This window comes from Bufo bufo, chromosome 3 (assembly GCF_905171765.1).
Source record: "Bufo bufo chromosome 3, aBufBuf1.1, whole genome shotgun sequence".
NCBI lineage: Eukaryota > Metazoa > Chordata > Amphibia > Anura > Bufonidae > Bufo > Bufo bufo.
Genome location: NC_053391.1, coordinates 293,955,085 through 294,027,173, shown reverse-complemented (window position 1 = coordinate 294,027,173; position 72,089 = coordinate 293,955,085). Strand labels below are relative to the sequence as shown.

General features: G+C 42.7%; 1 protein-coding gene and 1 long non-coding RNA gene across 2 annotated transcripts; one reads left to right on the top strand and one right to left on the bottom strand.

The window, feature by feature from the left end:
- Window positions 1-37,108: 37,108 nt before the first annotated feature.
- Window positions 37,109-40,365, bottom strand: LOC120995171. The gene is made up of 3 exons (XR_005777544.1): window positions 40,231-40,365; window positions 39,869-39,916; window positions 37,109-37,659 (listed from the first exon to the last, which is right to left on the bottom strand). It is a non-coding gene; the product is annotated as an uncharacterized LOC120995171 (long non-coding RNA).
- A 711-nt stretch (window positions 40,366-41,076) lies between these two features.
- On the top strand, window positions 41,077-54,578 carry LHX1 (LIM homeobox 1). The gene is made up of 5 exons (XM_040424194.1): window positions 41,077-41,246; window positions 42,772-43,001; window positions 44,352-44,626; window positions 52,110-52,275; window positions 53,156-54,578. Exons 1-5 carry the CDS (start codon window positions 41,077-41,079, stop codon window positions 53,533-53,535), a joined length of 1,221 nt encoding a protein of 406 aa, XP_040280128.1. The 3' UTR covers window positions 53,536-54,578.
- The last annotated feature ends 17,511 nt before the right edge of the window (window positions 54,579-72,089 follow it).

The window sequence follows — 72,089 nt, the reverse complement described above, 5'->3', positions numbered from 1 at the left end:
AGGAACACATCGGAGCCCATCATGCACCACGTCACGGTCTCTCAGCATGGCAAGGGTCCTACCACTACGCTAATGGTTTGAACACGGTCTGAAGGTGATGAAATCCAGCTCACAGCCAAGCTTCCACACAACCGCCTAGCAGGACAACTAATGCAATGTGAATAAAGCAAGACTGTAAGCCACACCCATATCAGACCATGTGATGGAGGTTACCAGGTACAAAAGAATGTTAAATGCCAGGTAAAGGCACATTCAATACATATAAAACAAAATCACAGAAATATAGCGGCAAATATGGGAAAACTGCTCAAACCCCAAACACTGTAGCGTGTTTCTCATTGGGGAGCATTCCCACCGCATGTGGACTGCAGCAAACGACCATCCCCAGCAAAAAATGCGTACAATGGAGGATGCCGGCGCGGTCCACATGCACCACAAAGGCATCCTACACAAATACGTAGGCATACACTTGTTCATATCTGCGTTTGGAGCCTCTGTTGCAGATTTTGTCGAAAGACCAGACAAAAAAGCCTTGTGTGCAGCAATTTTGTGTCCGGTAAAAAAACAGGATCCCGAACTGAATGGATTCCATCATAGTCGGTGGAGTCTGTCCAGCTTCTTCCCTGTGGGGTGAGGAGGAGGGGTAGCAGGGTTACTAGTGGGGTGACAGGAGGAAGGGGGAACAGGGTCACAAGTGAGGTGACAGGAAGAGGGGAAAGCAGGGTCACTAGTGGGGTGACAGTCGGAGAGGGAAGCACGGTCACTAGTGAGGTGACAGGAGGAGGGGGGAGCAGGGTCACTAGTGGGGGGACAGGAGGAGGGGGGAGCAGGGTCACTAGTGGGGTGACAGGAGGAGGGGGGAGCAGGGTCACTAGTGAGGTGACAGGAGGAGGGGGGAGCAGGGTCACTAGTGGGGTGACAGGAGGAGGGGGGCGCAGGGTCACCGGGGACCAGTCACATGAGTCCATGCTTACCTCCCCTGTCATGTTGCCCAAGGTCTTCAGGCAGCGTGCTCTGCTCTCCTTACTACAGCCACCCCCACGATCCGGCCACTCCTCCTTCCAGCTCCCGCCGGCTTCCCCTGCCTCACCCAACTTGTATTGCTCTGGTGCACTCATACCAACCAATAACAAAGCTCTTTGCTGTAAGGAGCTTTGCTATTGGTTATTTCAGGCACAGGCAGCATCGCTGCGCTGCCTGTGCCACTCACTGCGCTGATGAATGTGGGGAAAAGTCTAAGGCGTATTGGTACACCTTAGACTTTTTCCAGGGAGTTGCACAGGCCGCATGTCACAGCTTCGCTAGTCGGATTTGGCTCGCGGGCTGTAGGTTGGGCATAACTGAAATAGATGAAATATACCCGTGCAAAATCGGGTCCTTCCGCTATTATAATATAAAGATATTAGCCCTAGCTCCGAATAAAAATACAATTAGGTGGTCATTTATTATATAGAAATACGTATTTCTGACACAGATTGTGGTGCAAAGGTCCTTAGCACCGCAATCTGCATATTTTTCCCGCTCATGCCAGGTTAAAAAAAGGATGGCGTGGGCAGGGAAAGGGATACAGTTATGGCCATCCAGTTATTGGATACTACCGCCATATATTGACCGGATAACACCTCTGCACAGTGACCGGATAACGCCGCCATACCGTAAACGGATAAAAGAGTATAAGAGGGCACAGTACAGGGAATGACTAGGGGTACTGCACAGGGTGTGGTAAGAGGGCACAATGCAGGGTATAATGGGGCACAGTACAGGGTGGGGGGCACAGTCACATGACCCAGTAACATTAGAAGGTCCTTATGGTGAATACGGTTCATACGCCACCATAATAAAAAGCAGAGGAGTGAGACAGGGGTGTGATTATGTGGCTAGAGATAAAAAATTTAACTGTCGGCCAGTACAGGTCCCAAAAATTAGCTAATAGGCATTCACATGACAGCAAAGAACTTTGGATTCTGTGGCTGAAGGTACATTAGGTGGTCACAGGATAAGGGTCCATTCATACATCCGTAATTTGAGTCCGCATTCCTTCCGCAATTTGCGGGCCCATTCACTTTCAATGGGGCAGGAACGGATGCAAATCTGCATTTTCGGGATCCACATCCGTTTTTTCGGGATCCGCAATTCCGTTCCTGAAAAAAATAGAGCATGTCCTATTCTTGTCCGCAATTTCAGACCAGAAAAGGCATTTTCTATTATAGTGTTCGTGTTTTGCGGATCCGCAATCTGCAAAACACTTACGGACGTGTGAATGGACCCTAACAATGTACCTGTCGGCCAGTACAGTAGCTAGGCGAGTGCGCTTATCGGTCACGATCCCCCCTGCTGCGCTGCATGTCCTTTCGGACAGGACACTCTACAGGGGGCAAGCCAAGAGTTCTATGGCAAATTGTGCCAGCTCTGAGCATTAGGTCAAAGCAAAAAAAACTGTGAGACCAATTATCTAAAAATATACAAACTTTATTTCAATAATATAGAATATGGAGAGAAAAAACGGCAGGATGGAAAAGGATATACAGAGAAGCGAGTGGCAACACCTCATTAGACAGCCATGTACCTCCGCAGAACTGTGATAACAGTTTCCAGATACTGGGCTATACGCTGTGCCTCACAATAAATGGTCATTAATCTCCTAGGATAGAATGATATATATATAACAACCGTGGTAATGATGTACATCACCCACCTGCCAATAAAGCAGTAATCACCATTCAATATGAGGCACACAGCATAAGACCCAAGTAACTATGTAGATTGTAGAACAATACACACTAAGTGGAGATTACCCAACTAGCAACCTCAGTGTGTAACATAGGCCTAATATAGACAGTGTGGCATAATGATATAACCATAGACACATTCTACGAGGGACATATCTGAAGGCATGGTCTGACCAAAAAGGAGGTAAAGAAGCACCAAGCGCAAGACCTCGACGTGCGTTTCACCTTAACGGCTTCGTCAGGAGGTACAGAGGTATTAAAGCACAGGGTATATATAGGGACCGATGAATGAGAAATTACCTTATTGCGGACACATGCGCTCCCACCAATCGGGACCGATACCACCATGATGCACGGCGCCATCCTTCAGCACTTCCGTGCCACCTCACTGCGCAAGTGCAAAATGTAATGACGACAGTGGAGCACGTCAGGATGGAGCCGGGCAGCGCATGTGAAGGACCGCGACCCAGTGGAACGCACGTGACCCACAAATACAGATAGCCATAAGCAGAAGGAGGCAAAAGAAATTAGACTAGCGGGGCAACTGGAAATATATATATTGGGGAAGGTTAGAATACAATACATTACCAGATAAATATGCCACCATGATCTATATTAAACCAATAATCCATAGAATTAAAAGATTAAAAATAATAAATATCAAAAATCAGTGCTAAAGTGACATCCATGATTGTATACATAAAAAAGGAAAAAACTGTGATTAATATATTAAAATACAAGTTCAAGAACACACGATCTGTACAGTACATATACAGTTGCAATAAAAAGTTTGTGAACCCTTTGGAATTATATGGATTTCTGCACAAATTGGTCATAAAATGTGATCTGATCTTCATCTAAGTCACAACAATAGACAATCACAGTCTGCTTAAACTAATAACACACAAAGAATTAAATGTTACCATGTTTTTATTGAACACACCATGTAAACATTAACAGTGCAGGTGGAAAAAGTATGTGAACACTTAGATTTAATAACTGGCTGAACCTCCTTTGGCAGCAATAATTTCAACCAAACGTTTCCTGTAGTTCCAGATCAGACGTGCACAACGGTCAGGAGTAATTCTTGACCATTCCTCTTTACAGAACTGTTTCAGTTCAGCAATATTTTTGGGATGTCTGGTGTGAATCGCTTTCTTAAGGTCATGTCACAGCATCTCAATCGGGTTGAGGTCAGGACTCTGACTGGGCAACTCCAGAAGGCGCATTTTCTTCTGTTTAAGCTATTCTGTTGTTGATTTACTTCTATGCTTTGGCTGGTTGTCCTGTTGCAACACCCATCTTCCGTTGAGCTTCAGCTGGTGGACAGATGGCCTTAAGTTCTCCTGCAAAATGTCTTGATAAACTCGAGAATTCATTTTTCCTTCTACAGGGAGTGCAGAATTATTAGGCAAGTTGTATTTTTGAGGATTAATTTTATTATTGAACAACAACCATGTTCTCAATGAACCCAAAAATCTCATTAATATCAAAGATGAATATTTTTGGAAGTAGCTTTTAGTTTGTTTTTAGTTTTAGCTATTTTAGGGGGATATCTGTGTGTGCAGGTGACTATTACTGTGCATAATTATTAGGCAACTTAACAAAAAACCAATATATACCCATTTCAATTATTTATTTTTACCAGTGAAACCAATATAACATCTCAACATTCACAAATATACATTTCTGACATTCAAAAACAAAACAAAAACAAATCAGTGACCAATATAGCCACCTTTCTTTGTAAGGACACTCAAAAGCCTGCCATCCATGGATTCGGTCAGTGTTTTGATCTGTTCACCATCAACATTGCGTGCAGCAGCAACCACAGCCTCCCAGACACTGTTCAGAGAGGTGTACTGTTTTCCCTCCTTGTAAATCTCACATGTGATGATGGACCACAGGTTCTCAATGGGGTTCAGATCAGGTGAACAAGGAGGCCATGTCATTAGATTTTCTTCTTTTATACCCTTTCTTGCCAGCCACGCTGTGGAGTACTTGGACGCGTGTGATGGAGCATTGTCCTGCATGAAAATCATGTTTTTCTTGAAGGATGCAGACTTCTTCCTGTACCACTGCTTGAAGAAGGTGTCTTCCAGAAACTGGCAGTAGGACTGGGAGTTGAGCTTGACTCCATCCTCAACCCGAAAAGGCCCCACAAGCTCATCTTTGATGATACCAGCCCAAACCAGTACTCCACCTCCACCTTGCTGGCGTCTGAGTCGGACTGGAGCTCTCTGCCCTTTACCAATCCAGCCACGGGCCCATCCATCTGGCCCATCAAGACTCACTCTCATTTCATCAGTCCATAAAACCTTAGAAAAATCAGTCTTGAGATATTTCTTGGCCCAGTCTTGACGTTTCAGCTTGTGTGTCTTGTTCAGTGGTGGTCGTCTTTCAGCCTTTCTTACCTTGGCCATGTCTCTGAGTATTGCACACCTTGTGCTTTTGGGCACTCCAGTGATGTTGCAGCTCTGAAATATGGCCAAACTGGTGGCAAGTGGCATCTTGGCAGCTGCACGCTTGACTTTTCTCAGTTCATGGGCAGTTATTTTGCGCCTTGGTTTTTCCACACGCTTCTTGCGACCCTGTTGACTATTTTGAATGAAACGCTTGATTGTTCGATGATCACGCTTCAGAAGCTTTGCAATTTTAAGAGTGCTGCATCCCTCTGCAAGATATCTCTCTATTTTTGACTTTTCTGAGCCTGTCAAGTCCTTCTTTTGACCCATTTTGCCAAAGGAAAGGAAGTTGCCTAATAATTATGCACACCTAATATAGGGTGTTGATGTCATTAGACCACACCCCTTCTCATTACAGAGATGCACATCACCTAATATGCTTAATTGGTAGTAGGCTTTCGAGCTATACAGCTTCGAGTAAGACAACATGCATAAAGAGGATAATGTGGTCAAAATACTAATTTGCCTAATAATTCTGCGCGCAGTGTATGATAGCAATCCGTCCAGGCCCTGATGAAGCAAAGCAGCCAAAACCATGATGCCCCCACCACCATACTTCACAGTTGGGATGAGGTTTTGATGTTGGTGTGCTGTGCCTCTTTTTCTCCACACATAGTTGTCACGGATGTTATAGGGGAAAACACCAAAGGACAACAAGAAGGAAGGGAAAAGACACTAGGCCTCACCGCTAGGGAAGGAAAAGGGTCACCACCTATAAAACCCTGCTCCTGGCCCTAACTCCTATCCGTATGGGCACCTCTCGCTGGTAGAGATGCCCATATACAGGAACCTAGAAAACCCTGGTGGCGCTCAGTTGCCCTAATAGTAATGACCGGGCAGAGACAACCCGCTCCTTCCCTGGTGAAGGAACCAGCGTCTCGCTGTGGCCTAGTAAACAACAAAGGTGGGGGGAATACAAAACACAACAAGCGGAAAACTTAACTTCTGAGGCTGATGGATGATGGACGAACAGGACTTCACCACGAACCACACTCCAGCTCTTCCAAAAACCAAAGGAAGCTATCCAGAGCAAGGAGTGATGGGTAAAGTCAGACTAAATAGGGAGAGGTGAAGGTTACATGATCCACACCTGAACAGGGGGTGTGGACATACCAGCAACACACAGACAAAGTGAAACCAAAAGAGGCTGTCAGATAACTAATGTGCAGATATTCTTTCAGACCTTCTCAAACCTGTCACTGGCGTGACAATAGTGTTGTGTGTTTCTTCCAAACAAATCAACTTTGGTTTCATCTGTCCACAGAATATTTTGCCAGTACTGCTGTGGAACATCCAGGTGCTCTTGTGCAAACTGTAAACGTGCAGCAATGGGTTTTTTTGGACAGCAGTGACTTCCTCTGTGGTATCCTCCCATGAAATCCATTCTTGTTTAGTGTTTTACGTATCGTAGATTCGCTAACAGGGATGTTAGCATATGCCAGAGACTTTTGTAAGTCTTTAGTTGACACTCTAGGATTCTTCTTCACCTCATTGAGCAGTCTGCGCTGTGCTCTTGCAGTCATCTTTACAGGACGGCCACTCCTAGGGAGAGTAGCAGCAGTGCTGAACTTTCTCCTTTAATAGACAATTTGTCTTACCGTGGACTGATGAACAGGAAGGCTTTTGGAGATACTTTTATAACCCTTTCCAGCTTTATGCAAGTCAACAATTTTTAATCGTAGGTCTTCTGAGAGCTCTTTTGTTCGAGGCATCATTCACATCAGGCAATGCTTCTTGTGAAAAGCAAACCCAGAACTGGTGTGTGGTTTTTTTTATGGCAGCTGTAACTAACCCCTCCAATCTCATCTCATTGATTGGACTCCAGTTGGCTGACACCTCACTCCAATTAGCTCTTGGAGATGTCATTAGTCTAGGGGTTCACATACTTTTTCCACCTGCACTGTGAATGTTTACATGGTTTGTTCAATAAAAACATGGTAACATTTAATTATTTGTGTGTTATTAGTTTAAGCAGACTGTGATTGTTTATTGTTGTGACTTAAATGAAGATCAGATCACATTTTATGACCAATTTGTGCAGAAATCCATATCATTTCAAAGGGTTTACATACTTTTTCTTGCAACTGCATCACATGTTGAAAAACAAAATAATTCATAATACGTCAAGTCCACATGGAGACCCGAGAAAGTGATAAAAAATAAAGTGCAACAAGTATCAATATCAAATCATGAATAATTATGTCCAATAATTGTGTAAACATTAAAATTGGATCTTGAAAGATCCAACCATACTATACAATAGGAGGGGTAGAGAGTCCACCTACAAGACCACACTAAATTGACTAAAGGGCAAATATCTACCCATATAGCTACCTAAAGTATCACTTAATAATTATCACTCAATAAGGTCATGTTACAGTGGCCAACAGGTGACTATCTACCCCACCTACACAATGGTGACCTACTAATAAAAATTTGATAGTCTTCCCATCTCATTATATTCCAAGAAGGAGGCTATAACACTCCAGTACCCTATCCCATATATAGAAATGTATTATAGAAAGAGTCCACTTGTATTCATAATCTTGTTGACTCCATTACTTCATTTTCATATCCAAAGGACACCATCTCATGGCCACTTCATTGTACCACTTCCACCTTGTCCCAGAAAGAGAGGTAAGATATAATTACCTCGAATAGAATGAAAAGAAATAACAAAATATTAAAATAATTCCTATACATAAATTAAGATTATATACCCTGATTTAAAATTAGCGCCATCTTACAGAAAAGAGTTGAAGTTATTAGACTCATTCAGGCCACAGGGCCGTCAAGCCTGCACACCCAGTAGTCAAGGTGTTCCTCGCTTCTCAGACCGTCCACATCGGCCGTTAACTCAATGTAGTCGGACACCTGTTGGTCTAGGTGTTCCCTGAGGCTGGATCCATTGGTTGCAAGAATGATTGGCTGTCGATGGGTTGGTTGCAAGAATGATCTCATATCCGAAGTGACCAACACATCTTCAAACCGCCCTATTTTTGCAGGCGCTGTAAGATTGGTACCCACAACTGTTTCGCTGTGGGTGGAAATTCCTCTGCCAGTGCCCGCAACAGCAGAATGCAGCATCTCTCGCAGCAAGGCCTAGAAATGCTGCATTCTGACAGCCCTCTGTGATGCTGGTAACATGTCCGCCATTCTGTGTTTGTACCGGGGGTCTAAGTACGTTGCCACCCAGTACAGGTCCTTGACCTTTATGCTTTTTAAACGAGGGTCCCTCTTCAAACACTGGAAAATGAAGGCCCCCATTTGCACTAAATTGGAAGCGGTGGAGCGCCCTGGCTCCTGCTCATCGCCCAGGAGAATGTTTTCCTCGGTCTCCTCCCCCCAGCCACAGACAACACCAGGGATCCCCGAAAAGTTTAAAGCCTGTTCTTCTTGCTCATCCTCCTCCTCCTTCTCCCCCCAGCCACCATCCTCCTCTGACTCCTCTTCAGACTCCTGCTTACTTGTCTCAGATGGAGTAGCCGCCCCCCCCTGGGAATTCATTCAGCATTGCGACTTCGTCATCTTCCAGCTCCTGCTCATCGACGGCTTGATCAATGACACGACGCAATGCACGCTCCAGAAAGAAGGCGTAAGGTACGATGTCACTGATGGCGCCCTGGCTGCGACTGACCAGTTTGGTGATCTTATCAAATGGCCGCAGAAGTCTGCATGCATCGCACATGAGCAGCTACTGGCGCGGTGAAACTAAACCAAGCTCCCCAGAACCTGTCCTGCCGCAGAGTTCATACAGGTAGTCGTTAACTGCATGTTTCTGCTAAAGCAGCCTATCAATCATGCCACAAGATGTCCTGGACCCCGGGGTATTTGGCAAGGTATCGCTGCACGACTGAGTTCATGACGTGTGCCATGCACGGCACGTGTGTCATTTTGCCCTGTTTCAGTGCGCTCAGCAGATTGGCACTGTTGTCCCATACCACTTTACCAACTGTCAAATTGAGTGGGGTTAGCCACTGATTTGCCTGTGACCACAGACCTGAAAGCAGTGCAGGACCGGTGTGGCTCTTGGCTTCCAGACACAACAGCCGCAGCACAGCATGGCAACGTCTTACCTGGCATGTCGAATAGGTTATGGGGAGCTTGGGGGGTTTAGCGGAAGAGGCAGTAGCAGTGGAAAAGGAGGAGTCAGCTGAGGAGGAGACAGAGGATGAAGTAGGAGGAGGAAAAGAAGAGGCCAGCCTGCATCATGCAATCCGTGGCGGTAACAACAAATCCACACGGGTTTCATGCTTGATGGTCGTCAGAAGTTTCACCCAGTGGCCAGTAAATGTTATGTACCTTCCCTGCCTGTGTTTGCTAGACCATGTGTCTGTGGTCAGATGTATCTTGGCACCGACACTATGTGCCAGAGATATATTAACTTGCCGCTGAAAGTGGCCATATAGTTCAGAGATGCCCTTCTGGGAGAAATATTTCCTTCCGGGGACCTTCCATTGCAGTGTGCCAATGGCCACAAATTTTCTAAAGGGCTCCGAGTCCACCAATTTATATGGCAGTAGTTGGCGGGCTAGCAGTTCTGACAAGCCAGCGGTCAGCCGTTGGGCAAGAGGATTATCCGGCTTCATAATTTTTTTTATTTTTTTATTTTTAAAAAATTCTTTATTATGAAAGAGAAGAGAAATACAGAAAATACTTAATTCCCCACAAGAGGGTACAATTTTCACATATTAAATAGGTTATCTGCAGTTACATACAAGTACCTACATTGGGGGAGGGGGGAAAGGTGGGAAAGAAAGGGAAGGGGGATGGGAGGGGGGGGATTTGCGAGGCAATTAGGCAGGGCCAGGGGTGAGGGTGGAGCGCAGTGGTCACTATCCTCCCCCCTGTGTGTAGTGTACATGACCGTCACAGATTAACAGCCCGTAACCTAACCACTGTATCATGAATTCTCTGGTGACCCTGACTGACCATGTCTCTAACCTGACGCAGATGGTGCAGGAGCTAGGGGAGAAACTCAGTTTTTTTGAGCTAGGACAAGGTACTTCCATCCCTCAGGCCTCCAGTCCACATTTAGAGCCGCAGATTAAGCTTCCTGAGCCCTTTTCTGGAGATCGGAAGAAGTTTCTTTCCTTTAAAGAAAATTGTAAACTTTTTTTCCATTTGCGCCCCGTATCCTCTGGCCCCGAGAGTCAACGCGTGGACATTGTCATTTCCCGGTTACAGGGTGATCCCCAGGACTGGGCATTTTCTTTACCTGCTGACACCAGTTGTTTAACATCAGTGGAGGGGTTTTTTAAGGCCCTGGGTACCTTGTATGATGAACCAGACAGGACACTGGTAGCCCAGACTGCTCTAAAGGTTCTGGTTCAGGGCAATCTACCTGCGGAGGAGTATTGCACCCAATTCAGAAGGTGGTGTGTTCCCTCAGGATGGAATGAACCAGCACTTAAGAGTCAGTTCAGGTCAGGTCTGTCTGATAACTTAAAGGATCTTCTAGTGAGTTATCAGCTTCCAGAGACTCTAGAGGAGATGATGACCCTTGTAGTCCGACTTGACCGACGGGTTAGAGAGAGACAACAGGAACGACAGTTCTCTTCTCAGATGGTGGTCCAGCCTGAGGTCTATCCCAGAAACAACGCTGAGGTCTCTATCGAAGAACCCATGCAGGTTGTCATGACTCAAGGGAATCTGCACCGCAGACGTGGAGTGTGTTTTTACTGTGGAGATCCTGACCATTGGATCAACCAGTGTCCTAAGAAGGCCCTCTCCGTTAAGTCTCCCAAGGCAAGGCAACCTAAAGACCAGGTACACCCTGATATTACGAAATGTAAGCTTTTGGTACCTATAACAATATCTATGGGGGTTAATAAATGGCCTGGTAAGGCCTTTATTGACTCTGGTTCAGCGGCCAGCTTTATTGACGCTGAGTACGCCATTAGACTGGGTATTCCAATTTTTTCTCTTCCTACACCTATCCATGTCATGGTTATTGACACCACTCCCCTGGTAGGTGGAATGGTGAGGTCATGTACCTCAGAGATTTCTTTTACCATGGGGGTGTGCCACTCTGAGAAATGTTGCCTCTTAGTCCTGGAGAACTTACCGGTCGAGGTGGTACTAGGATTGCCTTGGCTCCGATTACACAACCCCACTATTGATTGGTCCAGGGGGGAGTTGGTGAAATGGGGACCTATGTGTGACTCGTGCTTGTCTGTGGTACAAGCTGGGGTCTCAGTAGAATCTGATATATTACCCACGGTCATTAGGGAATATTCTTATGTGCTCTCATCACCTACCCCAGAGGTTCTACCACCCCATAGACCTTATGATTGCGCCATAGAGTTAGTAGAAGGTGCCAGGTTTACAAAGGGGCGTATTTATAATCTCTCTAAGCCTGAACGCAAGGCCATGGAGGATTATATTAAGGAAAGCCTCGGTAAGGGGCACATTAGACCTTCTGTCTCTCCTATGGGAGCAGGGGTTTTCTCCCATAGGAATAAGTTCACTATCCAGAATAGATACTCTCTCCCATTGATTCCGTATTTATTTAACCAGGTTCTGGGGACAACCTGGTTTTCTAAGATTGACCTGAAAGGGGCATATAATCTAATCCGAATCAAGGAGGGAGACAAATGGAAGACGATGTTCAATTCTCCGGCAGGACACTTTGAATATCAGGTTATGCCTTTTGGACTCAGCAATGCCCCAGCTGTGTTCCAAAACTTTATGAATGATATTCTTAGAGAGTTTTTAGGTAAATTTGTCATTGTCTATCTTGACGACATTTTGATATTTTCTCCTGATTTCAAATCTCATGTGTCTCATGTTAGACAAGTATTAGAGGTGTTGAGGGAGAAATAGTTGTCCGCTAAACAAGAGAAATGTGTCTTTGGTGTACAGGAGATACTGTTTCTAGGGCATGTCCTGACCCCTCATGCCTTCAAGATGGATCCTGGTAAGGTACTAGCAATTAAGGAATGGGTAAGGCCTTCATCCTTAAAGACCTTACAACGGTTCTTAGGTTTTGCCAATTACTACCGTAAATTTATTTTGAATTTTTCAGTAATTGCTAAACCGTCTACAGACCTTACTAAGAAAGGGGCGGATTTGGAGAACTGGTCTACTGAGAAATTACTTTGTTTGAAACACTAAAAAAGGCATTAAGTAGCGCTCCCATTCTGATCCAGCCAGATCAGGAGAGACCTTTTATTGTGGAGGTGGATGCGTCTGAGGACGGCACAGGAGCAGTCCTTTCACAAGGTCCTGCTAGTCTAACTAACCTGAGACCGTGTGCATTCTTTTCCTGAAAATTTTCTTCCGAGAGAAATTACAACATAGGGAATCGGGAGTTGCTGGCCATTAAGTGGGCATTTGAGGAGTAAAGGCATTTTCTGGAGGGGGCAAGGCATTGTGTAACTGTTAGGAAAAAATGTGTATAGCAGCACAACGAAAAATTAAAGTCTTATCTTGTGGTGGTGCCAGCCGTGTTGGGAGCCAGTCAGAAGTTCCCCCTTGGATGCGTCATATAGAAGAAACCGCAGCACTCTCCTGTCTTCAATTCAGTGGAATTTTTTTCACCAGCAAAAAAAGAAAATGTGACGTTTCGACCGTAAAGGTCTTTCTCAAGCAACGTTGCTTGAGAAAGACCTTTACGGTCGAAACGTCACATTTTTTTTGCTGGTGAAATAAATTCCACTGAATTGAAGACAGGATTGTGTAACTGTTGTCACTGACCATAAGAACCTTATGTTTCTCGAATCTGCTAAGAGGTTGGATCCCCGTCAGGCTAGATGGGCACTGTTTTTTACTCGTTTTGAATTCTCCATTACTTTCAAGCCTGGAAGTAAAAACATGAAGGCTGATGCATTATCTCGGAGCTTCCATGCTTTTCAGCCTACAGAGGCACCGCCTGAATCTATCCTACCAGCAAATATCTTCGTAGCAGCCTTACCCCAAGATATCTCGGCTCTCATTAAGGCTGAACAACATCTGCTACCGGCAACCACCCCAACAGATAAGTTGTTTGTCCCCATACAATTTTGTCTCCAGTTGTTGGGTGAGTGTCATGATTCTGCCTTTTGTGGACATCCTGGTTTTGAGGGCACTAGAGAGCTGGTTTCTAGATCTTATTGGTGGCCCACTCTATTTAGGGATGTCAAGTCCTATGTGTCAGCCTGTGAGGTTTGTGCTAGGTCTAAGACACCTAGGACTCGCCCTGCTGGTAACCTACGACCCCTACCCATTCCCAGTAGACCCTGGTCCCATATCTCGAAGGACTTTATTACTGACCTGCCGCCTGCGGAGGGTAAGACTGTGGTTTGGGTAGTGGTCGATAGGTTTAGCATGATGATTCATTTCATTCCTCTGTCTAAACTCCCGAATGCCAAGACCCTGGCGTCTATTTTTGTGAAAGAAATTGTACGGTTACATAGTATCCCCGAAAATATTGTATCTGACAGGGGTGGTGCAGTTTGTGTCCAAATTTTGGAGGGCTTTCTGTCAAAGATGTCAGATTTCGTTGTCTTTTTCCTCCGCCTACCACCCTGAGAGTAATGGGCAGACTGAACGCCTTAATCAGTCTGTGGAACAATTCCTGAGGTCGTATGTTGCTAATGACCAGCAATTATGGGTTAAATACCTTCCGTTGGCAGAATTTGCTTTGAATAACCATGTTAATTTTTCTGCTGGGTTCTCCTCTTTCTTTTGTAACCATGGTTTTCATCCCTGTTTTCATTCTGGGTCGTCCGTCTCCTCCTCTAACCCTGAAGCGGATAAACTCTCCTCCGAACTGTGCACAGTTTGGGCCCGGGTTCAATCGAACCTAGAAAGGCTCAAAGTTCCCAAAAACTCAAGGCCGATAGGAGACGTTCCAAGGGGGTGAACGTTCAGGTTGGGGATAAAGTATGGTTGTCCTCCAAGAATCTATCTCTCAAGGTAGCTTCTAGAAAATTTGCTCCTCGTTTTATTGGACCGTATTAGATCACGGAGGTGATTAATCCGGTAAAGTTTAAGTTGGAGCTGCCCGAGTCGTTCCACATTCATAATGTATTTTATAAATCTCTACTTAAAAAATATTTTGAACCTGTTGTACCATCGAAAGCCTCGCCTCCGCCGGTTCTTGTTCATGATGCTGTCGAATGTGGTGTCTAAGATAGTGGATGTTAGGAGAGTGCGTAATTCCTTACAGTACCTGATTCACTGGAAGGGATATGGACCCGAAGAGAGATCTTGGGTTCCTGCTAGGGAGGTTTATGCTCCTAGACTGGTTCAAAAATTTCATTTAGGACACCCTGAAAGGCCATCGCCTGAAGTCTTGGGTCCGGTGGCCCCTCGTAAAAGGGGAGGTACTGTCACGGGGCGCCAAAGGCGCACTCGGTCTCCCATCAGCCGCAGACCTGCTTCTTAGCTTCGGGAGCGAGGATCTGTGTTTGCCCTCCTTCCCAAGGCGGCTTTGCTAGCTGGGAGGCTCCCTGCTCCTAGGTCTGCCTTGAGCGCCGAGCTGATCACTCGGTGCTCGACTTGTCTGTCTGTCGGTCATGTGACACTGGCCACGTCACATGACCCTCAGACCCCACTATAAATACAGGCAGCCTGCTAGCCACAGGTTGCCTGTTAATTCTAGGTTCCTGGCTATTTGTTGGACTACTGATTACTCACCTGATCCTGTTCCCTGACGATCCTTTGCCTGCTCCTCCTGTACTGCACATCCCTCCTGGTATTGTGACCTTGGCTCCCACCTGACTACTCTTTGCGGTCTCCTCTGGTACTTCTCTACTCTCCTGGTATTTGACCCCGGCTTCTCCTGACCATTCTTTGCTCTTGGTTCTGACCCGGTCCGTTCACATTCCGTTATTTGTCTTGTCTGTCTTCCCAGCACGTATCCTAAGTTAGGGACTGCAGTCTAGTTGTCCCCTGTCATTAGGACTTGTGAGGCAAGTAGGCAGGGCCAGGGATGAGGGTGGAGCCTAGTGGTCATTATCCTCCCCCCTGTGTGTAGTGTACGTGACCGTCACACCCATCCCTCCAAGCCTATTTGGTTGTATCAAAGTTGAGTGAGGGAGACGTGGGCGTGATTTTTTCCAGAGGAATCTGGAAAAACATTGCTTCATTTGTGCGAAGAAGGCCTTTGGTAAATGAATGTGTAATGCCGACATGTGATAAAGAATTTTAGGAACTAAGATGGACTTAATCAATGTACGTCTTCCGAACCAAGAGGTGAAGGGGATACTCCATGAGTCTATGGTGGCTGTAATGTTCTTGGGCAGGTTTCGGAAGTTTTCTTCATATAAGTCGTTGGGATCTGAGGTTATGTTTACCCCTAAGAATTTAATTGATCGCATTGACCAGATATACTGGTATTGTGGTTCTAAGATCCATTGTGTGTTATGGTTAATAGTGACATTTAGAACTTGAGATTTTGTGGGATTGATAAGGAAATTTGATAGATCCCCAAACCTCTGGACAAATCCTGAATAGCCGGGAACACTTCTACAGGATTGGTTATAATAACCAAGAGATCGTCAGCAAATGCCGCAAGTTGGTGGTAAGTGTTTCCCATTTTTAAACCCTGAATCTTCTCCTCCTGGCGGATCGCCTGAAATAGGCATTCTACCACCAGGATAAAGAGCAGGGGTGACAAGGGGCACCCCTGTCTTGTACCGTTACCTATTGTAAAGCAGGGAGATAGAGTACCGTTGACCATTACTCTATCTGTGGGAGATTCGTACATAGCCATTATAGCTCTTATAAATTGGGGGGATATCCCAAACTTTGCCAGAGCTAGTTGCATAAAAAGCCAATCAATGCGATCGAACGATTTCTCTGCATCAGTTCCTAGAAGAACAAGAGGAATGGATCTCTCCCTGGCATGGTGTATGAGATTTACTAGCTGAGTGGTATTCATTCGTCCCTCCCTACCAGCCACAAAACCCACCTGTTCCACGTTGATAAGCCAGGCAAAAAGGGTTGTAACCTAAGTGCCAGTATTTTAGCATACAGCTTTAAATCCGCATTTAATAACGAGATGGGTCTGTAGCTGGCACAGGAAGAAGGGTCTTTGCCCTCTTTCGGTAAAATGGTAATTAGGGCCGCTAACAACTGTGGTGGGAGTGTGTTGCCATTATATACCTCATTGTACACTTTGAGCAGTTTAGGTAGTAATATCGAGGAGAAAGTGTTGTAGTAACCAGAGGTTAATCCGTCGGGTCCGGGGCATTTATGTTTGGGGACCGTTCTGAGAGCTTTATTTAGTTCTTGCAGCGTAAATGGTTTAGCAAGGAGCGTAGCCTGATCTTGGGAGATAACTGGCAGCTGTAACTGGGATAGCCAACTCTCTATTTTGTCTGATCTCCTTTCGTTTTCCTTCGGGTTTCCCCGTTCCCTAAGATTGTAAAAAGAACTATAGAAATTGCAAAATTGTTTTGATATAAGGTCTGTGGACATAAATGACCAGGAGGATGGATCCTTAATAGAATGTATGTATGATTTACCTTTGCGTTTTTTTAGACTGGACATCATAAACTTCGATGCTTTGTCCCCATGCGCATAATATTAAAATTTTGCTGATAAATATAGTTTGGCTACGCGGGTGTTTAGTATATTCTTTAGCTCAGCTCTCAGTCTATTTAAACTATCCAACACTTCAGGGGAAACCTGCCTTTTGTGTAGTAGTTCCAGTTTTTGTATTTGATCCTGTAATGACACAAATAAGGCTTCCCACTTTTTTTTAATATGTGAGTTTAGGGCAATAAAATGTCCTCTCACTACCGCCTTATGCGCCTCCCAGACCAGACCTGAAGTCATACCCTCCGTCTTATTAAGACTGAAGTACTCTTCAATGTGATTTTGTATAGTGTGGATATTCTCTTGTGTACTCAGTAGAGTTTCATCCAATCTCCATGTAAAGTGCGTTTTAGGGAGGGATTTAACTTTAATAGTTAAATACACAGGGGCGTGATCTGATAGTAATATGTTGCCTATCGAAGCCTTGGAGCATTCGCCTAAAAACCTTGGGGGGATAAACAGATAGTCCAAGCGTTGATATGAGACATGCGCCACTGAGTAATATGTGTAGTCTCTTGATGTAGGGTTCATAGCTCTCCATATATCAATCCGTCTGATAGTAATCTGAGACAGCGAGGATGTGTTGATGTGTCTATAGGGGGATTTAAGGCTAAATTGATATCTCCTCCCACTATTATAATGCCATCTGTAGTATTGATAAGGTATTTTCCAACCAGACCGCCTGCGCCACATTAGGAGTATATAGGTTACCAAATGTTACTTTCTGAGTGCCCAAGGTCCCTTTTAGAAACAAGTAACGCCCCTCTTCATCTTGAAGGGTTGAATGCACCACCAGCGGAGTGTTTTTATGGATTGCTATTGAAACTCGTTTCGAGGCCCCAGAAGGGGGATGTACTATGAAACCATTGGTTATATGAACATGTTCCTTTCTGAATTGAGTTTCTTGCAGAAATGCAATGCTCACTTTCTGTTTATTAAGAAGCTGACAAATTTGGGTTCGCCTGGGTGGTGCATTCAATCCCCCCACATTATATGTGCATAGTTTTATCTCAGCCATAGTAATTAAAGAGTACCAGCTATCTGCCAGTTATAGTTAGGACTAACTTGTCTTAAGACATCGGTGCTAGAAGTAGGTAGAAGGGGAGGAAGGAGGGGGAGGGAGGGTACAGTACATACAAAACATATTAACATCTTTAAGACTAGCTTTGTTAAAGCGCTTGTAACCCATAGCATGAAACCAGCATTGCATTTTAGAGACATGAATGCTATCGTGATCATCTAGGGGGGGGTGAAGAGGACCAATTGCCGGGTCCTATGTGTGGAGAATGAGTAGGTAGACATAAATGGGGTAACTAAGCTGTAAACCTAATATATGAGATAGTATGAAGTACTCAGCTTCCGCAGAGGACTGACAGAGGCGGAATAAGAACAATATAACTTGCTGTAATAGAAGAAACTGGCCCAAAATTATCATATGAGACTAGACTTGGGAGACTTAGCTCTCAACTGTCCAAGTGAATGGGCAACTTACGGGACTTCAGGCCATTTCAGGACAATAACGAGCCGGTGAAACACCTGTAACGAGGGGCTGACCCACTTTTGGTAGTAGCTGGAGTGAGCCGGATCACTCAATTTCCAATCTTGAGTTGGTTGTCAGGGGGTCTCCCGACCTCCTCCCCCTGCGACGGTCCCTCAATCGACCAACAGGAATCCACGGGTCCACCCCTGGCAAGTCCGGAAGGTCTTTCGCCGAGTTCCAGTCAGGAATGTCCAGGGAGGCGATTTCCAGTATGTCGCATACCAGAGGAATGTGTAACGGGGCGTCGAAGGCGCACTCGGTCTCCCATCAGCCGCAGACCTGCTGCTTAGCTTCGGGAGAGAGGATCTGTGTTCGGCCTCGTTCCCAGGGCGGCTTTGCTAGCTGGGAGGCTCCCTGATCCTAGGTCTGCCTTGAGCGCCGAGCTGATCACTCGGTGCTCTACTTGCCTGTCTGTCGGTCATGTGACGCTGGCCACGTCACATGACCCTCACTCCCCACTAAAAATACAGGCAACCTGCTGGCTACAGGTTGCCTGTGATTTTGGTCCCTTAGGCTGTGTATTAATATTGTTATTTAGCTTACCTTTGGATTTGACCCTTGATCTGCTTCCTGACACCTCTTCTGACCCATTTCACCCTTCCGTTTTTGGTGGTACCTTGCTTGTTCCACCTCTCTGTCCGCTTGAGTGCTACCTCTCATTGGCTGTCCGCTTCCCTGCTGTCTCTATCTCTCTGCTTGCACTTACTCAGGTCAGGGACTGTCACCCAGTTGCACCCCGTCACCTATGGCGGGTGGTGCAAGTAGGCAGGGACAGGGGACCGGGTGGCAACTCAGGGGGTGCACCTCCGCTCTATCTTTATACCCATGACGCTACCCCGTGACAGAATGTCTGCTGGTGAACGCACAGTTAATTTTCGGCCCAGAGCATTTACCAGTAGCCCAAAGGGATGTAGCCAGCGGTAGGTGATGTTCTAAGAGCGGCTTTAGCATCCTTCGCTTTTGGAGGGTAATAGGAGATAGATCTTGGAATATTAACACTCCTGTGTCCCCGAAGGGGATAGATTTTTTGGTTCTAGCCGCCCTCATTATCTGATCTTTAGTCAAGAAGCTGGATAAACGGCATATCACATCTCTCGGGGGTTCCCCTTGTTTAGGGGGGGAAGGCGCAAGGCCCTATGCACTCTGTCCATGGTGAGATCTCCCACTGAGTCAGGGCCTACCAGCGTTGTGAAAAGTTCAGTCACCGATCCATGCAGAGCATCAGGCCCTATTGCTTCTGGCAGGCGTTTCAGCCGTTGGTTGTTGCGACGCCCGCGGTTATCTTGATCTTCCACCATTTTGTATAGGTGATTGATATGTGCCTGGGTTCTATCCAGGCTACTAGCCACTGCCGCACTGTGAGTTATAATGGTTTCTAGTTGGCCTTCCACCACATCCACTCTTTCCTTCACTTGCCTGAGGTCACGTTTGAAGTTCTGCAGGTCTTTGCGGAGAGGAGCTATTGTATTCGCCAGGAGATCTTTCATAAACTTTCTCGATATTGGCAAGTTCTATCCCTCCTGCTCTGGCTCGTGTTCACTTTCTCTGTCAGAGTCTGCGAACATCTCCGAAGCTGCAGGGGTTTCCGCTCTAGGCGCTATCTTGGAAACCTGTTTTCCCCCAGCAGCGCTTTGCTTTCAGACAAATTTGTCCATTTCCCCGTGTCCGGTGCCTGGTTTGTTCAGTCCCAGAGTGTCTTTGGACCTGTCTCTCAGGGTCTTGCTCATTTTCTGGCTTGTATCAGGATCAGATTAAGCTTGTTTCCACTGGACCCAGAGCAGAGCTCACAGCGGCATGTCTCGCTCTGCTGCTCGGCTTCATAATTTTTTTTTACGCTCGAGCATTTGGGCCAAGAAAGCTTGCCTTGTGCCAGATGAATGCGATGACAGCACAGTGGAAGGTGGAGGACGAATGGGAGGCGAGAGTAGAAGGAGTATGAGAACAAGCAGGACATGGAGCACTGGGAGTGAGGATTTGTGGGTTCTGAGGGCATTGCTCCCACTGGGCTCAGTGATGGGAGGCCAGGTGCCTTCTTAAGGCGGTCGTCCCTAGGTGAGTGTTGAGCTTACCGCGACTTATGCGTTGACAGCACAGGCTGCAGATGGCAACAGTATTATCAGCAGCTGAAACGTTACAAAAGCCCACACTGCGGAGCCATGCGCTGGCGTCCTGGAAGCGCCAGATGTGACCGTGCATGGTGGCTGGCTCGCTCCAGATACATTTGCAGTCTGCTTTTTGCCTCCTGTGCACTGCGAGCTCTGCCTGCTTCTCCTCCTCCCTATCTGCTACTCCGTCTCTCCCTCTGAACTCCCCTCCTCTTCCTCTCTTGTGGGCACCCACGTGACGTCCATCGACACGTCATCATCGTCACCTTCCCCACCGCTGACATTAGAGATCTCGGAGTAGGCAGCAACAGCGGGGACCACCCTCCTTGGGCTGATCTGGGTATGTCGTCAGACCACTAGGTGGCGGCCGTTTCTACCGCCTCTTTCTTGTCCGATGCCAAGAATGGCTGTGCATCGGTAAGGTCTGGGAATGGATGGGAAAATAATTCCTCTGACTCGAGTGGAGGGGCTATGGTGATGATGGTGGTGGTGTCTTTGGGGGTGCACACAGCAGAGAGTGAGGAGGGTGCAGATACAGAGGATGAGGAGGGTGCAGAAGCGGAAGGCTGAGTGAGCCACTCAACCAACTCTGGTGCACCCTTTGAAGTTATCGCACACGCCTTCTCCAACTTCCCACTTAGACTCCAGCCTGGTGAACCTCCTTGACCCCTATCATCCCTGCAGAATGGTCTGTCTCTTCCTCTGCCTATCATTTTCTAAATGACCCTCTGCCTAAGTCCGTAGAGAAGAGTAGTATTTGTGGAAGAAGGTATATGGCACTCCTCAATCAGTATTTAGCGGAAACAGGTATATAGCACCCCTCTATCAGTATTTGGCGGAAACAGGTATAGGGCACCCCTCAATCAGTATTTTGTGGAAGCAGGTGTATTGCAGCCGTCAATCAGTATTTGGTGGAAGAAGGTATATAGCAATAGCAGCCCTTCATTCAGTATTTAGTGGATTAAGGTATATGGCTCCCCTCAATCACTATTTGGCGGAAACAGGTATATAGCACCCCTCAATCAGTATTTATCGGAAACAGGTACATGGCACCCCTCAATCAGTATTTTGTGGAAGCAGGTGTATCGCAGCCCTACATCAGTATTTGGTGGAAGAAGGTATATAGCAATAGCACCCCTCAATCAGTATTTTGTGTAAGAAGGATTCTTTACGGTAAGAGCAGTGAGACTATGGAACTCTCTGCCTGAGGAGGTGGTGATGGTGAGTACAATAAAGGAATTCAAGAGGGTCCTGGATGTATTTCTGGAGTGTAATAATATTACAGGTTATAGCTACTAGAGAGTTGATCCAGGGAGTTATTCTGATTGCCTGATTGGAGTTGGGAAGGAATTTTTTATTCCCCTAAGGGTACTTTCACACTTGCGTTGTTTGATTCCGGCAGGCAGTTCCGTTGCCTGAACTGACTGCCTGATCAGGCAAACTGTATGCAAACGGATGTCATTTTTTCTGACTGATCAGGCATTTTTCAGACTGATCAGGATCCTGATCAGTCAGAAAAATGCCTGATCAGTCAGAAAAATGCATTGCAATACCGGATCCGTTTTTCCGGTGTCATCAGGCAAAACGGATCCGTTTTTTTTTTTTTTTTTCATTTTTAAAGGTCTGCGCATGCGCAGACCGGAAGGACGGATCCGGCATTCCGGTATTTTGAATGCCGGATCCGGCACTAATACATTCCTATGGAAAAAAATGCCGGATCCGGCATTCAGGCAAGTCTTCAGTTTTTTTCGCCGGAGATAAAACCGTAGCATGCTACGGTTTTCTCTTTTGCCTGATCAGTCAAAACGACTGAACTGAAGACATCCTGATGCAAACTGAACGGATTACTCTCCATTCAGAGTGCATTGGGATATGCCTGATCAGTTATTTTCCGGTATAGAGCCCCTGTGACGGAACTATATGCCGGAAAAGAAAAACGCAAGTGTGAAAGTAGCCTAAAGTGAGGAAAATTGGCTTCTACCAAGTTTTTTTTGCCTTCCACTGGATCAACTTGCAGGATGACAGGCCGAACTGGATGGACAAATGTCTTTTTTCGGCCTTATGTACAATGTTACTATGTTACTAAGGTATATGGCACCTCTCAATCAGTATTTGGCATAAACAGGTATCATCACCCCTCAATCAGTATTTGGCGGAAACAGGTATATGGCACCCCTTAATCAGTATTTTGTGGAAGCAGGTGTATCGCAGCCCTCAATCAGTATTTGGTGGAAGAAGGTATATAGCAATAGCACCCCTCAATCAGTATTTTGTGGAAGAAGGCATATAGCACCCCTCAATCAGTAGTTGGCGTAAACAGGTATATAGCACCCCTCAACCAGTATTTGGCGGAAACAGGTATACAGCACCACTCAATCAGGATTTTGTGGAAGAAAGTATATGGCACCCCTCAATCAGTATTTGGCGGAAACAGGCGGAAACATGTATATAGCACCCCTCAATCAGTATTTGGCGGAAACAGGTTTATAGCACCCCTCAATAAGTATTTGGCGGAAACAGGTATATAGCACCCCTCAATCAGTATTTGGCGGAAAAAGGTTTATAGCACCCCTCAATAAGTATTTGGCGGAAACAGGTATATAGCACCCCTCAATCAGTATTTGGCGGAAACAGGTATATGGCACCCCTCAATCAGTATTTTGTGGAAGCAGATGTAACGCAGCCCTCAATCACTATTTGGTGGAAGAAGGTATATAGCAATAGTATACCTCAATCAGTATTTTGTGGAAGAAGGTATATAGCACCCATCAATCAGTATTTCGCAGAAACAGGTATCTAGAACCCCTCACTTTGTATCTGGCGGAAACAGGTATATAGCAGCCCTCAATCAGGATCTTTTGCAAACAGGTATATAGCACCCCTCAATCAGTATTCGGCGGAAGCAGTTATACGGCACCCCTCAATCAGTATTTTGTAGAAACCGGTGTACCACAGGTGTATCGCAGCCCTCAATCAGTATTTTGTGGAAGAAGGTATATGGCACCCCTCAATCAGTATTTGGCGGAAACAGGTATATGGCACCCGTCAGAAGGTATATCGCAGCCCTCAAGCAGTTTTTTGGGGGGCAACATGTATATTACACTCATTGCAATTAGTTACTCCAATAGCGTTTGTCCCTCTATCTAGCTGTGGTATCGCAGTAGAACTGCACACAACTGCTGCACAATACAAATACACTATAATTTCTATGTTAGAAAGTATATTATAAGTATATCACACCCCTCTATAACTGGGTAGGTTATTTAGCAATTATTTTAGCTGAGGCTGAGGTGACTTTTAGTTTTAGGCCATCCAGTATCCTCTTTCATCATGGACCAACCTTCTGAAAGTTGTTCCATAGTCAACCATATGCAAAGAGATAAGATTTGCATGTTGGTTTACAGTGGGCCCCCAGAATACATTTTGCTCATGACCCTTAGGCACCCCAGTCTGACACTTATTGTTATAGTAGTAATGCATATTTATTGGATGTAAGTGCAGCCTGCAATCATAGGTGGACTGGCCATAGACCGTACATGGAAATTTCCTAGTGGCCAATGCCAAGGGGACTGCACAACCCCCCCAAATGGCTGCCAGCATGGTATATAAAGATCTGACGCTCTCAGCTTTTATTAATGTAGGAGTATCAGGTACTTATTCACCTGGCAAGCGACCACAGGTACCCTTTTGAATTTAACTATATCACCTTGCTCAGGCCGATAATACAGTTTCATACTGCCTCCTGTCGATTTGGACCCGCCTAGAACATGGGGCCACTTTAAGTTCCCTGTCCGCCTCTGTCTGCAATATGGGACACAGGAATCACAAATTAAAAACTAGAATAAATGAGTATCTAAATAATATTATAAGGGGAATGACTAGCCCGCCATCTAGGCTATCGTGAACTGGCTGTTGGGAGGTGTTGCAAGCAGTGGTGACGGTATGCACACACAATGAACAGGCTCTGGATAGCCCAGATAGACCACTAGTAGAGACCACATCTACATGCGCTTTTTTATGAGAGACATAATAACTATCTGACCCAGTTAAAGGTAGTGGGAAATTTGTAAGGTTGAAAATCATTGGAGGTGAGGAGACGTTATCACTCAGAATATTCTCCTGTAAAGAAACAGAGTATGTTTACAAATTAGATACCACGTCACCAAACAGGCTAAATATTGATTTAGATCTGAATTACTTTTAAGAAAGGGTTAAAAGGGTTGTCTGCTTTTTACTATTGATGCCCTATCCTCAGGATAAGTCATCAATAGTGATGAGCGGCAGGGGCAATATTCGAATTCGCAATATTTCGCGAATATTTGGGCGAATATTCGCCATATATTCGAGAATTCGCGAATTCATGATCTCCAGGCATTATTTTCTTGAATGCGAAAATTTGCATAAAATTCGCATAAAATATTCGCATAAAAATTCGCATGAACTGGTATTTTAAAAAAAAATCGAATATTCGCGATTACGAATATATTTAGCGATATTCTAAATATTCGCGAATTCTCGAAATGCCGATATTCGCGATTAAAATTCGCAATTCGAATATTCGTGATCAACACTAGTCATCAATATCAGTACAAGTGCTCACCAATTCAACTGCTGCGGCGAGCAGGTAAACAGAGCAGAGAAGTCAGCGCTGCTTTTTCTTCGACGGGGTTCCAGAAGTCGAAACACCAACAATCTGATATTAACCCCTTAACGACCCAGGACGAGAATGCTCGTCCTAAATCGCCGGCACTTAGCGCTAGAGGACGAGCATTCTCGTCCTGCGATCCTTCTCTTCCCCCACGTGCGGTCCCGCGATCAGCGGCAGAGATCCGGCTGTTACTGACAGCCAGATCCCTGCTGCATCCACCAGCATTGGTGATGATGCCGATGTCGGTGGATTAACCCCTCATATGCCGCGGTCAGCGCTGACCGCGACATATGGAAGGTTTGCGCTCCCTCATCTCATCCATCGGTCCACACGCTGCAGTGGCGGGGACTCGATGGTTGCCATGGCAGCCCCAAGCCATTCCAAGGCTTGGGGCCTGGCATGTACGGAGGCCTAAGAGGGTCTCCTAGGCAACTGTTAGCGTCTTACAGTGTAAGACACTAACAGTTTAATACAGCACAATACAGATGCATCGTGCTGCATTGAAACAGGGATCAGACCCTGTAATGTTGAAGTCCCAGAGTGGGTCAAATAATAAAGTGAAAAAAAAAAGTTGATAAAATTAAAGTTTTACTAATAAAAAATTTAAAAAAAAAATAAGTAAAAAAAAAATGCGTCCTTTTCCAAAAATAAAGTAAAAAAAATTGTAAAAAATAGGGAAAAGACATATAGATATATTAGGTATCGTCGCGTCTGTATTGACCAGCTCTATAAACATATCACATGACCTAACCCCTCAGATAAACACCGTAAAAAAAAAAAAACTGTGCTAATTAAACTGATTTTTTTGTCACCTTACATCACAAAAAGTACAACAGCAATCGATCAAAAAGGCGTACGCCCACCAAAATAGTACCAATCTAACCGTCACCTCATCCCGGAAAAATGAGCCCCTACCTGAGACAATCACCCCAAAATAAAAAAAACTATGGCTCAGAATATGGAGACACTAAAACATCATTAAAAAAAAAAAAAAAAGCTGTTATTGTGTAAAACTTAGATAAATAAAAAAAAGTATACATATTGGGCATCGCCGCATCCGTATAGACTGGCTCTATAAAAATATCACATGACCTAACCCCTTAGGTGAAGACCGTAAAAGATAAAAAATAAAAACTGTGCTAAATAAACCATTTTTTTGTCACCTTACACCACAAAAAGTGTAATAGCAAGCGATCAAAAAGTCATATGCACCCCAAAATAGTGCCAATCAAACCGTCCTCTCATACCGCAAAAAATGAGACTCTACCTAAGATAATCGCCCAAAAACTGAAAAAACTAAAACACGATTTTTTTTTTTTGTTTCAGAAATAATATTATTGTGTAAAACTTACATAAATAAAAAAAAGTATACATATTAGGTATCGCCGCGTCCGTATTGACCGGCTCTATAAAAATATCACATGACCTAACCCCTCAGGTGAACACCGTAAAAAAAAAATTGATAAAAACGGTGTAAAATAAAGCCATTTTTTGTCATCTTACATCACAAAAAGTGTAATAGCAAGCGATCAAAAAGTCATATGCACCCCAAAATAGTGCCAATCAAACCGTCATCTCATCCCACAAAAAATTAGACCCTACCTAAGATAATCGCCCAGAAACTGAAAAAACGATGGCTCTCAGACTATGGAGACACTAAAACATGATTTTTTTTGTTGTTTCAAAAATGATATTATTGTGTAAAACTTACATAAATAAAAAAAAGTATCCATATTAGGTATCACCGCGTCCGTATTGACCGGCTCTATAAAAATATCACATGACCTAACCCCTTGGGTGAACACCGTAAAAAAATAAAAACGGTGTCAAATAAAGCCATTTTGTCACAGTCATTACCTCTGGCTGTGACCTTCTGTCTATGCTCTCGCTGCAGCTCCGTTCCTGTGTGTTATTTGTGGTTCTTTGTGGGTTAACTCCCCTGTGTGCCTATTAGGAGTTAATCCTCTCTGTTTTCTCCATGGGTGTGGCCTCTCTGCTGCACCCATGGAACCTGTATATAAGGCTGAGGTTTCCTCAGTTCTGTGTCAGCTCTCCTGGTGTGTGTTGTCTTGTCCTGCTCCTTGTTTGTACTCACTCTCCCATGCTGCTGACCCATGGGATCCGGGTCTGTCTGTCTGTGCTCTGTGGGTTTCCTACTTGTTCATTGACGTCCTCTTTCCTGTGTTTCTGTTATCTGTTCTGCCAGTTATGTTTGTTATGTTATATGTCTCTGTTCAGCAAGCCCTTGCTGCAGAGTGCTATGGGCAAGCCACGCAGTATACCACTGGTGGAGCTAGTCCTTCTCTGCTCATTGCCACTCCTGTTCCCTTGCTAATGCTCCTGCTTGTGTTTTTAGTTGCCTGTTTGAATTTGCCTGTTTGTTATGTTATATGTTATGTCTCTGTTCAGCAAACCCTTGCTGCAGCGTGCCTTGCTGTAGAGTGCTATGGGCAAGGCCACGCAGTATACCACTGGTGGAGCTAGTCCTTCTCTGCTCATTGCCACTCCTGTTCCCTTGCGTGAACTTCTGCTTGTATTTTTAGTTGCCTGTTTGTTATGTTTGTCTATGTACCGTCGGTACCTTCTGGTACCTGTTGTCCGTTTGCTCCTGTTGTCACTGTCTAGTTCACGCTCAAGAGTGGACCCTGGCAACTACCTGTGGCAAAGCCTAACCCTACCATCTGGGGCCCTAGTGAATACCAGGAGTTGCTTAGTCATGCCCCTATGGAGTATTACTAGACAGTGGCGCAGTGGGGGTTTTCCTCCCACTGTGCGGACGGTACATAGAGCTCTCAATTACCCTGTGTTTCCCTCCTTGGATTCTGTTTGTGCAATAAACTCTTGTGTGTCTGTACCTGATTTTTATTTGTTTTTGCTTGACGACGCAGAGGTCTCTCCTGGGACCTCCAACTCGTGACACATTTTTTGTCATCTTACATCACAAAAAGTGTAATAGCAAGCGATCAAAGTCATATGCACCCCAAAATAGAGCCAATCAAACCGTCATCTCATCCCGCAAAAAATGAGACCCTACCTAATATAATCGCCCAAAAACTGAAAAAACGATGGCTCTCAGACTATGGAGACACTAAAACATGATTTTTTTTTGTTTCAAAAATGAAATCATTGTATAAAACTTACATAAATAAACAAAAAGCATACATATTAGGAATCGCTGCGTCGGTATCGACCGGCTCTATAAAAATATCACATGACCTAACCCCTCAGGTGAACATCGTAAAATATAACTTCTGAAGAGACAAAAAAAATTAGACTATAAAAAAAAGATTATAGCACTATATTAGCTAAATTGCAGTCTATATGTGTATTTTACGAATATTCGCTAAATTGCTATAACTTTGTTTTTTAGAATATTCGTAATATTCTAAAACAAGAATATATAGCAATATAGCGAATATTGGTAAAATACACATATAGACTGCATTTTAGCTAATATAGTACTATAATCTTTTTTTATAGTCTAATTTTTTAGTCTCTTCTGAAGTTCAGATTTGGGAAAAATTTACACTATTTTAAAAAAAAATACTATAGCACTATATTAGCTAAATTGCAGTCTATATGTGTATTTCACGAATATTCGCTATATTGCTATAACGTTGTGTTTTAGAATATGACGAATATTCTAAAAAACGAATATATAGCAATATAGCGAATATTCGTTATTTAGAATATTCGTCTTTTTTTTTCCAATCTTTACGGTCGTTCGCATACTCCTCCCCGACAAGTGTCCCCGTCACCATGGGAACGCATGTAGGTTAGAATATACCATCAGGTCAGAGTTTTCACAATCTCAGAGAAAACTCAGATCCAATGGTATTTTCTAACCCACAGGCGTTCCCATGCTTGTCGGGAACGTCCGTACAGATTGGAAAAAAAAAAGACGAATATTCTAAATAACGAATATATTCCCTATATTGCTATATATTAGTTTTTTAGAATATTCGTCATTTTATTTTCCATATGAAAACATGATTCCTTCCTGCTTAAGTTGCTTGTGGGCCAATGACTCATTGACCCACAAGAAAGAAGCAGGGAGGAATCATGTTTTCAGATGTTAAAAAATGACGAATATTCTATATAGCGAATATATAGCACTATATTCGTAATATTTGCGAAGTTGCGATATTCGTGATTACTATTCGCTATTCGAATATTTGTGCTCAACGCTAGTGGACAACTCTTTTAATAATACCTGAAAGGGTAAATGAAAGATCCAATGTGTGTGGCGGCTATGGGAGGTGTGAGAAAGGTTTTTAAAGTGTTGTGTGGTCTATCTATAAAGAGCGGCTAAAATGGTGAAACTGGTTGTGTATGAGATATTTGTGTAAGAAAAATTACAAGATGTATATCTTGTAAGTACAATAAATTAGTAGGCCTTTTGTCGGTTGTTCTACCCAGTGTGTCTTTGTTTTTCGCTTTTATTTTCCCCTCTTATGTATGGTTCTGATATCCAATTGCAGTGGCCGGGTTTGGTGTGGCCCCAATGCTACACTGGGTCCCTCGGACACCGTTGAAGTGTCACCACATGTTGCTGCTATCCAGAAGGGATGGTAATACGTGCTGCACCCCAATGGGAAATAAGTCCAGAGAGTCAGGGTCTGCAGTTGATTAGTGTGCTTCTTTGCTGGAGGCATTTAGGTGCAAAACAATACAGACTATGCATAGGGTTGGCTTCTCCAGTCTCCTCCCTGGCAATAGAATGGTTTGATGCTGAGGAAAGGCCTGAGATAGCTGTCCTTCTCTCTCTCTGAAGGCTGGTACCCTGGCTGAAGGCTGGAGGCCCACGGTCTGTAGCTCAGTAGGCCAGGTGGTCACAGAGGTGGTGACCCATGGTCTGTGGCTCAGCGTCCCCATCTCAGCATCTTCTTCTGGTCATTCAATAGTCAGGCATGGTCTCCTCTTCCAAGCACTGGTCCCTAACTGCAGAACACTAAGGGCTCTGACTGCTCTCCTTATATACCATTTCTAGCTGAACTAGACCCTTCTAGTGGGAGGGGTGGAGTGGCAAAACTCAGCACAAACAGGTACATTGTTACACTTTCCATCTGTCATAGACGTGTATACAGCTTCAATGATACCCAATGGCAATGACACAGCAGTTTTTCCAGACACAAACAGATTTCCATTTATAACAACATAGCTAAACCAGACATTCCAAAGCCCAGTCTGTCTGGTTGTGGTGGTAAATAAGCCTGGCTTTTTCCCTCCAAAACATGCACTTCTTTAAACCCTATTGTAGCTGTGGAAAATCACCATTTTCTCATTCAAAGTCCCAAAAGTCTTTCAGTATTCATTAACCCTTTCCACAGTGACTCACAAATACAGTGCAAATGAAGAATATATATATCACAATATACATATAAAATGTAATTACGCAGAATTAAACAGTAAAAGTCAACCCTTTCACGTAAACTAAAGTGGGCAAATGTCCAGACTTCAAAGTACCCCTGCTCCAGGGCACTACACAAGACCAGTGCTGTTTGGATGACTTTCAGCATAATATCAGCATGGAAAGGAGCTGAAGTGAGAGTAACTGTTGAATTGGGAACCAAAGTGGAAAGAGGCAAAAAGGGGACTCGTGTTTGGAATATATAATCAATTGTAATGGGTTGGACAACCCCTTTAAACAAAACTTGTTTGCTCTAGTTCGTTGACCTGGTTTACATATATATGTTTTGTCTGGACAGACATCCAAGGCTAAGTGTCTCATATTTTATTACATCAGAGTGAGGGCTTCATCCATATATAATGCTTGCATCTATATTATTAAGTGCATTATTATCGTTTTTCTGTAATTTTTTTCATGAATGTGGCCAGGGACATCCGCACATTTATCTATCATATCGTGCCCAGCGCCGCCTTCCCTGTCTTCTGCGCCGCCTTCTACAGCTCAGCACCGCCTCCGCAATCCTACCCGTCCCTCTGCTAGATCCCGCGCTTGCGCACTAGGCTCAGCCTGATGCGCCGCGGACTCCTGGCAGCGGCTTCGTTGAGCGCATGCGCATCAGGTTGGCGCATGCGCATCAGGTCGGCGCATGCGCACTTCGCTCAACGAAGCAGCTGCCAGGAGTCCGCGGCACATCAGGCTGAGCCAAGTGCGCAGGCGTGGGATCTGGCAGAGGGACGGGTAGGATTGCGGAGGCGGTGCTGAGCTGTAGAAGGCGGCGCAGAAGACAGAGAAGGCGGCGCTGGGCACTGGACGGCGAGGAGTGCGGCCGGGCACCCTGTATTAACGGACTTCTCCTTGCGCACCTTAAGTGAGTAAGTGACAGGTTATAAAAAACAGTTTTTTGGGCAAATAGAGCCACAGTGAAGTTTAATAAGGCCAGCTTAGGATTCTTCTTATTACTCCGGACATGAGCATATGTTTAGGTTATAGGGGTAAAATCTCATGACAGAATCCCTTTAAGTGCATTATTATCGTTTTTCTGTAATTTTTTTCATGAATGTGTCCAGGGACATCCGCACATTTATCTATCATATCGTGCAGGATGTTTTTATCTTAGTTTTTTCTGTGATTTTTCTGTTTATGTAGTATATGCTTGAGGGAGTGGCACCTTCAAGTGTGAATGTGCTCCTATTTTATCTTGGGAGTAGCATTCCTCTGCACTTTTGCCCTTCCTATCTAATAGAGCACCTTAATTAGGTGGTACATATGGGTGTGCTTGCTCCTCCTCCCATCGGTTGCTTGATGCACATGGAGGCAGGGCCGTTTGAAGGAATTTGGGGGCCCCAAGCAAAATAGACATGGAGGCCCCCCCCCCTCCACGCCCTTCCCACCTTACGCACGCAAAGCCTACAGGAACCACAGTATAGCCATACAGTTTAAGTTCACCCACACTTTATATAAATAAAAAAGGAGGTTTACAGTGCAAATACTGCTGTTGCATTTAATGTGCATGAAATTTGAACATTTTCAACAAATGTCCTACTTACTCTCCCCCTCCCTGTTTTTTTTTTACTCCCTACCCTACCTTAGATAAGTTCCTAAGTTAATTCAGTCCTCCGGCTCCTTCCCTGGACCCTGTAGCGTGGCCGAGCTCCTCGCTCTCTACCTCCAGTCCTGGCTGTCAGTCAGTGCGGCCGGGAACCGCGTGGTACAGGTCAGGAGATTCAGTTTCCTGTTCCTGGCCGCGGCCGGACTAAAAGGAAGTGAGCACTCAGTGTACACTTCTTGTCAGTCCGGCCGGGAACAGGAAACTGAATCCCCTGTTCCTGTACCGCGCGGTACCCGGCCGGACTGAGTGACAGCCAGGAGGTAAAGGAGGAGAGCTCGGCCACGCTACAGAGCAGCAGTCAGCAGAGGAGGAACTCGGGAGGTAACCAGGAGTGCTGCAGCCGCCTGAGGCTCTCTATAGAGCGCTCAGGCGGCTGCAGCCTTAAAGGAAGCAAAACAAGCACCGGCTCTGCTTGGGGCCCCGGGCCAGCTTGGGGACCCAAGCAATTGCTTGTTTTGCCTGTCTGTTAGCGACGGGCCTGCATGGAGGTGACTAGGAGCAGCACGCCATATGTACGGCATCTGCGCTCCTGAACATAGAAGCCCAACGGCTTAGGTGGGTTTAGCGTAGCAACCGCCTGACCTAAGACCACCTTGGTGCTTGGTAGGCGGGCACAGATGTGTTTTGATCAAAATATATTGGCTAAGTGTCTCAGATTTAATTACATCAGAGTGAGGGCTTGGTCCATATATAATGCTTGAATCTATATTATTAAGTGCATTATCATCGTTTTTCTGTAATTTTTTTCATGAATGTGGCCAGAGACATCCGCACATTTATCTATCATATCGTGCAGGATGTTTTTATCTTAGTTTTTTTCTGTGATTTTTCGAAAAATAGGAAGATAGAAACACCTAATGGCAAGGTCAACAACAGATACCTCCCCAGCAAGACCAGATACCACAATGCAGCACAACATACCTCCCTAGCAACACCAAACATATATTCACAAAAACAACGCATCCAGATAGAAATGTCAGATTGCTACAAAACTCTGAATGCAGTTATGCAGAAATGTAAATAATTACAGGTGTGATCTGATTACACACTTGTTCTTGCCACAAGATGGCATAAAGGTGCTTCACTTGGTGCCTTTTAAAAAGGCTTTCAGAGGCTACTTTTGGGTACTGTAGCTCTTGGTGATAAATTGTTGAAATGCTAGATGTGCATCTATTATACACTTGAAGACATTATGCCCAGTTGACAGGGGGCACATTATTGGACTGAAGAAAGTAGGATAGTCACTTTAACTAATTGCCTACCATCTAGGCTATCCTGATCTTGTTGTTAGGAGGTGTTGGAAGCAATAGTGACAGCAGGCACACACAATAAACAGGCTCTGGATGTCCCAGATAGATCACTAGTAGATAGGATTATTTGACCCATCTACTAGCATAAGCTTCTTTCAGCGTCTCCCACAGATCTGTTGTTCACCATCCAGACACAGGTGGTACCTCCATTAATCATCTCTGTCCGGAACATTTCCAGGTGCTTAGCAGAAGGAAATTTGGCGTCACAGCCCGAATTGTGTGTCCTGCTATTGAAAGCCAGCCACTGTCACCTTTATTTGTAGAGGTAACATGATCGAGAAACCTGGCCTGCTATGGACTGGAACCATATTGTCTTTAGCAACAAATCAGTGGTGATCCATTGACGGTCAGGTTGGTGTATGGAGGCCTCATGGTGAGGGTTGCAATTCTGCCTTTGCTTTGGAACAACACACTGCCCCGACTGCTGATCTGGGGAGTCATCACATACAACAGGTGATCACCCCTAATAGTGATACAAAGGACACTAACAGCTCAGCGATATGTGTAGGACCTCCTGCAGCCACATGTGTTGACTCTCATGGCATGACTTCCAAATGGCATTTTGCAGTAGGATATTGCTCGTCCACACACAGAAAGGGTTTCCCAAGAATGCCTCCGCAAGATTACAATGCTTTATTGGCCTGGCCAGTCATCATATTTATTGCCAATCAAGTACAAGCTGGGACGCCAACTTCTGCAACCTATGAGTGTGCAGGATCTACAGGCCCAGCTCCAACATCTGTGGGCAAACGTATCACAGGATACCATATGGAAGCTGTGTGCCTCCATGCCCAACCGTATCTAATCTTGTATTCAGGCTAGAGGTGGCCTAGCAGGGTACTAGAGCTTCCTTTTAACTGTACAGTTTTCCACAATAAATGTATCTGTTAGCTTTAATATTGTAATTAATTATACATACCATTCATCATTATATTCACACATATAAAGTTTAATTTGATTCCAGTAACTCCTTCTTGGTGTTCTATTTTTTTGTCAATGAGTATACCCAGCAGCACCAAATATATACCATAGTACTGCACAAAATACCTTCCCAGCAGAACTAGATTCAGCAATGTAGCACAAAACACCACCCCAGCAACACAAAACGAATACCTATAAAACGATAGGTCATCAGTATTTAAGTCTCGGAAAAACATTTAGGTTTGGTGGAAAAAGGATAATGCTATGGGGTTGTTTATAAAGGGTTGGCCTAGGCCCCTTAGTTCCAGTAAAGGGGAATCTTAATTCTGTAATATACCAAGACATTTTCGACTATATGCTTCCATACTTCCAACTTTGTTGGAACGGTTTGGGGAAAGCCGTTTACATTTCCAGCATGACAGTACTCCTGTGTAAAAATCAAAATCCAAAAAGACATTTGAGATTAACTAAAACAGAGATGACCTCATAAATGCTGTCCTGGATGAATGGACAAAATTTCACACAGACATCCTTCAAAATGTTGTAGAAAGCCTTCCCAAAAGAGTGGAAGCTGTTAGCTGTAAAGCAGGGAATAACACCATATTAATGCCTATGGATTTAGAATGAGATGTCAAAAAATCTCATCTAGGTGTAAAGTGATGGTGTCCAAATATTTTTGTCCATATAGTGTATGTGAAAGGGCCCTTAAAAAATGATAGCATCCGTGACTCAATAGACTGCAAGGCCAGGCAGATGTGATCAAGCCAAAAATATGTTTATATATGTTTTCAGATCAAAAAACATTCAGGATGGCAAATATGGTGTTTTTCACAGTATATAATAGCAAAATGTATATACAGAAAAAAGAATAATAAAAATAATATAGTTAGAGTTAAGTGAATGTGGTATCATGGAAGAAAAAGGTGTTCTCATAGGCAGGAGAATATGATACAATAATATATGAAATGCAAAAAAGAACAATTTAATCAGTCATTTATATAATTATAATAGTCAGTACTTTTCAGCTGCAGCCTGAGACTGTTCCCAATTCATTAGTATGGGTGCCAGTCATAAGAAAAGTGGATTTAGGGCTACTATATATATGCCACATATTTTTTCTTGTCACATGCATTTTATGGTGTTTCTTTTCTGTACCATTTTTTATTCCCACATTTTGAAAATGTGTTTTTATCAGGCCTTTTTTATATGGAGAATGGGAACACCTCTGAAAAAATGCAACAACATTCTGCTTAAAAAAAGAAAAATGCAATAGACACAAACAATGCACCACAAATGAAAAAAAAGTGTTCACAAATATAAACTGCACGAAAACACAGATGTCAAAACATGCAAAAGAAGGCAGAATTACTATGAAAAACTGAGTATGACCTCAGCTTTAAAGTTTAAAAATGGATCAAGCTTCAGGTGCCATGGTCAAGAACCAGGAATCAATATTAGTGATTAAAATGGTTACTTTTTATTGATGCCCATAAAACTATGCTTTTTAAACTGGACTGGCTTCATAAGGTTGAAAACATCAACTATGTATAAGAAATTAGAAGAAATGAAAGAATTTTAGAGCAATGTACACATGCATATTGTCAAAGCTTTATCTGTACATAAAGTCTGGATAGCTCAGTATGCAGCAACAGAAAATCCTATCACTAATGTAATCTTCCCATAGAAGTCAATGTAACCAGGGGGGGGGATCAAGATCCATAATTAGGAAGCTAATTTTACATTTCTATCATATGTATAAGGGATCATTATTTATATCCACAATTTGAGAAAACATCTCGACGAAAAGGAGGGAAAAACACAAATGAAAAACTTGGAGTACTGAGCCGAATGTAGACAAAGCATCCTAGTTACCTCCATATTGTATGAAGGAAATGGTATATTGTATTTTACAGCCACTCTGTGCACAAGGCCTAAGGCTGGCTACGTATTAATATTTTGCTCCACCTTTTTGTACATTCTGATCCAAAATGATTAAACAACTGATGCATGAAATTATATCAATTTGTTTCCAATTGTATTTATGGTATCCGATGAGTTCCTATGCTGGGGGGTGGAGTTCTTTATATTTTTTGGATCCTGTAACATCTAATAAATACAGATTCCAACCAAACTGAAACAGACTAATTTTTTATCAGTTGTATGCCATAGGAAGTCTATTTCTTAATGGTTCGGAGTTTCGTTTTGTTTTGTTGTTTGTTTTTTTTAAATATGTGTCAAAGAACATAAATAGGCCTGATAAATAATTGAGCCCAGTTTAATATGAGACGTTATATTTACTTTCACTCCATCATGTGTTCAGTATATAATTGTGTTTAATATAAAAAAAAAATTGTGCTGCTGTTATAACATATAATACACTGCAGATTTTCTAAAATAAAAATGTTTCAAATTAAATAAAACATATTTAATTTAGTATCTGAAATACAGTCTTTTCTGCTAATATCCAGTAAAAACAGCCGCAGATCGCCGAAGATCCAGTGGAGATGGAGAACAGATCCTATAGTGTAGGCTCTGCCCATGAGAGCTGAAGGCAGAGCCGCTTCTTAAAATGAACTTATGAAAGCAGCTTAACTAATTGGTGGAAATAGATAATGATTCAGGTCTTCAGTGCAATTATTGGTTTTCCAAGTGAAATAAACAGCTGTTTCAATGACAAGGCTGCAGGAGCAAATCCATAGAAAGCATTGGATTTCTGCAGCCCCGGCTTCAAAGTCATAAAAATATTTGGTAGCTCTCAGGTCGCTGATATTTGTCATGGCAGATGGCGGCTGAGTTTGAGATTCCGGGATGTCATTCCAATATTATTTCCCCCCCAGTCAAAAATCAGTTGTAAAACCAAAGGAATCTGATCGTCACCTATTGTCTCTTCCTCTGACAGCCCGCAATGCATCAGAGGAAAATATCAGCAAAAATAATAATTACCAGAATACTGTTAGGTATATGCAACACGGAAAATCCACGGCACTGATTTCAACTATGAGAAAAGAAATCAAACGCATGGTAGAAAAACCGCACCTGGACATGGCACTGCACTTGGTGCACACAGCTCTGACAAATAGGTGGCTGTGCTCAGGGTTTCATAGATTTGGACACTACGGTAATTGGATAGGTGTGTGGGTGCTGGGGCAGGCTTGTGAGGGCTGCTGGGTTAATACACTGTGTGGCACGGATGGAAGACCTTACTTAAAATATTCCTCTGCAAATAATTGAATTGCCAGCTTGCATTAGGCGCAGTATGAGTGGATGGCAGCCTGGCGTCCTCTTCATTCATCCTCTGCGCCCAGATCATAGTTAAAACTTCATGGCGGAGTCTACTCCAGCAGATGAGAAAGCTTTACAAATCCTTGCTCTCAGCAATACACATGGAGAAAGGCGCTGGCAGGAGACAGAACAGAAAGGGTTACTTTATCAGTGGAGCGATCACTGTGCACTTTGCTTATCTGTGTCTATGATGTGGACACACGAGGGTGATCACTGGTCAAAGCTAATTACTGGGGACCTTTCCCAGCCTATTGCTCCATACTGGGGTAGTACTGTGCCTTATCTTAGACAATTTCCTACAATGTCCCTCTGAGATCTATCTTATCTATGCTTTCTGTAAGCAAGCAGGGACTACAAGTAGCAGCACACTGCTTTCTGCACACAGACTGCTCCACTCTCTGCTTGTAGCCGGGCTGTAGGTGTTGTGGTCTCAGGCAGCTGATCAAAGCCCTGCTGCTGGCTACTAATATTTCTCACTTTATTACACGTGTCACAGGCAGTCTTGCATGCCTGGAGATCACACAGGTATAAGTGGGCATCTCGGGACCGCCAAGGATTTATATTGATGAAAAATCGTCCTCACTTCAGGGCTGGGAACAAACTTTACACTTGAACTTTTCAACTCTGGCTGCTACACCGGCTGAGACAGGGGTCCAGGGGGTAAAGTAGAAGAGTGACAATGGGAAATAGTGCAAAGCTTCCCCTGTCCATGTTATCTGCACATGTACAAAACACATCAGAACAGGTTTCTTGTTTATTTTTCTTTGTTTGTTTGATAGTTATAATTAAATAAATATCTATAATAGAAGGGGTCTGTTTCACTCCTACTAACATGTCTGTAGCGGTATCCCCGGCAGTAAAGAGTGGCTTTGCCCTGGGAAAAGAACAGGCAGACTTGGCAGGTTTGAGAGGTGGTTCCTGGCTCTGATGATGTTCGGGGCTGCCCCTGGGTATACATCCAGCCCCCCTATCTATAAATCCACACAGCCAGACGTCTACATGCAGTCCCCTGCTCCTAGAAAAGCACATTTGCAGCAAGGTGCCAGCAATGGACCGCATTTCATCAGGTGCAGCTCTCGGTTCCATAGCATCAGAGCATGATCCACACAGAGCGATTCTGCCCCGGCACGGCAGCTTGTAATGTGTTGTTTGCCGGTGAGGGCTGCAGGTAATTGCCATGTTAATGACACGCTCCAGCGACCGCAGGAAGCCACCGACCTCCTCCTCATACCCGGCCAAAACCTGGAGCCAGGAAATCCTGACAATAAATCAATTCGCCATTCAAAAAGTGGGATCAAACGGCTGTGCGGGGCGCAGTGGTGCAGCTCGCTGATGACAAGGACATCATTTCCTAGGAGTAGCCTGGACTGCTGGGGACACGGAGCTCCAGGTGTAGCTGGGAGATCTTCATCCTTCCATACATTGTAGGAAATCAGATTACACTTTACTCTGTCCGGTCCTGGGTGTGCGTCTGTTTACCTGCTGACTTGTATGGCATGTATGATGGCGAGAAGGGAATAAGAGCAAATAGTTCAGAAGGGGTAGCAGTGAAAGGGGCACGTCCCCTGACAGCCGAGTGCAGCTGTCGCCCTATGGGCTCTATAGGAGCTGGCATCTCCAGACAGCACTGCTCAGCCTCTGTTTTACATGAGAAACAGCACATATGCAGAGAGGAAGAGGGGGCGGCGAGGGGTCGCCCTATTGATTCCATTTTTTACCGTTTACCAATAAACGAGCAGAGAATAGAAACAAACAGCTGAGGGGAGAGTGACAAGAAGCATTGTTGGGGCCATGCCGTCTGTACACACAAAGGACACAGAGACAACGGGGAATGCTATGTCCCTCCTCACAAGGGAATGCACCTTCCAAATTCTGGAGAACATCCTGGAGCTGGAGGTATGAAACTAGCGCACCGTAAAGTACTACTCCGGCAGAAGCGTGTGAACACGGCTCAGAACATCATCCTGTGCCCGCTCCGGGCAGCACAATATCCGCGCTTGTATTTTTCGGTTTCTTTCCCATTTTTGGCTAATTGTAGATTGTATGCTGTGGAATCCATAACAGTCCTTGGCATGCACCGCTGTTTTCATTGCAATTGTATAATCTGGTTGAAATGTTTCTTTCCATCGTATGAACAAGCAATGCGTCAGCCAGTGCCAGGGACAATGTACAAAGCGTTAGAAGCGGCAGATTCATTAACACCTAATACCGACCCGTCAGACAGAAAACAGCCTGTGTTTGCTAATGTTTATTTACACTGTGCGTTATACATCAGACACTTCCTTCACAGTGGATCCCCGAATCCCACTTCTACAATACACACCTTCAGCTGCGGGTCGCTCTTTTCCTCACATCCCTTCCACTCCGAAGCCTAAGAAAAAATACAGAATAAATAGAAATGATCATTTAATCCATATGTTACAAGAAAGCTCGGGGGGTGTATGCGAAATACTACATTATTACTACAGAAAGGCATCATTTCATTATGTATGTATGTATATAGATATCGATAGATAGATAGATAGATAGATAGATAGATAGATAGATAGATAGATAGATAGATAGATAGATAGATATCTCAAAGACACTACATTACTAAAATGAACAGCAGGGACTATGGGGCTGTGTGTGGTATACCAGTAGAGAAGAAGTCATTTCTAATATGTATACCCATCTATACATTACCTGCCATATTTTATCATGTCTGCGCTGGAAGAAACTTGTACACTTATCATACTTGATGTATTATTACCGTTGTGCTGTGGATCCACCTCTTCAATATATTGAGTGAGTATAAAACATGGAAATATGACACTAGCTGGAAAGGTTTTGCTTTCCCTATTTGTAGGTATGAGGTTCCAGTACTATTAGAGCTTGGTGTGGTGGTTAATGGTTTAACATGAGCACTGGAGGAAGCTGATTGGCCCAGGCTAGCTGTGTCGTCACTGACTTGGGCATAAGGCGAGCTCTACGGCAGCTGAGAACATGCAGTCCAGGGAAGACACTTCACATAGGAAGAGCAGTCCCAGACCTGTAGGACCACAGGCAACATATTAGTAGGAGAAGTTATTCTACCATACAGCTAGCTGGAGAAGAACCTGCTGCTCTCTATTCAACCTGCCAGGACTGTATCGTGGAGAAGGACCAGACCTGGAGGACCTTCATGGGCTATAAGGACCTTCCTTCGTGCACAAGGCGGCAGAACCAGTCCACCTCGGGGATCCGAACCTAGAGCCAATTAACCCCCCCTCCCAGAGAGCTTTGTGAAGCCTCTCAGTGCCAATGCTGGCACATTAGAGCCAACCACTGGGCATTTGGTTTGGGAAGCAGAAGCACTTTCATCTCTGACTGAGCAACCTCTCACGCCTCCTGTCCATTGATATCGGTAGTCTGGGATCTCCATCATTTAGAGGAGCTATCTGCAGAAAGACGGCCCTCCAGCCACACTGGTGTTACAGAGCTGCTGAGAGTTTGGGGCCCCTGTCTCCTGGATCTTCCAGCAACCCTCAATATATCAGCCAACCAAAGACGATGGTGCACTGTGCTGGATGCGAGAGGCCCATCCTGGACCGCTTCTTGTTGAATGTTCTGGACAGGGCTTGGCACGTCAAGTGTGTACAGTGCTGTGAATGTAAATGCAATTTAACGGAGAAATGTTTTTCTAGAGAAAGCAAGCTTTACTGTAAAAACGACTTCTTCAGGTGAGTGCTCTGTGTGACAGTACTGGTGACAAGAAGCTGTACTTCTCTCCAGCTGCTGCTAGCGCTATCTGTATGATATGGCAGTATGTAACTAGTGTACTCATACACAATCTGTACAGTATAGTCCATGCCCCCATCGTGGTAGACATCAGGCACCAGAGACGGACTACAAATCCTCCTTGTGGAGGGGGAATTTATTTAGCATCTGATGAATATTTTAGTGGTGACAAAGTGGAGATAAAGACTCCTTGGAGATGTAAAGCCGGCGATCAGCAGATGCCAGCATGTCTTTAGAAGCCCGACCACCGTAATGGCCTGGTAATGACACAGCCCGGGACGCCCCTCTCACCCGGCTTTTCCGGGGTCAGGCGGTCGCTGCAATCATCATTTGATGGATGAAAGGGACGAGTTTTGCTGAGATAAAGGCTGATCTTTCTGCTCCTTTCATGTCGATGGGCTCGGGCAGGGAAATAGCATGTTTGCTGCTCCTGACGAGGAGGAAAATATGACCCCATAGCCCGCAAGCAGGCGAGGAATCCATATTCAGCCACCCTAAGTAAGGACTTTTCTTGGCTATTAAATATTCGCCTTCTTATTGCAGCTGCTATTTTATCAGAACTGATGCGGCTTATTATAAGAGGGGGTATAGAAGTGCCCAGAAAGCGGCAGGCAAAAGCCGCCCTTTGTGTACACGCACAAGTATTTGTGTATTGCTGGAAGGAAATGACACCTTGTCCGGCGGCCCCAGCTCAGGCCCCGGGTAAGTACTGGCGCAGATTTTAGGAAAGAAGTGATAACTGGATCTGGACAGCAGAGGTGTTTGAGGAGGAAACCACACAGCATACAATCAACATTACACCTACTTATCTACGGCCAGAAGTCACTGATCTTCCTTATTTGCAGTCCAAGCTCCGAGAAACCAATACACTAAAATTGAGACAAACAAAAACCGCAGACATCACACCATTCAGACACATAGAATATGCGGAAAACAGGTGACGCGCCTTCTATGTGCTGTGGCAATATTGTCTGATTGTGCTAAGATCCAATGATTTCAAGGGAAAAAATTCAGACTATAAGAAGACCTACAAATAGAGATAACCTCAGCAAAATGTGCAAAAGCTATAATAATGTAATCCATCCACAGGAAATGTATTCGTGTCAGCAAATCTCAGAGTCGTGACAAGACTTTTATGCTAAATTGTAATTACTGAATATAATAGCAATGTCCACTAGGAATGCTGGCATTTAATGGTCTTCAATTGTGTCAACGTGTACCTTCCTCTTTTCCTTAATATCATTTGTTTAAAAATAGGCATGTAATAATAGCCATGTAATAATATCAATGTTTGGAATATAATTATTAATACTAATAATAATAATAATAACTAAGCATCATGGAAATCCTGCGGAACTGAGCATCTGTGGCGCTATTATCAGCTCACACATACTTAGTTTTCCCTATGACTGCACTTTATCTGTATATGGAAGAACTGACCGTGCCTTCTACCTTTGCCTCATCTAGACGCTTTGGTACCAAGTGTGCTGGCTGTGCCCAGGGAATCTCCCCCAGTGACCTGGTCAGGAGGGCAAGAAGCAAAGTGTTCCACTTGAACTGTTTCACATGTATGATGTGCAACAAACAGCTCTCCACCGGAGAGGAGCTCTACATCATCGACGAGAACAAGTTCGTCTGCAAAGAAGATTACCTAAACAACAACAGCAACCCTGCCAAAGAAAACAGTCTTCTCTCAGGTAAGCCCCGAGCCACCTCCACCATAGACAGATAGATCAATAGATAGATAGATATTAGATAGATTCGACTTCATCCAGTCATACAAACAAGGCACACATTTCTTATATCCTGGTATCCTTGTTAGTTTCTCCTTGTATTTTACTTTAATTTCTTCTGGTTCCCGCCCCTCCACTAAGATACATAATGAGATAGATAGATAGATAGATAGATAGATAGATAGATACATAAATAGATAGATGTGATATAAATAGATAGATATGATATAGATAGATACTTCGTTCATACAAACAAGGCACACATTTCTTATATCCTGGTATCCTTGTTAGTTTCTCCTTGTATTTTACTTTAATTTCTTCTGGTTCCCGCCCCTCCACTAAGATACATAATGAGATAGATAGATATAGATAAATAAATAAATAGATATGATATAGATAGATAGATAGATAGATAGATATAGATAAATAAATATATATGATATAGATAGATAGATATAGATAAATAGATAGATATGATATAGATACTTCATTCATACAAAAAAGGCACACATTTCTTATATCCTGGTATCCTTGTTAGTTTCTCCTTGTATTTTACTTTAATTTCTTCTGGTTCCCGCCCCTCCACTAAGATACATAATGAGATAGATAGATATAGATAAATAAATAAATAGATATGATATAGATAGATAGATAGATAGATAGATATAGATAAATAAATATATATGATATAGATAGATAGATATAGATAAATAGATAGATATGATATAGATACTTCATTCATACAAAAAAGGCACACATTTCTTATATCCTGGTATCCTTGTTAGTTTCTCCTTGTATTTTACTTTTATTTCTTCTGGTTCCCGCCCCTCCACTAAGATACATAATGAGATAGATAGATAGATAGATAGATAGATAGATAGATAGATAGATAGATAGATACTTCATCCCTACAAAGAAGGCACACATTTCTTATATCCTTGTGAATTTCTCCTTGTATTTTACTTTTATTCCTTCTAGTTACCACCCCTCCATTAAGTTACAGAAATAGATAGAGAGATATGAGGTAGATAGATAGATAGATAGATAGATAGATAGATAGATAGAGATATGAGGTAGATAGATATATAGATAGATATATAGATAGAGAGAGATATGAGGTAGATAGATAGATAGATAGATAGATAGATAGATAGATAGATAGATAGATAGATGGATAGACATGAGGTAGATAGATAGATGGATAGATAGATGAGACGGTCTTGTTCACATGGCCATTGGCTGATACTAGTAAGGGTCGCAGTTCCCGGTGCGATTTTCCTTTGATATGATTCTCTCTATTTCCTTCTGGAATAGTGACAGGCAGTGACCCCAGTTTATCTCCTGACTCCCAAGACCCATCTCAAGACGACGCAAAGGACTCTGAAAGCGCGAACATCTCAGATAAGGAGACTGGGAATAACGAGAACGACGACCAGAACCTGGGGGCAAAGAGGAGAGGACCCCGCACCACTATCAAAGCCAAGCAGCTGGAGACCCTGAAGGCCGCCTTTGCAGCTACTCCTAAACCCACCAGGCACATCAGGGAGCAGCTGGCCCAAGAGACCGGCCTGAACATGAGAGTCATCCAGGTACCGCACGTCTTAGGAAAGAGTGAACGGGGTTGTGTTCAGTTATCTGCACCTAACCACAGCATGTCTTCTCCCTGGCCGGGGTCACAAGGCAGCATAGTAGTGTGGCCGGTGACAGGGAATAGGAGGCAGATAGTGGCACTGAAATGTGGCTGTGTGTCCCAGAGAAAATGCTTCATGTGCTGGGAAATAGTAGTGCTACTAATAATACGAATTATTAATAATAATAATATTCAGTCTTGTGAAGGAGAACATAGCATAAATCGCTGGCTCACTGTTCCCATCCTTTCTCCTCATTTAAAGAATCGTACAAGGGTATCGACTTGCAAATGGAGTAGAAATTAATAACCATAAATGTGAGGGGTTAATGGAAAAATAAGAATGACAATGAGGTGGGATTATTAAAAGCTTTCTAAACCCGCAGAGCCGGGTGTAATGGAGGGTTAAAAGATCATTAAGGCTAGGTTAGATTGGAAGAACTTTAGTGGCGGGATAATTAGGAGTAATCTTGTCAGGGTAATAAGAATTAACTCAATCATTCTTGACCTGAAGCGGGAAAGCCAAGCAGAAGCCTCTGTAGTCCAGGAGGCTGAGGCGGTTCTGTCCTCCTCACATGTACATGTACACCGCCTTCACTGCCAATCACTCTACTCTTTCATTATCTCTATTGTTTCCTTACAACCAATCTATCTACATCTATCAACTCCCGCCTTTTCTAATGAAGGGGCCTTTATATTCTTCTTCTCAGCCTGGTGGTAAACCAGAAAAGCCTGGCACTGGCACAGACTTGTCGGCTACCACTCTGGTGTTGTGCCATTTGCTGTCCGCTGACTGAAGGCAGATGCCACTCGCCCGGCGCATGCGCAGTGATGTGGGTTACTCTGCCTCAGCTTGGGTTGTCCATGCAGCTCCAGCCCAGGGTGAACATGTTAGCCACCATCGTTTTCCATACTAGGGTGTGACGTCATGGGTCCAGGTCTCTTCTGAGTCCTCAGTTGTTGGTGCCTTCTGGGTGATAATGAAATCAGAAGAGACCAATTAGACTGAAGGGAGACAATTATCTGTTTTGCGTCACCTTACAGAATTTACCACATATTTTTATATCCTGGAGGGGTGTTTTGTTGACATTTTAAAAATAGCGACATTTGCATATTTACTTTAGATAACCGGTCCATGAATGGCAGCCACCCTTCCTCCCTCACTGAATAGCCCCATATGTCTCTGAAATAAAGGGCCGGCCACCCTGGGAGAGCCCTAGGAGGACAAGAGCTGCTTCTCTAGAGGCTTCCACCAGAACATGTGGTACTACCATACAATTCTGCCAGTCATTATGCCACTACCTAAGGAGATTACTGAAGACAACTGTCTTGTACAGCTGCATTCACACTTGAATAAAGCGCCATAGCTGTAGCCCCTGCTCAGTTGTATCCTCAGAGTAGATGGAGGTGGATGAGCTTGGGGGAATCAGCTCCTTACACCTTAAAACAGGTAGTTGGAAACAACAACCCCCTTTGACACCAAGAAGCAAATAAAGAAGTCAGTCCTAAAAATCTACCTGTTTTGGTCACTTTTTGTTCCAAATGTATTCCCATTCCAAAAATTGGATCCATTTACAAGTCATTTTTCCCCCAAAAACATTAGCAGTAGGTCTCCTGAACACGAACGTGTGCGCCCCGTGGCCGTGCTGCAATTTGCGGGCCGCAATGCACGAACACCGACCGTGGAGCAGCTGCAGCGGATCGGGGACCCATTCGCTTTAATGGGTCCGTGATCCGCCCGTTCCGCAAAAAGATAGGACATGTTCTATCTTTTTGCAGAAGGGAAGTAGGGGACGAAAACCCACGGAAGCACTCCGTAGTGCTTCCGTAGGGTTCCGTTCTGCATCTCCGTATTTGCGGACCCATTGAAGTGAATGGGTCCGCATCCGTGATGTGGAATGCCCACGAAACGACGCCTGTGTATTGCAGATCCGCAAATGCGGTCCACAATACGGCAACGGGCAGCACACTTTCGTGTGCAGGAGGCCTTACAATGGATCCACAAAAAAAACGGATGCAATACGGACGTCATCCGTATTTTTTGTCGATCAGTGTTTTGTGGACCGCAAAACACATAAAGTCATGTGAATGTAGCCTAAAAGAAACTAAAAGAAAGATGGAAATGTATGTACCTACCCCCATAACGCCCTCCAGTACTGCATGCTCGATATCCCAGGTGCCTTCTCAGGCAACAACAAGGGGCTGTGGTGTTAGGCCACCATGAGCAGGTTGCTGACGGAGGACCACCCTCCTCTGCCTCAGACGTACCGGTATTTGGAAGGAGAAGTAGATCCTGCACATAAACACTTGGGCATGTCGCTTATGGACCAAAAAAGAAAGGATTTGTCAAAGAAATCTGGTACCATGTAGTAGTGGAAATATAGGGCTTGATGTGCTAAGCGAGGCACTTAAAGAACCCTAAACACTAACAACCCATAAAACTATACTGTATGCTAATATTACAGGTTATAGTTTTAGATTTCTAGAGAAGGAATTTTTCCCATTTTTTTGCCTTCTGAATCAGATAACAGGCTGACCTGGATGGACATGTTTTCAGCCTTACAAACTATGTTACTATGATACAAACCCAAAGCACCAGATCTTCCTTGTAAAAGTATACCCCTGGAGACACTGCTCATCTCTGCTCTTTGTACTTCTGGCACATCAATTGTGTTGCCCGATGTCAAATAGTGCCCGACAGAAAACGCTGCTTGCTCAGTTTTTCTGTCCGCCACAATCCGTGTACAGACGCCAGATCTGTGTACTGAAGTGCTGTGCACATATATCAGTTGTGTCCAGCTCCAGCATCTAGCAAGGCACAACTGATATATGTGAAGGTAGCCTTACAGTACTCTCTAATATTAAAATCCATAACCCTTCTCTTCCAACCACATGTATGTGACATCATAACTAAGCGGCAGCTTGTATTGACCTGTGCGTTACATGTAGTACTACACATGCAGGTTCACTCCTGTGTTTGTCTTTTTGTTGTTTTGTATGCATATTTGATCATTTCATCACATTCAGTTCTAGCGGACCATTGCTCTGTCCCCACCGGCATTCTTAGAAATTCATTACTCGGCACATCATATAAACATACAACAACCCTGCCATCCCAATCAGTTTATATACAGACACAATTCCAAAAGTAATGCACATTTTATTAATGCGTACATTTCTGTCAAAGATTAAAAACAATTAAACGTATGTGAGAAGAGGGAGGTCAAGCCCAAAAACCACATTTCTTAGGGCTCTTTCACACTTGCGTTATTGTCTTCCGGCATAGAGTTCCGTCGCCGGGGCTCTATGCCGGAAGAATCCTGATCAGGATTATCCTAATGCATTCTGAATGGAGAGTAATCCGTTCAGGATGCATCAGGATGTCTTCAGTTCCGGTACGGAACGTTTGTTGGCCGGAGAAAATACCGCAGCATGCTGCGCTTTTTGCTCCGGCCAAAAATCCGGAACACTTGCCGCAAGGCCGGATCCGGAATTAATGCCCATTGGAAGGCATTGATCCGGATCCGGCCTTAAGCTAAACGTCGTTTCGGCGCATTGCCGGAGCCGACATTTAGCTTTTTTAGAGTGGTTACCATGGCTGCCGGGACGCTAAAGTCCTGACAGCCATGGTAAGTGTAGCAGGGAGCGGGGGAGCAGTGTACTTACCGTCCGTGCGGCTCCCCGGGCGCTCCAGAGTGACGTCAGGGCGCCCCAAGAGCATGGATCACGTGATCGCATGGATCACGTCATCCATGCGCATGGGGCGCTCTGACGTCATTCTGGAGCGCCCCGGGAGCCGCACGGACTGTAAGTATACCGCTCCCCCGCTCCCACTATGGCAACCAGGACTTTAATAGCGTCCTGGGTGCCATAGTAACACTGAAAGCATTTGGAAGACGGTTCCGTCTTCAAATGCTTTCAGTACACTTGCGTTTTTCCGGATCCGGCAGGCACCTCCGGCAACGGAAGTGCATGCCGGATCCCAACAACGCAAGTGTGAAAGAGGCCTTAATCAAGCAAGTAATCAGCAAACAAAAAGTACAGTGTGAACAAAGCCATTATTACTTTTTGCATCAGTTTAGTCAGACCATTGGGCCCAAAAATTGCAGCATGCTACAGTATGTCTCGAGAATAAAAGGGTATAGAAAATATTAGTAATATTTTAAAAACATATGTTTTGCATCAGTTGGAAAAAAGTAAAGATAAATCAAACCTGTTGAAAAGAAAATCTTTTTTTCTACAGTATCCAAAAGCATAACTTGCTACATATTTTGAATCTGTAGACACAACCAGATCAGATAACATGAGACTTTATCTTGTAACAATTAGTGCCCAATTAGCTTAATCAGTTAAAAAAACGCATGTAAACGGAATGTAAGAGTGAAGTCACACGTAGCAGATTTGTGGCAGAACTGCGGCTGTCCTATTCATCTGAATGTTTTTTGTAAAAATTTCCGAAACAATTCTATTCAGAATGGTGCGTGGAATTGATTCTTAGTTGCAGAATTTCTACCAACAAATCTATGTTTAAATTCACCCTAAGGGTACTTTCACACTAGCGTTAAAGTTTTCCGGTATTGAGTTCCGTCCTAGGTGTTCAATACCGGAAAAAAACGCATCAGTTTTATCCTAATCCATTCTGAATGGAAAACAATCAGTTCAGTATGCATCAGGATGTCTTCCGTTCCGTCCCTTGGCCAGAGAAAATACTGTAGCATGCTGCGCTAATTTTTCCAGCCAAAATTCCGGAACACTTGCCGGATTGCCGAATCCGGCATTAATTTCCATTGTAAATGTATTAAAGCCAGATCCAGTACTAAGTATTCATGAAATTGCTGCATTGACTGATCCGGTTTTCCGGTCTGCGCATGTGCAGACCTTTAAAAATGTTACAAAAATAAATACCGGATCCGTTTTTCCAGATGACATCAGAGAGACAGATCCAGTATTTCAATACATTTGTCAGACAGATCCAGAAACAAATTATATCCGTTTGCATACAGATTTCCAGATCCGGCAGGCAGTTCTGGCAACTGAACTGCCTGCCAGATTCTTCTAATGCTAGTGTGAATGTACCCTAAGGCCCCCTTGCCCTTCACATATGTCAGTGATTCAGCTCAGTTCCCCTCCGGTGTGAAGCAAAAAAATTGTTTTCTATGGGATCCAGATCCATACATGTGGTCCATACATCCAGCACATCAGTTGTGAAGCCAGATGTCCAATATGCTCAGGCCAGCTTCACATATTCGCAGCAGTCCGGCTCAGTTCCCTTCCGGTGCGGTGTGGAAGACCAGAGGGGAAGTGAAGATAGAACTGATCCCACTGATGTCAAATGCTGCATGTGGTGCATAGACGCCGGATGTGTGCACTGAAGTGCAGATCACATATATCAGCTGTGTCCAGCCCCCAGCCTGAAGTAGCTGGCCAGACACAACCGACATGTGTAAGGGGGGTCGCCATGTTTCTGTCCGGCGCAGTGAATAGATGCCGGATCCGTGTACTGAAGTAATTTTTCAATTAATATAAAAAGCCTATACTACTTATGGTTATTGTCTGATTGTAATTAGTCTCTGAATCATATGACAATTTGGAAAAAACACTTGAAAGTGTTGTGCCACCCCTAACCCTCAAGGCATATCAATAACATATGGCAGGACTATATAATGAGTGGGGTTCACCATTAATAACCTCCCCATCAATCACTAAAATCCCAGTAGTCTTTGGGTCTATCAATAGTCTCTTGAAACAACCCAGTCCATGGAGGCTGCTGTGGAGTGACACTTTACTGGAGGCCCTGGAGTTAGGCCTTTAGAAAGGATACATATATGGCATATACAATTCATGTTGTTAAGGCCTCATGCACATGACAGTTGTTTTTCTCGGCCTACGTTCTGATAGGATGGGAACCCATTCATTTCAATGGGTCAGCAAAAAATGCTGATAGTTCATCCGTTTGTGTTCCGCGTCCATTGTCTGTGTTTCCCTTCAGCAAAAAAAATAGTGCATGTCTGCATGTCCTACTTTTTTCACATTTGTGTACAAGGATAGGCATTTATTACATGAGATCTGTGGAAAAAAACGGATCCTCCAAAAAAAATGGATGCCGCATCTGGTTTTTTTAGCGGACGCACAATTTGCGGACGCAAAAAAAAACCACTGTCGTGTTCATGAGGCCTAAGTCTGTCAGTGGTTAGAAATCCCTTTTACTGACAGGGGGAGTTTAACCAAGGGAAATGTACAAAGAAAAGAGCAAAACAAATGTATCCTGTATTTAGACACTTTGAAAATTGTCTCAAAAAGGTTTGTTGATAAGTCAAAAATGTTACTAAATATTTGCACCACTTTTGGAACCAAAATATTGGTGTAAATGTATCTCAGCCATAAGGTGGTGTAAGTAAGAGAAGTGTGCACCCTGCTTTGGCTAGTTGTTCTACATTTGGCATGTCACATGACAGGTCTCCATTTTGATACATTTGGCGCCATTTCCACCAACTAATACAATCCTTGGACACCACTGATAATTCCCCCATTATCACATTTATCTGGCAAGGTTTCCCTCTGTCATGGCTGGACCAGATCAAATATCATTGACTGCAACATGACTCTCTCTGGCTAGTTGACAGCTTGGCACCGCCATTAGACCGGGGCTGTTCCCGATCATTGCCCAGTGTAAACATGCCCAGCAATTCAATGACAAACAATAAAACGCTCTTTTCTTGCCGATCGCATCTTTCATGTGGACGTTACATTCATCTCCTCTTCTGCCTTGTGTAAACAGGGGGTGTGCCAGAGACAATGATGTTAACTGTATGGGAGGGGGTGGGGGCAATCAACATGGCATGAATAATCATCCAAAACAAACCCCTTGTGAGCATTGATAAACGAATATAGAATATATAATATATATATAATCTCCAGCAGATACTGTGGAGTTGTTAACAAGCGATGGACAATTGGTATTTATCTGCTGGTGTTAAGGAAAGAAATGCATTTGTGAAGGTGGCAGAATCTGGGCTCTAGCTGGAGAACAGTAGGGAAGAGGAATGATCAGTAATGATATGGAAATGAAATGTAAAGCAGCATTATCTATAGTCAGAGCTCCAAATTCCGCACGTCTGAACAAGTATTAAACATGCAGCCTTGTGTAATGTAAATGCTGGCAGAAACAAACGGGGTCACCGCCATTACAGCGGACACTACCCTGATTTCCCTGCAGCCTTCTGGACGGGCTCCTCGTAGAAAATGCACTGGAACAACCCCGAATCTTTGCAGACTCCTCAGTTTGTACTTGATAAGTAATCAGCAGTGTGGGGAAGCCAGCTATGACCAATGGTGAAGGTTCCCTACAGTATAGGGTGTAGATGATGAGGAGCGCAGGCGGCTGAGGTCACATGGAGGAGGATGATGAGGATGATGATGATGATGAGCGTCTGTTCCTGTGGCAGGTTTGGTTCCAGAACCGGCGATCCAAGGAGCGGCGGATGAAGCAGCTGAGCGCACTAGGAGCCCGTAGGCACGCCTTCTTCCGGAGCCCCCGGAGGATGAGACCCCTGGTGGACCGCCTGGAGCCCGGGGAGCTCATTCCTAACGGACCCTTCTCGTTTTATGGAGGTGCGTACATACCGGATACATATATCTGTGCCTATAGATAGAGGACATACCGTCTGTCATGCGTAATGTGCTCTGCGGCTTCCTCTATTGCCCAATATTTACATATTAATTGCTCTGCCTTTATCTTTGGAAGTGATCAGAGCAGCAAAGGCTCGGAAAATCCCTGGCTTGTGATGCATGAAGCAGAGGGTTAATCATTAATGGTAAACATAAGTAAAGTGGAGTGGAAGTCATAGGCAAAGCTACAGCCACAAAGGGCATTACTATGTCCGCAGTGTGTAGAATAATAAGGGTTTGTATCAACCAGAGACAATCGAAATATTCATATATTTTAGGAACAGAACTAGAAACAGTTTGTGAGAACCTAATATTTTTTGTATAGTTATTATTTTGTTATTATTATTACTAGAAACTATAGGATCATTTTGTTAAGGATGCTTCTTAATTTAACTTCTATTGCGCTCTGCCATAAATTGATTTTCAGTAGATTTTATTTTGCTGTTTAGTGAAAATATGTCATGATAATGAATTGACCGGGCATATCGTAGCTGTATGTACTGATGGTCAGCAAAGCCATGCGATATATTATTATTATTATTATTATTATTTATTTATTTCACGACAGCCACTGCCGCATTTGCTGTGAGATGTATTCAGTTGTATCTTTTATTAAAATGTCAGAACTATCACTTGTAGAAGCCTTTGGTCTGGGCCAATGCTAGAAGACTGAATTATTACACCTATCTATATTTCTTCCCTTGGTCTTATCAATTCCTCTGTTTGGCTTATCTATATTTCTTCCCTGGGTTTATCAATTCCTCTGTTTGGCTTATCTATATTTCTTCCCTGGGTTTATCGATTCCTCTGTTTGGTTTTGTAGACTACCAGAGTGAGTATTATGGGCCAGGAAGCAACTACGACTTCTTTCCTCAAGGACCTCCTTCATCGCAAGCTCAGACTCCTGTAGATTTGCCGTTTGTCCCTTCATCTGGACCAGCAGGAACCCCACTAGGCACCATGGAGCACCCGTTACCGGGACATCACCCGTCTAGCGAGGCCCAGCGTTACACCGACATTATGTCCCACCCTCCAGGAGACTCCCCCAGCCCTGAGCCTAACCTTCCCGGTTCCATGCACTCAATGTCCGCAGAGGTGTTTGGTCAGAGTCCTCCTTTTTCATCTTTATCAGTTAACGGTGGTGCCACATATGGAAATCACTTGTCACATCCACCAGAAATGAATGAAGCTGCAGTCTGGTAGCTTTTCCTGAACAGTGGACCATGTTGACATCACTCCTGACAATGGTGTGCTGTACAGAACTGGCAAATCTATGTGATAGTCCCCTCTGAATCAACAACATTGTCTGGATTGAAATGACCAGAAAGCAATGGAATTACTGAAACAACAGAAGTGAGTATTTCAGCATAAAAACTAGAGAAGCTGTAGAGTCAAGTGCTGCAACAGCATTGTTCTTCAGAGTGTCTATTTTCTGCACCTCAGAGGTTGGAGACATAAAACTAGCAGTCATATTAATAATATATTATTCACCTGAACACAAGGGTGGGACACAACCTTTTATTAGCCAAAAGAGCAAATACAACAATATAAAGCCCTCAGCATCAACTCTTCTACCTTGAAAAAGCTACTGACGCCAATCGAGTATCCTCACCAAGAAGGTCTGCTGCCAGGCCTGCTATAGACTGACTACCTTCACTCCTAGGAATCTAAGACTATGGAACTCAAGCAGTCAACTGTTTACGTATATGACCTTCTATTCAGGAGCCTAAACTTTTAGTAATAATCCACTTTTAGAAACCTCTGTGAAAATCTCGAGAAAAAAAAAAGCAAAACGTTTTGAGCAATCAACCAAATGATGAATTCTTGTTAGTTTTGTTTTGTGTGGATGAAGGGACTGACTGGAAGGACGTGCTACACTGTGCTAGAAGGCTACAAGAAAGGCAGGCGCCAAATAACCCAATAGCACAAATAGGCCAGAGACAAGTTCCACCATTTCCGAACATTTGATATACTTTTTAGTCCCGTTGAGCGTTCATTAATGGCTTATATAGTCCCAGACAGGTTTTATTTTTGTGTCCTTAAAAAAGTCCAAAATATTTAAATTTTATGGTCAAATATGCAGTTCCGCTGCTTCTTCTTTATATATTAAATTTGTCATACGTCTTTTATTGTTATTATTAAGCCTAAGCTTGTGTGACCTCCAGTGCATACTAGACCATTCACTGTATGAAAGGAAATGTGGAGAATTTGTGGATTTTTAATAAAAATAGAAAATCTCATGTTTACATAACTTGTACTTCATTCAGTGTATTGGTTGGCCAAAAGAATAAATCCATATGTATATGGTATGTGATTGTTCACACCTATGTCCTCTAGATCAAAAAGGCATTGTGCTAAAGCTATCCATTATCTATCTGTCTCAGATTTATCTATCTAATATCTATCTATCTTATCTATCTATCTAATATCTATCTATCTAATATCTATCTATCTATCTATCTAATATCTATCTATCTATTATCTATCTATCTAATATCTATCTAATATCTATCTATCTATCTATCTATCTAATATCTATCTATCTATTATCTATCTATTATCTATCTATTATCTATCTATCTAATATCTATCTATCTAATATCTATCTATCTATCTAATATCTATCTATCTATTATCTATCTATCTAATATCTATCTATCTATCTATCTATTATCTATCTATTTAATATCTATCTATCTAATATCTATCTATCTATTATCTATATATCTAATATCTATCTATCTATTATCTATATATCTATTTTCTATCTATCTATTATCTATATATCTATTATCTATCTATTATCTATATATCTAATATCTATCTATCTATTATCTATATATCTAATATCTATCTATCTATCTATTATCTATATATCTATTCTCTATCTATCTATTATCTATCTATCTATTATCTATCTATCTATCTATCTATCTCATATCTATCTAATATCTATCTATCTCATATCAATCTATCTATCTCATATCTATCTATCTATCTATCTATATATCTATTATCTATCTATCTATCTATCTATTATCTATCTATTATCTATCTATCTATCTATCTATCTCATATCTATCTAATATCTATCTATCTCATATCAATCTATCTATCTAATATCTATCTATCTCATATCAATCTATCTATCTAATATCTATCTATCTTATATCTATCTATCTATCTATCTATCTCATATCTATCTATCTATTATCTATATATCTATTTTCTATCTATCTATTATCTATATATCTATTATCTATCTATTATCTATATATCTAATATCTATCTATCTATTATCTATATATCTAATATCTATCTATCTATCTATCTATCTATCTATCTATCTATTATCTATATATCTATTCTCTATCTATCTATTATCTATATATCTATCTATCTATTATCTATATATCTATTCTCTATCTATCTATTATCTATATATCTATTATCTATCTATTATCTATATATCTAATATCTATCTATCTATTATCTATATATCTATTCTCTATCTATCTATTATCTATATATCTATTATCTATATATTATCTATCTATCTATTCTCTATCTATCTATCTATCTATCTATCTATCTATCTATCTATCTATCTCATATCTATCTAATATCTATCTATCTCATATCAATCTATCTATCTCATATCTATCTATCTATCTATCTATCTATCTATCTATCTAATATCTATCTATTATCTATCTATCTCATATCTACATAGCTATCTAATATCTATCTATCTTATATCTATCTATCTATCTCATATCTATCTAATATCTATCTATCTATCTATCTATCTATCTCATATCTATTCTATCTATCTATTATCTATCATCTATATATCTCATATCTATCTCATATCTATCTATCTATCTATCTAATATCTATCTATCTAATATCTATCTATCTATCTCATATCTATCTAATATATATCTATCTATCTATCTAATATCTATCTAATATCTATCTATCTATCTATCTATCTATCTATCTATCTATCTATCTATCTATCTATCTATCTATCTATCTATCTATCATAAATACCTAGCAACATCATGTCTGTCTATCTATCTATCTAGCTATCTATCACCGGTGTCTATTACTGTATTATTAGCCAGATAATATGATGATGACTTTTTATTTGTCATATCAGGCTGGGTTTCTGAATACATATAGACATATTTCTGCTTCTAAATGTTTCCCGGCGATGAAGGGGTGGCTTGCAGTGAGGTGCCCTTGCAGGAAATGTGATGACATGATGAAGTCGCACAAATAGTCGCTTCCATCATACAGAAGGTGGCATGAGTGCGGCGTTTTCTCCATTTGTTTTCCTGCAGCTAGACACAGGAGAATCGCACTCCCTGTGCGTCTCTCTAGCACACAGATGTGAATGCCGGCTGACCTACATGTGCCTACAGAAATATCAGCGGCTTCCAGACATAAATGTGTACAATATACTTCTTAAACATTATTCTGCATTCTGAATGAATTTTATGCCACAGGTCTGGAAATGTCTGTACATATACACGCAATTTGTATCATCTAAAACCATGGCCATATCAATCTCAAATCTGTATGAACAGCTGTCGAGCTTTCCCTATAGAAAATCTGTATCTATCCAGCTCCACTGTCCTATCCCTTACATAGCTATGTATTCACCATGATGTGACGGTACCGAGCGTTTAGTGCCAGCAGATGCTGGGGGTATGGGGAATATTCTGTACCACATGTCCGTCATAGCCGTCTGTCCGTCTGTACATCCGCGCAATGTATCCATAATCTATCATTTCTATCTATACAGTATGATATAATCTATCATATTTCTATCTGTACAGTATGATATAATCTATCATATTTCTATCTGTACGGTATGATATAATCTATCATATTTCTATCTATACAGTATGATATATTCTGTCACTGGTTATCTGTACCACATGTCTGTCATAGCCGTGTGTCCGTCTGTACATCCCCGCAATGTATCCATAATCTATCATATTTCTATCTATACAGTATGATATAATCTATCATATTTCTATCTATATATCACTGGTATCTGCACCACATGTCCGTCATAGCCGTGTCAGTCTGTACATCCCCCGCAATATATCCATAATCTATCATATTTCTATCTATACAGTATGATATAATCTCTCATATTTCTATCTATACAGTGTGATATAATCTATCATATTTCTATCTATATATCACTGGCTATCTGTAACACATGTCCGTTATAGCCATGTGTCTATCTGTACACCCCGCAATGTATCCATAATATATCATATTTCTATCTATACAGTATGATATAATCTATCATATTTCTATCTGTACAGCATGATATAATCTATCATATTTCTATCTATACAGTATAAAATATTCTGTCACTGGCTATCTGTACCACATGTCCGTCATAGCCAGGTGTCTGTCTGTACATCCCCCGCAATGTATTAATAATATATCATATTTCTATCTATACAGTATGATATAATCTATCATATTTCTATCTATACAGTGTGATATAATCTATCATATTTCTATCTATACAGTATGATATAATCTATCATATTTCTATCTATATATCACTGGCTATCTGTATCACATGTCCATCATAGCCACGTGTCTGTCTGTACATCGCCTGCAATGTATCCATAATCTATCATATTTCTATCTCTACAGTATGATATAATCTATCATATTTCTATCTGTACAGTATGATATAATCTATCATATTTCTATCTATACACTATGATATAATCTATCATATTTCTATCTATACACTATGATATAATCTAGTATATGTCTATCTATACAGTATGAAATATTCTGTCACTGGTTATCTGTATCACATGTCCATCATAGCCTTGTGTCCGTCCGTACATCCCCAGCAATGTATCTATAATCTATCACATTTCTATCTATACAGTATAATATAATCTATCACATTTCTATCTATACACTATGATATAATCTATTATATTTCTATCTATACAGTATGATATAATCTATCATATGTATATCTATACACTATGATATAATCTATCATATTTCTATCTATACAGTATGATATATTCTGTCACTGGCTATCTGTACCACATGTCCGTTATAGCCGTGTGTCTGTCTGTACATCCCCGCAATGTATCCATAATCTATCATATTTCTATCTATACAGTATGAAATAATCTATCACATTTCTATCTATACAGTATGAAATAATCTATCACATTTCTATCTATACAGTATGAAATAATCTATCACATTTCTATCTATACAGTATGATATAATCTATCACATTTCTATCTATACAGTATGATATAATCTATCACATTTCTATCTATACACTATGATATAATCTATCACATTTCTATCTATACAGTATGATATAATCTATCACATTTCTATCTATACAGTATGATATAATCTATCACATTTCTATCTATACAGTATGATATAATCTATCACATTTGTGCTATACAGTATTTATAATCTATCACATTTCTATCTATACACTATGATATAATCTATCACATTTCTATCTATACAGTATGATATAATCTATCACATTTCTATCTATACAGTATGATATAATCTATCACATTTCTATCTGTACAGTAAAATATAATCTATCACATTTCTATCTATACAGTATGATATAATCTATCACATTTCTATCTATACACTATGATATAATCTATCACATTTCTGCTATACAGTATGATATAATCTATCACATTTCTATCTATACACTATGATATAATCTATCACATTTCTATCTATACAGTATGATATAATCTATCACATTTCTGCTATACAGTATGATATAATCTATCACATTTCTATCTATACAGTATGATATAATCTATCACATTTCTATCTATACAGTTTGATATATTATATCACTGTCTATCTTTCTTATATCCCGATATAGGTGCACACCTCCATATATAACACCATCAGTAACCTTGTCAATTATCCTCAGCACAATATAGTGCAGGTAATAGGACAAAGCCCAGGAGACAAGTGCAACACGTAGAGAAGAGAGTGGCTGGCGATAGCTAATCTGCATGTAGGGATAGGGCAGCAGAAGGTGGAAATGCTCTTCAATTTGCACTTTGCTGCTAACAGTTGTAATCTGCATCTGTACAAGGCCTAGAGTCCCGGCCCTGAGCAGTAAAAGCCGCATTCCACATCGCCCCCTGTCTGTACACGCGGATATTGCCGCGTCTCATCCTCCCCAGCTTTGAAGAGCTCAGCACTAAAGTCTGGAGTAATTAATGATGCACCTCTGCCCTCTGTAGGACAATAGGCAGAAGTGAGCCGGCTCCAGCCGCGGCACTCATGTCTTCTTGCTTCTATATGCCATTGAACAAATTACATTTCTCAATTTCTTTCCAGACGATTTCTTGATGTAAAAGAAAAGCAAATCCCATAGCAAGAGCAGGCTATAGCACACAAGGGAGGAAATATGGCTGTTAACCTGCTCAGTGCTGCTGGTGCCTGCTCTGTGGGAACCCAGACTACTGTATATTCCTTTTTCTGCAATGACAGCAATTTGTCACTGGGCTTTACTGTATATATCTCCTCTGCTTGAATTTCAGTTGAGTTTCTCTTGAAGTATATAAAGTAAAAGGGAAACTCAGAATTAATCAGTCGTACAGTGTGTGTACATGAGGAATAATGCTATTTCTGGCCACTACAGGATTACTTTTTTTTAACAGTGTGCTCCTGTACATGCAGAATGTCTAGTTTGTGTTGAGAATCTGCTTACAAACCTTCTCTGCCCTAGAATCATGGGGGCATTACAGAGAAGTGCTGACCTGTATGGTTGTGAATAAAGCACTTGAGATTAGATATATACTTCCTAGTTAGATGCAGCAGTTTCTCTTGCTGTCTCTCTCTGGGTCCCTGCTTACCCACCCCCCTCCCCTTACCATACACTTGTGTTGACATATGCAATATGAGCTGCAGATCTTGTGCATCAGTTATGCACATTTGGCATCCGTTTTAGCCATTTCCACCTAAGATCCATTTTTTGTTACACAGAATAAAAGTACAGCAAGCAGGAGTTTTTGCTGTCTAAAAAAACCTCTGATGGATGTTGCAGCTTGTGCGTGTTGCAGTTTTTAGTGGCATTTTTGCATGCCTTTTTTTGGTACCAATGTACTTTCCCTATACAATGTACAGAGGGGTATATACTTTATTATATAAAAATGTATGGCATGCAAAAAAAACTATGCTCAAGCACACTATTTGCATAAAAATGTCTAACAATGCAGCATAAGGCCTCTTGCACATGAAAGTTTTTTTTCCGTTTACGTTCCGTTTTTTGCGTTCCGTATACAGTCCATATATGGAACCATTCATTTCAATGGGTCCGCAAAAAAAAATGGATGCGGATCCATTCACTTCAATAGGTCCGCAAATTCGGAGATGCGGAATGGTGCGGAACAGAAGCACAGAACGGAACCCTACAGAAACGTGGGGTTTCGTCCCGTACTTCCGTTCCGCAAAAAGATAGAACATGTCCTATCTTTTTGCGGAATAGCCGAATCGCGGACCCATTAAAGTGAATGGTTGCGGCTGCCCCATTGTGGGTGTCCGCAATTTGCGGGCTGCAGCGCGGCCAGGGGGCGCATCTACTGAACATTTTATGCCCAGCCCAATTTTTCTATGTAATTACTGTATACTGTATATGCCATGCTTCCGTTTCAGTTTGCGATCCGCAAAAAACGGAAACCAAACGAAAAAACGGAACGGAAACGGAATGGAAATGGAAACACTACTGAAACAAAGAACGGAAAAACTGATCCGTTTAAAACGGACAGCAAAACACTCAAAAAGCCATACGATCGTGTGCAAGAGGCCTAAATCAGGCGTTTTTAGATGAGTGTATTTGGATTGTTCATATGTATGGTGGCACCCTTCTTATTGGGGGGGGGGGGATTTTATTTTTCTGTAATTTTTCAAGTCTACAAGAAGATGTCCGAGAAAATACCATGCTCATAATGCATTTTGAGGGGGAAAAAAACCTCATCAAACCACCAATATGTAACAATAAAGCCCAAAAAAGCGATACTGTGGGGCATATTTCTGAAAGTGTAATACAAGGGGTTGGCTCTCACCTAGTGACTATGTAGGGTGCTGCTAACTCACAACAGGGGTGCCCTGCCTCAAGGTAACGTAGTATGGAGGTAAATAGAAAGTGAGTGGGCACTCACAACATTTGTACCATAGTGGAAATATTTAATGGAAAGGTTACAGATAAAATAAAATATTAAGCATAAAACACATACAATATATATACACAGAAATAACCTAAAATTCTAAAACCATTCAAATGATCCCGAAGAATGAATTCATTTAATAAGGCATAGTATTGAACGCTCTGCTCCCCACAATATATGGCGAGAGTCACTGGTATGGCTGTAAGTCTCACTATGCGGAACTTACTCCCTGTCTTAGGGTAAGCAGTTCGCATCAATGGATCAATGGTACTTCAGTCCATGGTACTTCAGTCCACCAGGCTTTATGTGTAAATGTCTCAATATACCAAATAGTACTTATAAAGCAATTCTCTATATGTTTCTTGTACGGGTCACATTAAGTTGTTCCACCAGTAGTTGTTGTAAATAGTCGGCGGTAGATGGTAATAAATATATATGACTCGTGTGAAATTATCAGCTGTAGCCTCTGTTCTGCTGCCGTAGCCACACCGAGAGTCAATTCTCTGGGGCAGGTTATTGCATCCTTATGTCCACACTTAATGGTGACTGTTAGTCACTAGATGTTGAATTATTAGCTGCAATGGTTTTCAAGTTCCTACCTGACTCCTGCTGAGACGTTCGCGGTCTTGTAACACGAGGGGCGAGCGGTGCAGGAAAGCAATCAAGCGTCTCGCATCGCACACCTAGGACTAGCAGCGTCACAGTATCGCGGGATTACGCGGTCAGGTGGCGTACCTTCTCGGAGGCGGGTACTCCTTAGACAGGTTCGGATGTTCCGATATCTTGACTTAGATTATTTTTGCATGGCCATGCAATATTGGAACGATGATCTTAGTGGAGGTATACGCTTCTCCTGTTACACCAGACGCGTTTCGGGGCGTTCTACACCCCTTCCTCAGTGGACAAACGTATACCATCCTCCCTCTACCTTTTATACTTCACGCCATCTGCCCTAAAACCCGGACACTGGATTGCAAAAGCACAACTGTCTGTTGCGTTTTTCATGCGATAAGGTTGCGGTTTTCTTCATATCGCTGCGTTATTTGGGGTATATATCTAATCCATTGCGGGCTTTCTTTCTATTGGATCATTTGAATTTTAATATCCCATAAAACGTATACATTACAAAAACATCATAAAAAATGTCAATAAATTGTAGCCATTCCAAATAAACTCAAAACATTACTGTTGTAACCATCTAAAATATCCTTTATATAGAGGATAGCATAAGGTTGATAGCTAGATATACCTGCATAGATACTTATGTATATATTAGTGTTCCAGTCTTGAACCATATTATGCAACATCCTGGTAAGTAGTAAAGATGGTACTTAACTTATATAAATTCTAGCAAGAATATGTTAATGCAATTCCGCTAGACCAAGGTTGTTACATATAGGTTCCACAAAATATATCAATTCAGGCAGTGAATAGAAACCAGCAGACTTCAGAGATCAGGATGTTGCATAATATGGTTCAAGACTGGAACACTAATATATACATAAGTATCTATGCAGGTATATCTAGCTATCAACCTTATGCTGTGCTCTATATAAAGGATATTTTAGATGGTTACAACAGTAATGTTTTAAGTTTATTTGGAATGGCTACAATTTATTGACATTTTTTATGATGTTTTTGTAATGTATACATTTTATGGGATATTAAAATTCAAATGATCCAAAAGAAAGAAAGCCCGCAATGGATTAGATATATACCCCAAATAACGCAGCGATATGAGGAAAACCGGAACCTTATCGCATGAAAAACGCAACAGACAGTTGTGCTTTTGCAATCCAGTGTCCGGGTTTTAGGGCAGATGGAGTGAAGTATAAAAGGTGGAGGGAGGATGGTATACGTTTGACCACTGAGGAAGGGGTGTAGAACGCCCCGAAACGCGTCTGGTGTAACAGGAGAAGCGTATACCTCCACTAAGATCATCGTTCCAATATTGCATGGCCATGCAAAAATAATCTAAGTCAAGATATTGGAACATTGGAACATCCGAACCTGTCTAAGGAGTACCCGCCTCCGAGAAGGTACGACACCTGACCGCGTAATCCCGCGATACTGTGACGCTGCTAGTCCTAGGTGTGCGATGCGAGACGCTTGATTGCTTTCCTGCACCGCTCGCCCCTCGTGTTACATGACCGCGAACGTCTCAGCAGGAGTCAGGTACTGTAGGAACTTGAAAACCATTGCAGCTAATAATTCAACATCTAGTGACTAACAGTCACCATTAAGTGTGGACATAAGGATGCAATAACCTGCCCCAGAGAATTGACTCTCGTGTGGCTACGGCAGCAGAACAGAGGCTACAGCTGATAATTTCACACGAGTCATATATATTTCTTACCATCTACCGCCGACTATTTACCACAACTACTGGTGGAACAACTAAATGTGACCCGTACAAGAAACATATAGAGAATTGCTTTATAAGTACTATTTGGTATATTGAGACATTTACACATAAAGCCTGGTGGACTGAAGTACCATGGACTGAAGTACCATTGATCCATTGATGCGAACTGCTTACCCTAAGGGTCCATTCACACGTCCGTTGTTTCTTTCCTGATCTGTTCCGTTTTTTGCGGAACAGATCTGGACCAGATCTGGACCCATTCATTTTCAATGGGTCCTGAAAAAAATCGGACAGCTCAATGTCTGATTTTTTTTCAGGACCCATTGAAAATGAATAGGTCCAGATCTGGATCTGGTCCAGATCTGTTCCGCAAAAAACGGAACAGATCAGCAAAGAAACAACGGACGTGTGAATGGACCCTTAGGCCTCTTTCACACGACCGTATGGCTTTTTCAGTGTTTTGCGGTCCGTTTTAAACTGATCCGTTGTTCCGTTGTGTTTCTGTTCCATTTTTCCGTTCCGTTTTTCCGTATGGCATATACAGTAATTTCATAGAAAAAATTGGGCTGGGCATAACATTTTCAATACATGGTTCCGCAAAAAACGGAACGGAAACGGAAGACATACGGATGCATTTCCGTATGTGTTCCGTTTTTTTTGCGGACCCATTGACTTGAATGGAGCCACGGAACGTGATTTGCGGGCAATAATAGGACATGTTCTATCTTTTAACAGAACCGAAAAACGGAAATACGGAAACGGAATGCATACGGAGTACATTGCGTTTTTTTTGCGGAACCATTGAAATCAATGGTACCGTATACGGAACGCAAAAGACGGCCCGTAAACGGGGAAAAAAAAACGGTCGTGTGAAAGAGGCCTAAGACAGGGAGTAAGTTCCGCATAGTGAGACTTACAGCCATACCAGTGACTCTCGCCATATATTGTGGGGAGCAGAGCGTTCAATACTACGCCTTATTAAGTTGAATTCATTCCTCGGGATCATTTGAATGGTTTTAGAATTTTAGGTTATTTCTGTGTATATATATTGTATGTGTTTTATGCTTAATATTTTATTTTATCTGTAACCTTTCCCATTAAACATTTCCACAATGGTACAAATGTTGTGAGTGCCCACTCACTTTCTATTTACCTCCATATTTATGAAAGTGTCTTAACAAAAAAACTGTCCTTGTTACCCATAGCAGCTAATCACAGCACAGCTTTCATTTCAGATTCTGATTTAAAAAAAATGAAATCTGGGCTGAGATTGGTTGCAGTGTCCAACTAAAAAGCTGCAAAATGCTATGTGTGAATCCCACCTAAAGGAAGTATGTAGTGCCATGCGGTGGCGTAACTAGAAATGACTGGGCCTCACAGCAAATTTTTGAACAAGCCCCCTCCCTACTGCAATGTCTTTGCAACCCCTACCTCCCATGCAACCCCCACTCCTTTGGCTAGTCAAGATCACTTTCTCAGAGCAGGCCCAGCAGCTGCTCCGTTTCCTACACATATATACTGCATGACATGTCACTGTATATAATGTCATTGTATAATACTGTTGAGGGCACCCTGACAATAAAATCTTTTAGTCCTCCACCTGGGTGGGTCCCTTCTAAGTTTGGGCCCCAAAGCAGCTGCTACTCATATAGCTACGTCCTTGGTGCCATGCAGAGTGCAGTATCCTAACAGGTAGTGCATGATACATGTATTCAAACAGCACCAGCAAAGACACTTAGGGGCACAATTTATTAAGACCAGTGTTTTAGATGCCAGTCTTAATAACCCCTATACTTGGCGGTGGATACACAGGAGATACGAAGAGGCGCCGGCTTCTACATAACTTTAGTAAAGCACCAGCAAAAACCTTTCAGTGATGGCTCCCTTAACCACCTCAGCCCCTATAGCTTAAACACCCTTAATGACCAGGCCACTTTTTACACTTCTGACCTACAGTACTTTCACCGTTTATTGCTCGGTCATGCAACTTACCACCCAAATGAATTTTACCTCCTTTTCTTCTCACTAATAGAGCTTTCATTGGTGGTATTTCATTGCTGCTGACATTTTTACTTTTTTTGGTATTAATCGAAATTTAACGATTTTTTTGCAAAAAAATGAAATTTTTCACTTTCAGGTGTAAAATTTTGCAAAAAAAACGACATCCATATATAAATTTTTCTCTAAATTTATTGTTCTACATGTCTTTGATAAAAAAAAATGTTTGGGTAAAAAAAAAAATGGTTTAAGTAAAAGTTATAGCGTTTACAAACTATGGTACAAAAATGTGAATTTCCGCTTTTTGAAGCAGCTCTGACTTTCTGAGCACCTGTCATGTTTCCTGAGGTTCTACAATGCCCAGACAGTACAAACACCCCACAAATGACCCCATTTCGGAAAGTAGACACCCTAAGATATTCGCTGATGGGCATAGTGAGTTCATAGAACTTTTTATTTTTTGTCACAAGTTAGTGGAAAATGTTTTTTTTCTTTTTTTTTTTTTCTTACAAAGTCTCATATTCCACTAACTTGTGACAAAAAATAAAAACTTCTATGAACTCACTATGCCCATCAGCGAATACCTTGGGGTGTCTTCTTTCCAAAATGGGGTCACTTGTGGGGTAGTTATACTGCCCTCGCATTCTAGGGGCCCAAATGTGTGGTAAGTAGTTTGAAATCAAAATGTGTAAAAAATGGCAGGTGAAATCCGAAAGGTGCTCTTTGGAATGTGGGCCCCTTTGCCCACCTAGGCTGCAAAAAAAGTGTCACACATGTGGTATCTCCGTACTCAGGAGAAATTGGGCAATGTGTTTTGGGGTGTCATTTTACATATACCCATGCTGGGTGAGATAAATATCTTGGTCAAATGCCAACTTTGTATAAAAAAATGGGAAAAGTTGTCTTTTGCCAAGATATTTCTCTCACCCAGCATGGGTATATGTAAAATGACACCCCAAAACACATTGCCCAACTTCTCCTGAGTACGGAGATACCAGATGTGTGACACTTTTTTGCAGCCTAGGTGGGCAAAGAGGCCCACATTCCAAAGAGCACCTTTCAGATTTCACCGGCCATTTTTTACACATTTTGATTTCAAACTACTTACCACACATTTGGGCCCCTAGAATGCCAGGGCAGTATAACTACCCCACAAGTGACCCCATTTTGGAAAGAAGACATCCCAAGGTATTCGCTGATGGGCATAGTGAGTTCATGGAAGTTTTTATTTTTTGTCACAAGTTAGCGGAAAATGATTTTTTTTTTTCTTACAAAGTCTCATATTCCACTAACTTGTGACAAAAAATAAAAACTTCCATGAACTCACTATGCCCATCAGCGAATACCTTGAGGTGTCTTCTTTCCAAAATGGGGTCACTTGTGGGGTAGTTATACTGCCCTGGCATTCTAGGGGCCCAAATGTGTGGTAAGTAGTTTGAAATCAAAATCTGTAAAAAATGGCCGGTGAAATACGAAAGGTGCTCTTTGGAATGTGGGCCTCTTTGCCCACCTAGGCTGCAAAAAAGTGTCACACATGTGGTATCTCCGTACTCAGGAGAAGTTGGGCAATGTGTTTTGGGGTGTCATTTTACATATACCCATGCTGGGTGAGATAAATATCTTGGTCAAATGCCAACTTTTTATAAAAAAAATGGGAAAAGTTGTCTTTTGCCAAGATATTTCTCTCACCCAGCATGGGTATATGTAAAATGACACCCCAAAACACATTGCCCAACTTCTCCTGAGTACGGAGATACCACATGTGTGACACTTTTTTGCAGCCTAGGTGGGCAAAGGGGCCCACATTCCAAAGAGCACCTTTCGGATTTCACCGGCCATTTTTTTACACATTTTGATTTCAAACTACTTACCACACATTTGGGCCCCTAGAATGCCAGGGCAGTATAACTACCCCACAAGTGACCCCATTTTGGAAAGAAGACATCCCAAGGTATTCGCTGATGGGCATAGTGACTTCATGGAAGTTTTTATTTTTTGTCACAAGTTAGCGGAAAATGATGATTTTTTTTTTTCTTACAAAGTCTCATATTCCACTAACTTGTGACAAAAAATAAAAACTTCCATGAACTCACTATGCCCATCAGCGAATACCTTGAGGTGTCTTCTTTCCAAAATGGGGTCACTTGTGGGGTAGTTATACTGCCCTAGCATTCTAGGGGCCCAAGTGTGTGGTAAGTAGTTTGAAATCAAAATCTGTAAAAAATGGCCGGTGAAATACGAAAGGTGCTCTTTGGAATGTGGGCCCCTTTGCCCACCTAGGCTGCAAAAAAGTGTCACACATGTGGTATCTCCGTACTCAGGAGAAGTTGGGCAATGTGTTTTGGGGTGTCATTTTACATATACCCATGCTGGGTGAGATAAATATCTTGGTCAAATGCCAACTTTTTATTTAAAAAAATGGGAAAAGTTGTCTTTTGCCAAGATATTTCTCTCACCCAGCATGGGTATATGTAAAATGACACCCCAAAACACATTGCCCAACTTCTCCTGAGTACGGAGATACCACATGTGTGACACTTTTTTGCAGCCTAGGTGGGCAAAGGGGCCCACATTCCAAAGAGCACCTTTCGGATTTCACCGGCCATTTTTTACACATTTTGATTTTAAACTACTTACCACACATTTGGGCCCCTAGAATGCCAGGGCAGTATAACTACCCCACAAGTGACCCCATTTTGGAAAGAAGACATCCCAAGGTATTCGCTGATGGGCATAGTGAGTTCATGGAAGTTTTTATTTTTTGTCACAAGTTAGCGGAAAATGATGATTTTTTCTTTTTTTTTTCTTACAAAGTCTCATATTCCACTAACTTGTGACAAAAAATAAAAACTTCCATGAACTCACTATGCCCATCAGCGAATACCTTGGGGTGTCTTCTTTCCAAAATGGGGTCACTTGTGGGGTAGTTATACTGCCCTGGCATTCTAGGGGCCCAAATGTGTGGTAAGTAGTTTGAAATCAAAATGTGTAAAAAATGGCCGGTGAAATCCGAAAGGTGCTCTTTGGAATGTGGGCCCCTTTGCCCACCTAGGCTGCAAAAAAGTGTCACACATGTGGTATCTCTGTACTCAGGAGAAGTTGGGCAATGTGTTTTGGGGTGTCATTTTACATGTACCCATGCTGGGTGAGAGAAATATCTTGCAAAAGACAACTTTTCCCATTTTATTATACAAAGTTGGCATTTGACCAAGATATTTATCTCACCCAGCATGGGTATATGTAAAATGACACCCCAAAACACATTGCCCAACTTCTCCTGAGTACGGAGATACCACATGTGTGACACTTTTTTGCAGCCTAGATGCGCAAAGGGGCCCACATTCCTTTTAGGAGGGCATTTTTAGACATTTGGATACCAGACTTCTTCTCACGCTTTGGGGCCCCTAAAATGCCAGGGCAGTATAAATACCCCACATGTGACCCCATTTTGGAAAGAAGACACCCCAAGGTATTCAATGAGGGGCATGGCGAGTTCATAGAATTTTTTTTTTTTGGCACAAGTTAGCGGAAATTGATATTTTTTCGTTTTTTCTCACAAAGTCTTCCTTTCCGCTAACTTGGGACAAAAATTTCAATCTTTCATGGACTCAATATGCCCCTCAGTGAATACCTTGGGGTGTCTTCTTTCCACAATGGGGTCATTTGTGGGGTGTTTGTACTGCCCTGGCATTTGAGGGTCTCCGCAATCATTACATGTATGGCCAGCATTAGGAGTTTCTGCTATTCTCCTTATATTGAGCATACAGGTAATGATATTTTTTTTTTTCGTTCAGCCTCTGGGCTAAAAGAAAAAATGAACGGCACAGATTTCTTCATTCGCATCGATCAATGTGGATGAAAAAATCTCTGCCAAAAAAAAAAAAAGGAGGGGAAAGGCGTCTGCCAGGACATAGGAGCTCCGCCCAACATCCATACCCACTTAGCTCGTATGCCCTGGCAAACCAGATTTCTCCATTCACATCAATCGATGTGGATGAATAAATCATTGCCGGGATTTATTTTTATTTTTATATATATACAAAGTGTTTGCCAAAGCATATGAACACCGCCACCTCCTCAGCTCATATGCCTCGGCAAACGTATCTGTTACTGCAGAGGAGAAATCTCGTCTTGCAGCGCCGCATACACTGACTTTTGTGTAATCTGACAGCAGCGCAATGCTTCTGTCAGAATGCACATCAGTGCTGCAGCTAGTCGATCGGTTGGTCCACCTGGAAGGTAAAAAAAACAAAACAAAAAAGAAAAAACCAGGCCGCAACGCAATAAATTATTAACTTTATAATAAAATTTGAACGGAACATATAAACTTTAACTTTTTCAACTGAACGTTAACTTTTTTACTTACCGGTAATTATTTTTTTATTTTTTTTACCTTTATGGAACAAACCTCTCCTTCCCCATGGGACAATGTGCAAAGCGCAAATCGCCCAAAGATGTGACGAAGTACATTATGCACTTTATCCCAGGTGAAAGGAGAGGTTTGCAGCAGCTGTGAGAGAAAGGGCCCTAATAGCCCTGTGTGCCTGTCCTGTGAGATGTGATCCCTATGCTAGGTGTACCTGTGTGTGGTACTTCCGGAAACACTCCCCTAAGCATAGGGCAGGGTGGTCAGGGCAGTCAGGACAGAAATAGCGGGTGTCACGCCTTATTCCACTCCTGCTACAGACACAACATTTTTTTCGGGGTGGCGGTTGGTTTGAGGTACCAGGAACGACACTGGGGAAATGTCGCTCATGTAGACGGCTCACTACACTGGTGGTTGGGGCCACGGAACCTCCTGGATACAGAAGGTTCTCGATGATCTCTTCCTGAAATTTGAGGAAGGATCGTGTTCTCCCAGCCTTACTGTAGAGAACAAAACTATTATAGGCAGCCAATTGAATTAAATATACAGACACCTTCTTATACCAGCGTCTGGTGCGTCGGGAAACTAAATAGGGAGCCAACATCTGGTCATTGAAGTCCACCCCTCCCATGAGCGCATTATAGTCGTGGACACAGAGGGGCTTTTCAATGACACGGGTTGCCCTTTCAATTTGGATTGTGGTGTCTGCGTGAATGGAGGAGAGCATGTAAACGTCACGCTTGTCTCTCCATTTCACCGCGAGCAGTTCTTCGTTACACAAGGCAGCCCTCTCCCCCCTTGCAAGACGGGTGGTAACGAGCCGTTGGGGGAAGCCCACGCGACTAGGTCGCACGGTGCCACAGCAGCCAATCTGTTCTAGGAACAAATGCCTGAAGAGGGGCACACTTGTGTAAAAATTGTCCACATAAAGATGGTACCCCTTGCCAAATAAGGGTGACACCAAGTCCCAGACTGTCTTCCCACTGCTCTCCAGGTAGTCAGGGCAACCGACCGGCTCCAGGGTCTGATCTTTTCCCTCATAGATCTGAAATTTGTGGGTATAGCCTGTGGCCCTTTCACAGAGCTTATACAATTTGACCCCATACCGGGCACGCTTGCTTGGGATGTATTGTTTGAAGCCAAGGCGCCCGGTAAAATGTATTAGGGACTCGTCTATACAGATGTTTTGCTCGGGGGTATACAAATCTGCAAATTTCTGGTTGAAGTGGTCTATGAGGGGCCGAATTTTGTGGAGCCGGTCAAAAGCTGGGTGGCCTCTGGGACGAGAGGTGCTGTTGTCGCTAAAGTGCAGGAAATCAGGATGGTCTCAAAACGTGTCCTCGACATAGCAGCAGAGAACATGGGCATGTGAGGAATCGGGTTCGTGGACCAATATGACCGCAATTCATGCTTTTTTGTCAGGCCCATGTTGAGGAGAATATAGAGATAATCCACGGCACACCAATGTCTTTTGCTTTGCAAATTTATTATTGGTACAAAAAAGTATTCATAGATTTTTTCATAGATTTTGTCAATATATGACTGGTCACGCCATCATAGTAATATCAGCATAAATCACATATCTTTGTAGGCCATAATGTGTCCCAACGTTTCGGTCCTGTCAAAGACCTTTCTCAAGGGATCATGGCTCTGTAGCAAAACAGCTTAATGAAGGCGCCTTCATTAAGCTGTTTTGCTACAGAGCCATGATCCCTTGAGAAAGGTCTTTGACAGGACCGAAACGTTGGGACACATTATGGCCTACAAAGATATGTGATTTATGCTGATATTA

Coding starts and splice junctions, on each gene's coding strand:
- LHX1 (XM_040424194.1), top strand. CDS start 41,077: ATGGTGCACTGTGCTGGATGCGAGAGGCCCATCCTGGACCGCTTCTTG. Junction 44,627..52,109: donor TGAACATGAGAGTCATCCAG/GTACCGCACGTC, acceptor TTCCTGTGGCAG/GTTTGGTTCCAGAACCGGCG. Junction 52,276..53,155: donor ACCCTTCTCGTTTTATGGAG/GTGCGTACATAC, acceptor TTGGTTTTGTAG/ACTACCAGAGTGAGTATTAT.